General features: G+C 36.8%; 3 protein-coding genes across 8 annotated transcripts in view; 2 read left to right on the forward strand and 1 right to left on the reverse strand.

Annotated features, from left to right (window-relative positions):
- LOC107561922 (sorting nexin-17-like) overlaps window positions 1–15338 on the forward strand; it is a 25815-nt gene extending 10477 nt beyond the window's left edge. The window contains exons 5-14 of the mRNA XM_016246459.1: window positions 1247–1357; window positions 3913–4163; window positions 8069–8138; window positions 8935–9027; window positions 9216–9419; window positions 11471–11599; window positions 11912–11989; window positions 13390–13464; window positions 13561–13602; window positions 13959–15338. Of these exons, the coding sequence (XP_016101945.1) occupies window positions 1247–1357; window positions 3913–4163; window positions 8069–8138; window positions 8935–9027; window positions 9216–9419; window positions 11471–11599; window positions 11912–11989; window positions 13390–13464; window positions 13561–13602; window positions 13959–14078 (1173 nt within the window). The 3' untranslated portion in view covers window positions 14079–15338. The remainder of the gene's footprint in view (window positions 1–1246; window positions 1358–3912; window positions 4164–8068; window positions 8139–8934; window positions 9028–9215; window positions 9420–11470; window positions 11600–11911; window positions 11990–13389; window positions 13465–13560; window positions 13603–13958) is intronic.
- A 1122-nt stretch (window positions 15339–16460) lies between these two features.
- Window positions 16461–23341, reverse strand: LOC107561936 (zinc finger protein 513-like). 3 transcript variants are annotated; one of them, XM_016246479.1, is made up of 5 exons: window positions 23159–23341; window positions 22736–22849; window positions 20822–20956; window positions 18315–19010; window positions 16461–18234 (listed from the first exon to the last, which is right to left on the reverse strand). In XM_016246479.1, the coding sequence occupies exons 2-5, from the start codon at window positions 22773–22775 to the stop codon at window positions 17450–17452; spliced, it is 1656 nt and encodes a 551-aa protein (XP_016101965.1). In that variant the 5' UTR covers window positions 22776–22849; window positions 23159–23341; the 3' UTR covers window positions 16461–17449. The 3 variants fall into 3 exon arrangements, with proteins under 3 accessions (XP_016101965.1, XP_016101963.1, XP_016101966.1); XM_016246477.1 differs by having other exon boundaries at window positions 22736–22860; XM_016246480.1 differs by lacking the exons at window positions 20822–20956; window positions 22736–22849; window positions 23159–23341 and adding an exon at window positions 19834–20602.
- LOC107561935 (E3 ubiquitin-protein ligase RNF19B-like) lies at window positions 20842–43285 on the forward strand. Of its 4 annotated transcripts, none has more exons than XM_016246472.1 (11): window positions 20842–20910; window positions 24546–24846; window positions 28034–28394; window positions 29527–29987; window positions 32124–32326; window positions 32411–32558; window positions 35113–35275; window positions 35778–35892; window positions 39662–39793; window positions 40374–40638; window positions 41919–43285. In XM_016246472.1, the coding sequence occupies exons 3-11, from the start codon at window positions 28236–28238 to the stop codon at window positions 42115–42117; spliced, it is 1845 nt and encodes a 614-aa protein (XP_016101958.1). In that variant the 5' UTR covers window positions 20842–20910; window positions 24546–24846; window positions 28034–28235; the 3' UTR covers window positions 42118–43285. The 4 variants fall into 4 exon arrangements, with proteins under 4 accessions (XP_016101958.1, XP_016101961.1, XP_016101962.1 ...); XM_016246475.1 differs by having other exon boundaries at window positions 41922–43285; XM_016246476.1 differs by having other exon boundaries at window positions 40395–40638.
- The last annotated feature ends 11355 nt before the right edge of the window (window positions 43286–54640 follow it).

The raw sequence follows: 54640 nt of genomic DNA on the forward strand, positions 1-54640 counted from the left end.
AGTGTAGAGTAGGGCTTGTTGTTTGTCATTTCTCCGATCACAAATGCAGACATGGTTTTATGTTTACACTGCGCAATGCGACGCAACGTGTAAAAAGACAGTATAAGTCATTATACTCCGTAATTATGTCCCCACTGGATGCAACAAATGCCTTGTTTGTAATGGGATTTATTGGTTTTGTCTTGTCGTCCGGGACACGACATCACAGTATGGTGAGGGGCGTAACATTTCCATCACACGGTTGAGGTATTCGGCCAATCACAACGCACTAGATAGCTGGCCAAGCTTTGTAAAAATCGACGCGTTTCAGAAAGGCGGGGCATAGAGGAGAAACAATAATGCACAGTATGTGGAAAATAATGTGTTTTTTGAACCTTAAACCACATAAACACATTTCATTACACCAAATACACCAAATAATGTTTTTTTAGCAATGTCATATGACCCCTTTAAGATATATAGTTCACTCATGCGCATTGAGTGAAGAACTGGTTAATGTGCCTCTCTGTTCACTTCCTTACATTCCAGTACCATCCTGTACTACATTTGTTGTCTGAATCACATAGATTGCATTAATTCTTCTGGAATTTCATTCCCCACCCCACATAGATATTGGCAATTTTGCAGTCAGATCCCATCCGTCCCCCCTGCTGCCCATCAGAGAGCAGTCTGCAGGAACAGAATAGGAGATTAGACTTGGCCTTGCGTTTTCATTTTCCAATCTCTGTAAAGATCAGCTGCTGCTCTGAGACCCTCTGCCTCAGTGGGAGATGAAACATGCAGGAAGAGGGGTGGGGGGGGGGAGATGAATTTGCAAAAAGCAGAAGATAGGACAGTGAAGGAACAGTGACGCTACTTTTTATCCATAAAACAGTCAGCAATGTGGTGTTTTGACTCTTGAGCACTTCTCTTCTCTAGGCATGTATATCTCGCGATTAAGCCTGAATCTATACAGTAAATCACACAACTCAAAACATTACATTTGTTCTAAAATGAAAGCGTCCTCTGACGTGAAAGCTGGAATACACAGGAAATGAAACTGCTCTGACTATGTGGTTTTTTTTCTGTTCTGTGCTCTTGGAGTGAGTGAAAGGGTGTGATTTAATGTTATCGGTACTGCATGTTCATCAGAATATTCTGAGATCAGCTGAATCTGACAGGAAGCATCGGAAGTTGAATTAGAGTGCAGCACAAAGGTGTTTTCCCAAACCCTTTTAAAGAGCATCACTTTTTGTCTATGCTGTAGGAGACCCAGCAGATCCCCACTGAGGAGGTGCAGCTGGAAATCTACCTGTCCAATGGCCAGAAGGTCAAAGTCAACATCCTCACATCTGACCAGACCGAAGATGTTCTGGAGGTGAGAATGTTGTTTTGTTACTGTTTCCAAAGCACACATCTGCATCGTGTTCTCAAAGCGATCATCACTGCCAGGTTTAAGCCTTTGTCATTTTGAATAGTAATGTCTGTGGTTTACTGACACCTTTCATTGTAATTGTGAGCTAGCATTAATATTTCTAAACTAATTCATATGGTCAAGGCCAGAAATACATAAAAACAGGACATCCACATTTTTCTTTGATTTTACAAGTCAAGGATTTATATTTGTTAAGGCCTTTAAGCACTGCTCTAACTCTGTTACATTTGTTTATTGCTCAGCAATAGGTATAGTCTTATGATACAAACCGAACCAGTATTGTTTTGCCACAATTTGAATGCGATTTCTAGCTAATATTGCAAATTTTCTTTGTAAAGAAAACAACATTTGATAAAAAAATTAATAAATAAAATGTATATGTGTGAATATTAAATAATTTAAAAATATATAATGTATAAATTATACATTTAAAGCAAGATTTAGTTTTTCAATTTTAAATGTAAATACAAAATTATAAATTAAAAGTGTGGCCAAAGTTGTTTCATTATTCAATTACAAATTTGTATTTTTGCAAATGAGATGTGCCTTTGTCCAGTGCCTTTTTTTATATACACTACAGTTTAAAAGTTGTATGTATATGTGTGTATATGTGTGTGTGTATATTTAATTGAAGTGAATATTTTTATTATTGACCACGTGTGACAATAAATACATTTATAATTTTGAAGGATTTACTGCCAAAAATTAATCAGTTTTCAGAGTAATGGTGATGAAAATTCAGCTTTGTCATCATAAGAATAAATTACATTTTAAAATATATTCAAATATAAAGCAGTTATTATAAGTAATAATATTTCAGAAAATTACTCTTTTTACTGTATATTTGATCAAATACATGCATGAAACGTTTAGAAGACAAAATAGAACATTAACTACAAGTCTAAAAATGTAGATTAATCACGGTTAATCATTATTTAAATTAATCCACACTTTTAATATAGACTTTATTCCTTTTTAAATGAAATGAATTCATACAATATGTGTTGTACTTAGTCTGTGTTAAAAAAAAAGAACACAAATCATGTGTTTCTTCACTTAGACCTGCTCTCCAATCAGCAAACACATATTTGAGCCTGGGTTTTAAGGGCTTTAAGGAGCTCTTTGTGGATCATAGCTTTCCCATGTGCACCACACAGAGTCATGGCTGATCCAAGCTCTCATTAAAATGCACCCTGCACCCATATTCAGCTTTCTGCTGCATTATTCAAGAACACTGATGACCCAAAGTACCCTTTAGCACCTGATGAAAGTCAAGTGCTACACATAAAACGGCATAAACGTAGTGAAGTGTAATCTGATCATGGGATCTGCTTGGATGTAATGTTTAACACCTCAAACACAAAACTTCCGAAGCACTTTTAAAAGTGTGGGCACAAAAAGAAAAGCTTATATTTTTAAAAATGGCACCGCATATATAGTAAGGAAACACAGAATGGAATATGCAGTGTAAAACATTTATCATTAGGGAGGAGGAAACGTTAAGACCATAAGATCATCATTGGGTTAAATGTACCTAAGTTAGTTTTCTCTGAAGAGAAGATCTGTCCAATAAAAGCATGGCAATGTAGCAAGGACAATTACTTGTCTTAATTCACATAGAGACATAATTTATCAAGCTTATGTTTAATGACTTGTGTGCTTTGCCTGTGAATACATGTGCATATCTTGTGAATTGGTTTGCAGTCATCTCTTGTTGAACAACATTGCAAGTTATCGCAAACGCTTGATTGCAGTTGTTGCTGCTAAGGGTGGCCCAACCAGTTATTAGGTTTAGGGGGCAAACACTTTTTCACACAGGGCCATGTAGTTTTGGATTTTGTTTTCCCTTAATAATAAAAACCTTCATTTAAAAACTGCATCTTGTGTTATCTTTTACTAATATTTAAATTTGCTTGATGATCTGAAACATTAAAGTTTGCCAAACATGCCAAAAAATAAGAAATCAGGAAGGGGGCCAACACTTTTTCACACCACTGTGTGTGTATATATATATATATATATATATATATATATTTGTTTGTTTTTGTTTTTTGTAAATTTACAACACTTTTGAAATCTTTACAGTGACAGCTATAAGCGACAACCATAAAAAACAATTCGAAATGTGGTTGTGATGTTGTTGTAGTACATATGTATTTAAGACATTCCTATCACATAATACCATTCTTGTCTTAACATGCTGTCTAATGTCAGACTACTGAAAGGGTAAGCCAGAGAGTAGAATGAAAAGTTGTGACGGCATGCACTATGCTATAGATCTAACTGTCGTCTCTTCTTCTTTTCACACTCCTGTTTTTAATGTTTCTAAAAGCTCAGTGCCCATTTCAGTTCAGTTCCTGGCTTCCGTCTCTCCCTCTTTCCCAACTCTAGAGAAAACGTCTTTTCTAACAGCTGCAGCATTTTTTCGCTCTCTTCCTCCCTCCTTCCCTCCCTCTGTTCCTCCTCCTCTCTCTTGCACAAAGTGATAAACATGTTATTGTGCCCTCTACGGCTTGAGCCAGATGGATTCTCCCCCATTTCACTTTGGTTGTTGTCATTGCTATTATTCTCCAAATGTCCTTGTGTCTGAAGGCACTCATACCTTTCATCTGGTCTCTCATTCCCTCGTCCAAACCTCTCTGACCTCCCATGGTGCCCCAGACGTGAGAAAACTGCAAGAATTTGAGCTGCCCTACGTGTCCATCACCAGCCTGCATAGCCCTGACTACCGCATCGTCCTCCGTAAAAGGTACAAAACTTATTTTGGGAGTAATGGTTAAGCATTTGGTCCAACAGCAAAGTATATACCGGTATAATAAGAATATATATTTATGTAGCTTAGAGAGGAAGTTCTTCTAAAATGTGTTAACTGTCCTTAGAATGCTTCTAAATCTATAACAAAAACACTTTTTAAAGGGACAGATCACCAAAATTTTTTTTATTATGTCATCATTTAGTCTTCTTTCTGTGGAACGTTAAAGATATTTTGGAGAACATATGAGAATTCTAAGCCTCAAAAAGGATGCAAAAGCACCATAAAAATATACTTTAAAGTCTACGACAGGGGTGTCAAACTCAATTCCTGGAGGGCCAGAGCCCTGCAGAGTTTAGATTCAACCCTATTAAACACACCTGATCTAACTTATCAAGTCCTTCAGGCATATTTGAAAACTGCATGGTATGTGTGTTGGAGCAGTGTTGGAACAAAACTTTTGTTTTGACACCCCTGGTCAACGGAAACCATATGAAAGCCATACTGAGAAGAACAGACCAAAACCGAAAAGCTCTGATTCATGAATGAACCATTCAGACCAGTTTTATGAACTGAATCATTGAGAAGATTATGAACTTTAATGAATGCATCAGGAAGAGCTTTTGAATACATTTTGGTCTTTTATTCACACAAAGTTAACAGATAAGTTGGAATATATCCTACCAAGTCATATAGACCACATTCTTGTTACTTCTATGGTGCTTTTTTTGTCATATTTGTGCTTGACAGCTGCAGTTATCACTTACTTTTATTATATGGGAAATAACGGCCAAGATGATAAGGGCACGGAGGAGTGATATCTTTGGAAACACTTTCAAAACAATTTTTTTCCCAGCTGATGAATGGCAAAAACATTGACAGTCAATCAGAATTCACCCTGCTTTAGAGAGCTTGGCAGATGACATAATTGCAGAGCATGCTTGTCAGGATGCTAAAAGGGTTATCTTTATAGTTATTGTTCTTTTGTTGAACTATCCCTTAATAGCTTAAACTCACCAGATTTCCAGTTTAAAATTGTTTCTCAGAAACTTCATGAGTGCTACCCAAAGTGTAACTTAAATGGTGAGATGTTTTAACAAATAGCTCTCGAAGGGCTATTCAACTCATGGATATTTGCTTTAGGAAGATGTGGCCCACAAGGCTCCATCTTCACTCTGTTTAAATGACTAGAGAGGCACTTCTTGTCTTCCTGTTGTAGACGTGGGTATGATCATTACCTCAGCGGTCTGATCCTGTGGTTCTGTGCAGCAGTAGTTTTCATATTTGCACTTTAGACTTTTTGGACTTGAAGACAGCTGTATTTAGACATCTCTTTTATAACTCAAACGGTCTCTGAAGTGCTGTGCTTTACAGAATCTCTGACGTGGTTAAAGCAATACAAACTTAATTTTTTATTCCCAAAAAAGTGCACATACAGAGTGTAAATGTTGATGCTAGTGGTTTATTAACAGCAGAATTCATCAAATGCCCTTTGGAGTGTGAGGTTTATGTAATGGAATAATTAGCGAGAATCAGGGGAGATTATTTATGTAAAATCTCCAGCAAGGGCATTGAAACACCATGTGTTTCACCATGTGCATTGGAAGCAGGTGTGAAGATGTTACGAGAATATAAATTTCCCTTTTTTAGCACATTAGCACAGCTTAGCAGAGATTATTTTGCTAAAAATGTTTCACCTTTCACCCACTTTATACATCCTTCCCGCTAATTCTCACACCTCGTCATCATATACTGTTGAAAAAGGTGCACAAAATGCTGGCGTGTTTTTCTTTTTAGTCCCCTCAGGAGAACCGCAGGCCCTTTGAAGGCTCCTTGTTAAAGGAGACTACAGACAGCCTTCACCCAGATCCCACCTGTTCACTACATCAGGAATGGAATATAGTTCTGGCTGCTCTGATTGGCTGCTGACAGGCAGGAAAGGGCAAAAAAGTGCAAGAGATGCATGGAGAAACACAGCATTTGTACATTTTGTTTTTACTGTGAAAAGATACACTACTGTTGTTCAACATTTTATATTAAAATAGAAAAGTTATTTTAAGTTGTAGTAATATTTCTTGATATTACCAATTTACTGTATTTTTTGTCAAATAAATGCAGCCTTGGTGAGTGTAAGAGACTTTAGTGTACATTTCACACACTTTTTACACATTTCAGTACACAAAAATTTTACAAAACATGCTCCCATGCCTTTTTTCTTTTCGCTGCCTGTCATGTATACTTCAAAAATGTTCCAGCATAAACCTCTAAAAGCTTTCAAATGGGATTTAACGGCTATCCAGTTTTGGCTGCCATGTGAACAATATCTATTGTCATGCAAGATTGCATCTTTGTGCTCTTGCAGACTCTGCTAAAACTTATTTATCAGGCCTCGTTCTGCCCACGGTGGGATGAGAATAGTTTTTGACATGGACGGTAAGGATGGCCATTGAGCTGAAGATTGCTCATTTGCCAGATTGTCGTTTGCTTCTAGGCAAATGGAGACATTCACTGCAGTAGCATTTTTTCAGTAACTTATACGCTAGTATTGCTGTGTAGCTATAGAGAGAAGCTTTACAGGACAGAACCGTGCTTTTCGCTAAGTTTAACTTAATGGAAGATTTAATTAAAATTAGGGATACACGATATTATCGGACCAATATCGGAATCGGCCGATAATTGCTTTAAATGTAAATATCGGCATGACCCGATATGAAAAATTATGCCGATATGTTTTGCTGATAAGAGGAATAGATCATGTCAGCAGTGTAACTCATTTTTGAATGATGATTAGATTCACTCTTTTGGATCGCTGCATTTAAACTGAGAAAGCAAGTACAGAATGACAAGTTCGGTGTATGATAGTGTAAACAGTAATAGCACGTGCAGCAGTGGCAGCCTCCCCCTGGTCCTAATGCCCGCTCGGTAAGGAGTTTTAATTCCGTAGGGGGCGCTGTTGGCCTACTTTTACTAAAATGAAAGTACAATACACAAATAATATTTAGACTGTTTCTGATTAAATAAAGCAGTAATTGATGTCATAAAATCATGAGTATGTTTTGATTTAAAGGTCAGAAGCTATAGCTTACATGAATAAAAAAAAAATCACAAACATGACACTTGGAAATTAAATAATTTTGAGTATGTTTTGATTTAAAGGTCAGAAGCTATAGCTTACATGAATAAAAAAAAAAATCACAAACATGATTTTAAAATTAAATAATTTGATATGTACTGATTTATTCATTAATGTGTAATGTTATTTTTTAAACAAATTATGAGCTCTAAAATATTTCAGAATTTTTACATCTCTTTTGCTTTAGACCATCTATAAATGTGAATTCTTAAATTAAAATGGTAAGGTTACTACTGCATCTTTCTGAGAAAAAAATGCAGCGATTGATATATAGTTTATTTATAGTTATTTTCAAAGCTTTAATGTACTGTTATTGTAAAAGAACTTCATTATTGTTTAATTCCAACAAATAAGTTCTTGTTAAAAATTAACCAAAATTACAAATAATTAGCTTATTTCCACACAGGAGAGACTTGGTGTTGTTTCCAAACAAAAGGAAATATATCTGTATCGGCTATCGGCCAAAAAGAGTTGAAAAATATCAGCATATCGGTTATCCGGTTATCGGATATCAAAATCCAATATCGTGCATCACTAATAAAAATTCTTCTAGACTATTGGTAAGCTGCCGTCTTGTTAGTTTCTCAGGCGTGTGTACAGAAATTATATGATTATGCAGTAAAATGCAGCGCACATGATTTTAATTCGCTTTAGTGATTAATGGTTTTAGATGATCCATCAGAAAATGGATGTGATCAAAGATGAAGGAGGTAAATTATAGTATTTCCCTTGCATAACTTATCATTATTGTCTCTTGCTCTATTTTTAGCTACTGGGACACAGCATACGACAGTGATGTCATGGACGACCGCATGGGACTTAACTTGTTATATGCTCAGGTAAAAGTCTCCTAGTTTAAAGGATACTCTGTGTATGTGTCCATCGCACAGAAAAGTTGTCCTAAAGAAATTGAAACTAATACATTTTCATGACTCCAAAACTAACTAAAATAAAATAAAAAAAATAATGACCAAAAATAGTTTAATATTTTGATTTTGATTTTGATATTTAAAAAAAAAAAAAAAAAACTGCATTTAAGTAATTTACTGGATAACAATAAATCTAGAATGTCGAGAAATGTATAGTCCATTAAACATTTCAATATGATGTTAGTTTCAACTTTATTGCATATTAACAACCATAAAATACTGTTAAAATTTAAAGTAAAACTGTAAATAATTACAATATTGCTCCATTCGTTAACCGTAGTTAATGCATTAGGTTTCATGAACTAGCATTTTAGATCATGTCAGTTATATATATGTGTACATTTTTAACATTTCAAGTAGTAAAATTAAATTATTTTATGATAAACGAACATAAATTAACAATGAACAACAGTAAGTTTATAAATTCACATAAATCAAGATTAATAATGGGGAAAAAAAACTGTTAATTGTTAGCTCATGATACAAAAATGCATTAACAAATCAAATTAAATCACCACTAAAATTAAATAACCTGGAACTAGAACTAAAAATTAACAATGAAAACTAAACTAGAAATAACAACTAAATTAACCCTGACTGCATATTGAACAAGGTTTTATTATGGAAAACCTGCATAAATCTTCTTAAAAATATATTTAGTCAATTTCAGAGTGAGAATCTTTTTTCCCTTCCTCCTTCCACTCAGACGGTGTCTGAGATAGAGCGGGGATGGATCCTCGTGAACAAAGAACAGCACAGACAGCTGAAATCCCTGCAGGAGAAAGGCTCAAAGAAGGAGGTATGGCTGGGCTCCGCCACACACGTTATTTGATCTCCCTAGTGTCTATGAGCTGGAAAGAAAACAACTGCTTCTATAAAAGCCGAAGTCCATTCTCAGACCTGAATGTATTATGTTGAAGCCTCGATAGTCCAGTAATTTGTGTCTGTTAGATAATCATCTGTGTCTAACTATATTTTGTCCCACAGTTCATCCGATTGGCTCAGACGCTGAAGTACTACGGCTATATTAAGTTTGATCCATGCATCACAGATTTTCCAGAGAAGGGCTGTCATGTTATAGTCGGTGCCGGCAACAATGAACTCAACTTTCACGTCAAATTGCCCAATGATCAGATGAAAGAGGGCAGCTTCAAAGTCACACGCATGAGATGCTGGCGGGTCACTTCATCTGTAAGTTTGATTAATAAAAAAAAAGTATTTTACAATATTGCAGACAATATAGCAATTTTGCAGGTAGAAAGGTCCATTGTTGATAGCATAGCGATGTATGAAGCACAGCTCATGCAGAATTCACTTTTAAACCAAGCAGACAGATTCTGTTGGTCAACGTCGCAAATTTGTTTGGCCAACACAAGCAAAATCTGTGTGGGGAACTCCTGATCAAGTGGATTCCTACTGAAATTACTCGATTTTGCCAAACAATGGTAAATGCAACCACACATTTAGCAAAATCATACCAAAAATTGTACTGTGTGCAACCAGCTTAAGGTTGAAAACACCTGGTACTACTTAGTATGTTGTTGTCATCGTTAGATATTTCAAGTTTCTTGCAGAGTCTGACTGCCTGCATTTGACCTGAAATCCACAAAAGCTTGTCATTTAGTAGTTCCTGAGTTCATTCCTAAAGTACTGAATAGTTGTCAAATTAGGTCACATTTTAGAAGAAAAAAAAACACACCACTTGTATTTTAGACAGTTGCTTAAATTAAACAGGAAAGTTTTTTTATTATTATTATTATAAAAAAAAATTCAGCATTTTAGAAATAACTTGACGACAACTTTATTTTAGCCGGTGATAGTCAAATCTCTATAAAAAGCTTTATTTTGTTAAATTGTTGTGAAATAAAGGCAAACATTCTAAAAAATATAACTTAATTAAAAAAGGCCTTATTTTTTATGTACTATTTTTGCTGTAAGAATGTAAAAAACTGAAATTCTATGCTATTTTGCTATTTTAAATGTCAAAAATAAAAACCTATTCTACAAGCGATTTTAGGCACCACAACATTATAATGTACATTATGAAAAATAGATTAATAAAGGCAAAAATGTGACTAAAAATACCTTCTTTTTATTTATTTCTGTACTACTTGCAGTAAGACTGTGGAAAAAAACTGAAATTCTATAATATTTTGTCTCTAAATAAATGAAAAATATTATGCTAAAAATAAAAATGAGTTGTTTTAAATGCATAATGTACAGTATGAAAAATGGATTCAGTGTTCAGTGAAATAAGGCTTTTAAAAGACTTGACAAAAAAGCCTTATTTTTCCAAATGATATGTACTACGTTTTACAATAAGGATGTAGGAAAACTTCCTTTTGTGTCTCCAGACAACCCTTTTCTCCAAATTCTTTCTATGACCGTCTCTTCAGGCATGTCTGGTTGGTCTATTTCAGAAAATGGGAAGTTGAAAATGGGATGAACAAAAAAGACACTTTCTGTAGGAAAATAGACTGTGCTCGCTTATAGCTACCAGACACTCATCCATCTATCCATTCATATTTATTTCATGAGAATCAACTAAATGTATACCTTCATGGTTTTCTGCATCCATTTTATTATACCAGAATTAGGAAACAAAATGAAGACAATCTAAATCTTAATTCTATATCTAACAGTATTAAGTGTTTTTACTCTGTCCCTTGCTTTTAAACAGTAGATTAACGAACAAATGTGTCAATATGTAAACGACTTCTTGTGGGAATGTGAAAAGGCTTTGAATATTTTCAGTTTGGTCCAATACAAACAGTTTAATGCACGTTCTGGAATTTCATTAGCTAGAGGAAGTTGTCTCTGCTCCACTCTGCAGTGGTCTTGGCTTGGTCTTTGCCTTGGAAAAGCAGAGTTGTGTTACTAATGAGCTCAGAACGGCAGTCCTTTGAGACCAGGACCTGACTGTGAGGATGCTGGGACTGTATAGCCATGTCTCTCTAATGTAACTGACAGAGTTTCCTGTGTGTGTGTGTGTGTAAAGAAGTTGTCTGTTTTGTGTCTTCTGAGACCATTCTAATGAGACACTTTTGTGTGTTGTGTGTTGTGTTGGTGATGCTATGTGATTATGAGGACGATGACATTTAGAGCAGAGCTAATGATGACTAATTGAGCTTTGAAGTTATTTGCTATGTAGAGGAGTTTAGAAATGGCCTCTGTAATTGCCAAGACACAAATAACAATGATTATGATGATCGTATTTGTGACGACCTGGCCTAATTCTACAGCAGGTGCCTGTGGCGAACGGTACCGCAAACCCTAGCAGTCCCAGTAAATGTGACGTGAAACTAGAGCTGGCCTTCGAGTACTTGATGAGCAAAGACCGTCTGCAGTGGGTCACCATCACAAGTCCACAGGTCAGCACAGAGTCAGTCGCAGATTTTGAAATTCTATACTATTTTGTCTAAATAAATGGAAAATAAAATGCTTAAAATAAAAATACATTTTCAAATGCGAAGCTATTTCAGGCATTCATTTTGAGATTTGCTGAAGATTTCAAATGTTATCAAATTATTCGTGTTTTTAAAGATTAACTTTAAGTGAGCTTAGATGACGGCAAAGTTAAAAATAGTGAATGAGCATTAACAATTAAATATCCGTCAATAAATAATAATAAAAAATAACTGTTTGAGAGTGACTGGACTAAGAGGTTTTTTGTTTTTCCCCAGGCTATCATGATGAGTATCTGTCTGCAGTCTATGGTTGATGAGCTGATGGTGAAGAAATCTGGCGGAAGCATTAAAAAGGTCAGTAGGTCTATGTTTGTCTTCTCGTAAAGATCTGCCAAATATCTGTGGAGTTTCTGAAATGTCTTTCAGTTGGTGGATGTATCTGTGTTTGCTTCATTTAAGCGTTTGAGTCTTAAAGGTGACATATCATGAAAATCTGACTTTTCCAGGTTTTAAGTGCTATAATCAGGTCCCCGGTGCATCTACCAACCAAGGAAACTTGAAAAAGATTAACCCAGTAACTTTGTTTTGGGAAGCCTTTTTCTGCAAATGTCTGAGAAAACAAGCGCGTCTGATTTCGCTCCCTTGGTGACGTGGCAAAGGGATCTCATTATATTACTACCACCCCTTAATCTTTAAGTTTCCACTCAAGGCGCCGTTATTGTGTTTTCGCAAGTGACAACTGTGTACCAGCTCTAATGCTATGGCGAACGTTTGAGCAAAACATGCTAACTGTTCTGTCTTTGGCTGCACAGACGAGCACAGAACACTATTTAGAGTCCCAGCCTCAGAGGAGACAAGAGAGCAGTGGAATTATTGATTTATTTAATGTATATTGCTGCTGTTACACAGATCTAAAATAAACATGCGATTTATTTCCCAGCTGTTTACCTTCACAGACATAACCGACTGTTTTTGTAACTTGTGTGTTTTTTAACGTAAACTTGTGTATATGAGAACGTAGTTTAGTACTCACATGCTGTGACAGCCGCTTTCTGTCCGTGTGCTTCGGATGTGTGCTCTCAGAAAACCGTATATATCAGAAGTTTAAACTAATATGGTTTAAAACGCAGGATTTCAGCACGATAAACATGATAATCAGAACCAAAACAGATGTTTTAGCAGGCAAGAGCTGTAATGACGCAGCTCTATTCTGGAAAAGGGGGCGGGGAGCAGCAGCTCATTTGCATTTAAAGAGACCGGCACGAAAAACAACCTGTTTCTGCTTCCACTCAAAAAAAGGCATTTTCAAAATAATATAATAAATGATCTGTGGAGTATTTTGAGCTGAAACTTTACAGACACATTCTGGGGACACCAGAGACTTATATTACATATTGTAAAAGGGGCATAATATGTCTCCTTTAATTCGTTTTTGCCCCATGGGTTTGGCATGATAAACCCTATCAGGATAATCTGTTGTTAAATGTCCGTTAAATCGTCTTTGTTTCCTAGAGAGAGACTTGAGCTCACTTTTAAGTCAACATGAAAGTGTATTCAAACCCCAATTTATATTTCCCTAAAGTCGCGATGTAACAGAATTAGTGACAACCGAGTGAAAAGGAATATTTGTATAAAGACAAATATTTTTCTCTGGAATAATTTGCATCGATGAATCATGCGCAATAAGTTTGCGAGTGTGTTTTATGAAAATAAATGTGGTCAATTTGTTTATGATTATAATGTGTTCCCAACAGATGCAGAAGAAGCGACTGAACGGCACGTTCCAGCGGTCTGACAGTCAGCAAACTGTGAAGTCTCCTCCATTACTAGTGGGCATAGAGGTTTTTGCTAATACAGAACACCTCTACTTTTGATATGGAAAGATGTACCATTGTTGATCTATGATATGCATGACTGTTTTTCAGGATTCCCCTGATCCCAGCCGTGAACAAGTAGTGAAACTCTCTGTGAGTTGTCGATGTTTTTCATTTCCTTATAATCAACTTACTATTGAAATATCCTGTTTTGTACCAGTGTTATTTTAATATGATTTACACACCATTATAGTATTTACTATTTTAAATTAGCTTTTATTCTCAAATTTTTAGTGTTGGTTCTAATTGTAGTTAAGTTTAACTTTATTTTTATTTCAGTTTCAGTCATTTTAGTACTTCAATTTAAACTTACTTAACATCCAAGGCACCATTTTTTAGTTGTTTTTTTTCTTCATCTAATATTTATATTTTATTTCAGCTTTATTTCAATTAGTTTTAGTTAACAGTAACAACTTTTTTATGCTGTTCTGTATTTTTTATTTCCACAGACCAAGCTGTCTTCTGTCTCCCTGAGAGGACTTAGTTCTTCCAACTCAGCCAGTGACATCAGTGGCAATGAATTCCATGGAAACTACGCCTTTGAAGGAATAGGGGACGATGACCTGTGATGGAGCCGTCTTCAAAAACTGGACTAAAGGAGGCAGATTTGTTTAGCGGTTTCTCTGCGTTGAGTGTAGTTTACTAGATGCCCAGCTCTGCAGTATCGTAATTCCTTTGTGTTGTCGTACATAATTTTGACTCAAGTCTCATTAGTTTTATGAGAGGCCTCAGAGTCAATACTCGCTCATTTAAAGTAACAAAAATAGGATAATTTCAGATTTGAGGCATAATTGGAGACAATTTCAATGGTTAACCTAATAGAGGGTTACATAGGCACCTCAGGGCAAGTTACTACATTCAAGAGAGATGTTAATTTAGTCTGTGATGAAAGTTTCTTCTGAAGACAAACTTTATTTGAATCGTACTTCCTTACTAGAGACACAAAACTGTGCTTTTCCTCTCATATGTCATCATCTGGCAGGCACCAAATTCCTGTTATCTCATTTTCTCTTGGCTGTTCATGACTGTAGTTGCCTACTAGAGTAAGATCCATACCAGCAAATTATGTTCCTTTTAAAATCAGTTGAGAATATTATTTAATAGATATGTGCTTTGTATTGTCCAGTGTGCCAGTGTTGCTCAACCTTTTGCATGGTAGCGACAATATGACCAATGGGCGTGGTAGATCTTTGCAGCTTGCGGTTTTCTTCAGGAGAGGTAAACTCGACCTGACACCTACTGCATATTCATTGCATATCCTAGATGAAAATACAAGTTCAGAATTTAAATTACCCTCTTTATTGTGGCCTGCTTTCTCTCTGCCTTATGCTGATTCAGACGCCTTACAGTTTAACTTCTCAAATTTAAATGTAGCGCCGGGCACAAGTTTGGTAAAAAGCTTCTCTCATTCTGGCCTCAGCTGTGTCCTGAAATCTCGCTTTGTTTTGGGGTGTTCGGCAGGCCCGCTTGCACTAGCTGAACTCATGTCTTTTTTGCACAGTATTAAGAAAGGTAGATGGCTTTGGTATTTATTGAGATATTAACCGTGGGAAAACATCCTGGAACATTCACAAGAGGTTTGTGTTTGTTGTCTGTGTTCTATTATTCAAACCAATATATTAAATAGGTTTCTCGTAAATGCCAAAATTATAGTTCACTAAAGCATTTTGCACAAAAATCATGGTAATGTCACTTTTATAAATGTACATGCAATTAAAAAAGTATTCTGAATATTTACTAATATCTGTATTATCTTAGTATATTACAAACAATTACAGTTGATCAAATATAATCCAGGCTGTGTAAAAAAAAAAATTATAATAAAAAAATATTAGAAACTAACATCAGTGTTTACAAAATTGTTGAAAACCAAGTGTTTACAAATTTCACATCTAAATTTCAGTGATTGTCTTAGTACATGTTATACATTGTTTTGAAGAATATCATTCCAATCTTTCATTTCTCTTTTTTTATATACATATAATCCATTTTGTGTTTTACTAAATACATTGTGGCAATCATCTCAGAGGACTGCGATCACATGGTGCTTGGGAAATGGCTGTATTTCACATTTATGCTGGGATTTAAACTGCAATGATAGCCATACTGAATGATATTCCCATATTCGTCATCCCGGATATATATATATATATATCTATATATATAATATATGATTCCTCCCATATGCAAATTATGTTTAATGCAAAGGTTCTCATGTTTTTGTGCTGTATGGCTGATTATTATTTTCCAGTTGATGACTGTAATTTGTGATTGCCATGTTAAGTATTTTCACCAGCATCATCTAGAATGAAAAGGGTAAACCGTCTGGACTCTTAAACCCTGTACATCTCTCATAAATCTGTATGATTTTTCAAATTCTCACTTCATTTTAAATCCAAGAATGGAAGTTAGAGCCTTCTGGGTTTCAATAAATTTAGGTGCCAAACAATGCTACTCCGTGTTGTTTTCTGTTTTTTGGTTTAATAACACAAGCATGATAGGTATTTCAGCATATATGGGGACTGTCTGTAGACACAATTAGCTTTTTGTAGCTTTTTGACTTCCTACAATTTGAATCATGCAAAAATCAGATTGTCAAATTTCTTTTTAATGTAAGCTTTTGTCTCAAAACTGACACTTCAGAAAATGTAAAACTCATTCTCACAATCTAACAGCATGATCACTGCAAGAGTTGTTAGTGCTCTGGTGAAGCCCGGGGCTCTGTCTTCATTAGCATGTTTACCGGAGCTGTTCGCAGCAGAGAGCGGGGAGGATTACAGCTCTCATGGAAGTGTGAGGATTACACACTGCCTGTCTCAGCATCTTAATCATATCCTGCTGGTCTATGAGTAACTTACTTCTGAGCAGTTTTGTGACTGAAAGATGGCAAAGGAATTGAGACAAGGAAGTTTCAACACAAACTCTTTTATTTTAGGATATTTAAGGCATTAATGAAACCACTGCATAATATCAAGAAAACACTCAAGCATCACGCACCTACAAGAGTTCATCAATGTTCAGACGTTTTTGCATATTAGGGTTTACGGTTACTGTTGTCCTTCAGTATAGCTAGTGATGCCATGGGTGGCAAATACATGCCAAACATTCCTCGGAGATAAAAAATAAAATCACATACAAAAATAAAAGCTCAAAGTTCAGCATGACACGAATACCCACTATGCACCATTTGTGCTTTAAGTAAACTCAGACAAATGGCATTTTTCACATTCAAGAAGATGCACACAATAAAAGGCAACACAACCCCCCAAAACTGTTGAGAGCAAAAACAAGATGATCAGAGATCACAACATAATGCTCATTCGTGAAGACATTTTTATCAGTAGGCTTGAGAAGATGTTTGACGGACAAATGATCAATCACATAAAACCTCAAAAAAGCCAACCAAGGTAAACTTAAGTGCATGCAATGTAGCTCCAGGCTTAAAGAAGTACTTCCTATGGCAGTGGTGCAGTAGTGGCTGTTTGGCACTGATAAATGAACCACAATCGGGCTCAGAATGCTCTTAGAGAGCTTTGGGAAACACAAACTGCCTTGTTCAAAGGCATTAATCAGGATTGTCCAAACCTGCTCCAGGAGGACCACCTTCCTGCAGAGTTTAGCGCCAACCATCTCCCACAAACCTGGCAGGAAGTTTCAAGTAATCCTAAAGTCCTTGATTAGACGTTTCAGGTGTGTTTATTTAGAGTCTGAAGGAAGGTCGGCCCTTCAGGAGCAAGACTGGACAAACCGTGCATTAGGACATTCAGGTTACTGTCTTTTAATTTGTGCATGACTTCATGTAGCAGCTTGAGGATAATTCCAAGAGTCTAAAATAATGACTTTCAAAATAACTCTTGGCACAAAGAAAAAGAAGAACAACCAACAAAACTTATGCTGTAACAGTAAAATCTCATATGGACGACTGTCTTGCAATAAGAGGCTACACCTCTTCCTCTTCCTCGTCCTCCAACTCTTCCTCATTTCCAGGCATCTGCACTTTAACCCAGCCACCTGCAGTCAGGCTGTGCTTCTTCTGATGTCGTTTGTAGTTGTCCCAGTGGCCAGTGGTGTAGCCACACTCTTGGCACTTATGGGGCTTCTCGCCCGTGTGGCGCAACATGTGCCGCTTCAGGTTCATACTCTGGTTGCAGCTGTAGTTGCAGATGGCACACTGAAAGGGTTTGGCACCTGAATGCACCCGCTGGTGCCTCTTGAGATTAGCCAGGTTGCCGCAGGCATAGTCACACAGGTGGCACTTGTAGGGTTTCTCGCCGGTGTGTACTCGATGGTGCCGCTTGAGGTTGTCGAAGTGGGCGGAGGCATAGTCGCACTGCGGGCACTTGTATGGCTTCTCTCCACTGTGGGTCTTCATGTGGCGGGCCAGGTGGTTCGGGTAGTGGGTGAGGAAGGGGCAGGCAGCACAGGTGTAGACTTTGTCCCCTCGCTCAGCGGGGAATCCGGGTGTGTCCTTAGTTAGCATTTCCAGGGTGCACTTTGCACATATCTGGGTCGAGGATCCATCCTCGTCATCCAGGGCCATGCCGCACAGCCGACAAGTAAAGGGGAAGAACATGGGGGGTAGAGTGGCAGGTTCAGAAGCAGCCTGTCCTGACTGCAACACCCTTGCCGATGACTGCTGTTGGAGCCTCAGGCCATCAAGAGTGTGCAAGTAGCTCCCATCCCTTCCGACGTGGGGTCGCGAGGCAGACTGCACAGCACCTGCAACTGAAGGATTCTGAATTACATCTCTTTGTAAAACTCTCTTTTCGACATTCTTTCAGGGCACAAAGCAGAACCTTACTTACCTTCAGAGGGGGCAGGAGCCGCTTTCTTTTCCTCCTGACTTGCAGTGGTGGGATTTAAACCATTGCCACTTACTGGCTGAGGGGCACTCTGACCCGGGCTTACAGCTGCATGCATGCGCTGGTGCCTCTTCAGGTTCCCTAAGGAACTGCATGCAAACGTGCAGTGGTTGCACTTATAGGGCTTTTCCCCAGTGTGTATGCGCAAGTGCCTTTGCAGGTTCACTAGTTGTGCCGATGCATAGGAGCACAGCGGACACCCGTACGGCTTTTCGCCATTGTGTGTCTTCATGTGTCTCTTAATGTGGTTGGTATAGCGCGACGAGAAACCACAGAGTGTGCATGAGTGGAGCTTCAGGGAACCATCCTCGCCAGCATCGCCCTCATTCCCTCCCCTTCTAGACTCCGCTTGTAAGCCTAAGCCCGAGCAGAGCTTCCTGTCTGCAACGCCATCCACATTCCCTTTGCAGCAGCGCATGCAGAAGAGCCCCACCAAGTCCATGCCTGGTCCCAGGGGGTCTTCCAGGAGCTGACCACAGCCCCTGCAAGAGAGGTAAGAGGGAAAGGCAGACTCAGAAACCCTCTCTTCACGCTCGCTTTCGGTCGCACGCAGATCGTCAGCGTCACTCTCCATACTGAGGCGGCTGAAGGGGGAGCTCTCCTCGTCTCCCAGGGGGAAGCCAGGCAAACTGATGTCAGCTGTACAGGACCACAGCAAGACACTGCATTACATTATGCAGCTGAATAAATATATTTTCTGCAATCTGAGATAGTGTGCAAGCATTCAACAGAAATTTCAACAATTTAGGGCTGATAAAAGGACACTATTTCAGTGTCTGTAATATGTAAAGTTGATGGTAACATTAAAATGTCTTAACTGTCACCCGTCCCCTCTGTGGGACGCCTAAATTTACTTCACCATATTACAATTAAATCCTAATCTAATCATGACAACCTTTATATCGTTGGAAAGGTCTAAGACTCCTAAATATATATTTTACCACAGTTTTTTGTTATTATGTAGGAAAAGTAATAGATTAATTTGACAAGTGTGCACCTCAAATATCTACATCAAAACAGGAGTTCTGACCTATGTCACAAAAAGTCTTCTTCGTTGCCTTTTTCTCGATCACACTTTAGAAATCATCAGAAATTATATATCAATTGAAAACTTTAAATCTCAAAATTCATCCTTTGAAACCCATTTTAAAATCAGACATTGCATTACCATGAAATCATTTTGTACCAAAATCATGGTGCGAAATGTTTTCATTCATGAATTATAAAAATGTAAGTTTGGATAGTGCACTTTCAGGTCTATGTTCAAAACTGTGAGTGACAGTTAAGGGGTTAATATCTTACTATTACAAGTTACTAAAGACAAAAGCACACAAAAAAGGTAAACCTCTTATGCAAGATTGCATGCATCTATAATAAAAACAAAAAAACAATGAGAGTTCAAATTTTGCACAAAATCTCAACAGCTGAAGTTATAGGAAAAACATTTGGCATTTATACTTACCCACTAAGCCAGTGGACAAACGTCAAGTAAATTGTGATAGCAACAAATAAAAGGTGGTACTCCAACAAAACACAATTCTACAGTGTTTCTGCTCACTGTCTTTCCATGAAACGTCGTTTTCCTTCGGCAAGCTCCTGATGCACATGCAATGTGTGAGTCTGAAGTCTGAACGGGCCTTTATATTGCCCATTTCAGAAACCCCAGGTAGATGATTACCCAGCCTAATGATAATGATGATGACTATAATGGTCCTGCTGATGATGATGATGATGATGAGGAGGGGGAGATGATGATGATGACGACAACTATGACAAAGACCCTGAGAGGAGATGATGATGATGATGATGATGACTAAATGCCTTATTATAATGTGTCTTGATGACCTTTATATAATAGTAGTGGCACACTGTATTTTTTCCTGATTTGCCATTTTGAAATGGTATGTTCTGTCAGAATGCCAAAACCAGAGAAATTTTCCAGAACGGTAGGCTCACTTCTCCCATCTGTACATGAAAGATCACACTGCTTGCTGACAGACAAAATGCAGCACGTTTGCATAATAGCACTAATATTACAAGTCAGTCTTCGAAGTTAATGTCCCATATTGAGCACATATGGCCGCTCACGAATGCCAGCAATACAGCAAACTAAAGCATACGTTTAAAATCCTCAAGATTTAGCAGTAGCCATCATATAAAAGTTACTGTCAAGTAAGTAAATTCCTCAGTATTTCTGGATTTTCCATGACGGTCTAAACCAGGGGTGTCAAACTCAGTTCCTGGAGGGCCGGAGCCCTGCAGAGTTTTGTTCCAACACACATACCATGTAGTTTTCAAATAAGCCTGAAGGACTTGATTAGTTGTATCAGGTGTGTTTAATTAGGGTTGAATCTAAACTCTGCAGGGCTCTGGCCCTCCAGGAATTGAGTTTGACACCCCTGGTCTAAACCCTTTAATATTCCCTACCAAAGTTAGGCTTAGAAACTCACCCGAGAACTTTTCAAGGCCTATGATCTTGCTGTCATTGTCAGGATCTGAAAACTCGAGTTCTTGTCCCAGGAGAAAGTCGCTCTCAAAGGTAAGGCTTGCTGGACGCACAGTGCCTAAACCATCTTCAGAATCCACTGAAAGCAAAGGGTCATAGTGAAATACAGCAGCAATGGCATTCAAAATCAACTATATAGATATAGATGATATATATATATAAAAGGATGTAAAAATGTGTACTAAACCCATGTGAAACCCCTACAGCAGCTGTAAGATTTTAAAGTCACACGGAATCTTACATTTATTATACAAACAATAAGACTTACAGTAAATTGCACACCATCTTGTGGAATTATGTTCATTTGTAAAAATAAAAAATTGGGCTAATCACTAATTAAAATAAATATAACTCAAAACAATCATAGAATTGTGCCATGTGGAATATTTGAATAATTATCATTCTGATCTATTTTGTCATTTCCACCAAATCACAATTTATGTATCATGAAGGGATATTTTTTAAACACTTTCTGAATAAAACAACTGATTCCAGTTAAATAATATTTTGACAAGACTTTACATATGACAAAATTACAGCTTGACTGGAAATTCAATAATTTATGTTGACATAAAAAAAATTCTTCACACGTCACATGTCCCATATTTCATCTGAACTATTTTATAATTTATCTTTCATCTTTACGAGTGGCAAAATTGCTAGTCACGGTAGAAATGACACCACAACTGTGAGTTTTAATTATCATAACTTAAAAATATAATATTTTTATGATGGATTTTCATATTTTAAGATTTACAAGGGTAAAAAAAAAAACCCAGCTTTATACATATCTGAAAAGAAACTGTAAAAATAAACAAAGAAGGCAATGTACATTTTTTTCCAAGACAGTTTTAATGTGATTTTCATATAACAAAAAAGGAAAAATAAGTTAAAGAAACAGCCAATCTAGCAGCATCGACTTGGCCAGTAACAGGCTCTGGCTTTACTGTAATTTTACTGCCATCTGCTGGACGAGACTGAACATAATCACAACTTTTTAAAAAGAAAGCAGACACAATGACACAACCAATACTTTTGAAGCAGGCTATGTTTACAGCACGTAAAATATTATTCATTCAGTTACCATGACAGTTATTTACCACATTCAACTGAAAATCTTAAAATTGGTGAATATTAAAATGAATTACCAGCCAAATTCAGCTTTGCTTCGTAATCTGACACAAACACAGAAATAACTCCTACTTTTGTTAGTCACATTACAACTTTTTAAATAAAAGACACTGGATACACAGCATATAAAATCATCAGAAGAATCTACCGGTCAGCTTGTTTGACACCTGAAATCACAATTCAAAATCAAGTCAACAGACTGCAGTGCAATTATTATGTTTCTGTCCATACAAATTGATTACTCTATACCAGGGATCCTCAAATCTGGCCCACGAGATCCACTTTCCTGCAGAGTTTAGCTCTGACCCTAATCAACGTCTTCAGGATCATTAGAAAATCACAGGTAGCTGAGTTTGATCAGGGTTGGAGCTAAACTCTGCAGCGCATTGGACCTCCAGGGCAAGATTTGAGGAACCCTGCTCTATACTCTAATAGCTAATAGCTGGGACACACCGACTGGTTGCTTATAACCAACCAGTCGGTGTGTCCCTGCTATTTCTGTAACAGAAGAGTCTGTTAAATGACAGCTAATATTCAGATGATTTTGGACAGACATGGCCAAGTGTGAGTGGTTCAAATCCAAGAGCACATGACAGTTTTAATATAAAACAAGACCACATGACCAGTTTCCATGATTTTTCTCTGAATTAGTAAACATCAACAAAAACTAAACGCATGTGAGAGGAATGAAGACAATTCAAATCATTTAAATGAAAAGGCAGCTTACACTTGACTGGTTGTGGATTCTGTTGTTTTCTTCTTGGCATCTTCCAGTTAGCCTTTTTATTTGCAACCTCCTCTGGATTCCCTCGAAAACAATCAACTCATTCTCCAAAGTCTCCTTTAAAAGCACTGAAATAAGACACGTTACTGACATACACGTTAGCACAACCCATTAAACAGATGCACGGCGCATCTGGGAGCTAACGTGCTAATCTTACAGTGGCACATAAGAGAAATAAGACTTGCGTCATTTACAGTAAACTAAATAAAAGATCTATTAATCTCGTAGTGCGACAGAACGCATGTCTGTGTTGATGTAACGTTAGTACACGTACTGAACTGCACGGCCGCCCAGCCTGTGTTTATTCAGTCGATATGTAGCACTCAACTCTAGCTATATTGTCAAGCTCAGATGTCCCAAATATACCTGCTCTTTCTGCCTGTCGCGTCAAATAACGGTTCCCGTCGAGGCGCTACTGCTCAGTCCGCAACACATCGACCACAAAGAAAGGCAATTAATGCTCTTTTTTCAGAACTTAATTGATTTCCAAATTGCCATTGTATACATTTTCTTCCGCTGCGTTGCGTATATCCGTTTCCTCGCTTACGCATTTCCGGGGACGGTGCTGCTCTATTTTTACATTTCTCTTTTTATGGAATGTTGTCCGATATTAAAGCTAAAATAAAGGAACATCTACAGTTAGATTTATGGGGATTTCAATTCATTTTGTACCGCATTTGATTTATTTTTGTGGGCGCAATAACTATGAATAATTCTTACTTATACTATGACAACATTATAGGCTATTATATTATATTACATTATATTCTATTTTATATTATATTATATTATACAACAACAATCAATATTGCAATATTGTCTTTCTATACTATTCGGGCCGTTGCAAATGTCTATTATACAGTCCGTAATACAAAGCCGTCGTCCAAATTATTATTAATGTTATTAATGTTAATTATACTTAAGCCCCGTTCACACCAAGAACGATAACTATAAAGATAACGATATTAGCGTCCACACCAGCGAACGATATCGTCTGTTTATTCTAAGCGCACGCGCGTCTGCCGCTTTAAACTCTCGAGCTCGTTACAGCAGGATGGATTCTGATTGGCTCTCAGTGTTTTATCGTTCATCAGCTGCAAAAACAAAATCGTTTTGAAAGTGATCACAACGATATCGTTCCTCTGTATCGTTATCGCTATAGTTGTGGTGTGGACTCTGCTATTCTTTAATATTGAGAACGATTTTTAGAACTATATCTTTATAGTTATCGTGCTTGGTGTGAACGGCCTTAAGGCTATAGTGTAATAATATAGTACCATTATATGAACATTTGCTATTATCGGTGCTCGAGTCTCAGAATGACAATTTTATTTATTTGCACATTTATATTTTGCTAAATTACTACACAGACATAACAAATATACTGTATATATATATATATATATATATATATATATATATATAATGTAATGTGACAAACAAGTTAGGTCAAAAGTAATCTAAGTAATCAAAAAGTAGTCTGTTTACCTTAAATGTGTAATGTAATGGATTACGTTACTAACTACAATGTTTGTCATGTAATTTGGAATCAGTAGCATAGGCCTATATAATTAGGCAATACTTAGGTTATATGTATAGCCTATATAAATATTCGAGTAAACCAGTAAAGAGAAAGAAAAAAAAACGAAAAAGAAAAATTAATTTAAATAATATAGGTATGTAAATGAATAATAAAAATTAAATTAAATTCTTAAACGAAGTAAAAGGTTAAGCCTTTAGCTGTTGTTTTCAGAGGCAGAACTCGTTGTCAGGCCACGGATTCAGATCACTGCAGTCTCCCGAAGGCCATTACAAGCTCTCGCGCAGCAGGCGCCGCCGGTGTGCAGAGGAGGGAACCTCCAGGTTCAAGGGGATCTCCTCGCCAACGCGTCATGCGGCGAATCTCGGACCACAGAGTCCAGAAAAACGCTGAAAGACACGCAAATAGGCGACGTTTTACAGCAGTGGGAGGAGCCGCGAGAGCTCGCGCGGCCTCAGCCGCTCAGTGGGAGGAGCCAAGCGATGGTGCTGAGCTGATAACGCACTGAGCGGAGGTAAGAGGCTGCTTTCCTGAAATTATTGTGCGCTATCTTTTAGTCAGAGGATGTTTTTCTCTTCTTGCGTTTGGGTATTATAAGCTGTATTTAGGCATAAAAGTATATTATTTGGCAGGGAGGAACGGCTACGTAATAACCTTGCCACTCCCTGCAGTGCTGTGATGCCCTGCTCAGACCTTCTGATTAATTATTACAAATTATGTTCGTAGACAAAGAATTTGAGTGTATCTATTTTAGTGTACATATTTCAGCACAAGCGAGATTTCGTCTGAAGTGTGTGTGATTCTGTAGGTAAATACATGGAATATAAATTCATTAAAGTAACAGTTGGTGTAAATGTCGGATCACTGATGCGCTCGTGGCCCAAATGTGGAGGTGTGTCCTCATATAACGCCCTTTAAACGGCATTGCCACGAATCCACGATGCTTTCCTGATGACAAGTTGTTAGTCAGGGTATAAATGGGATCCGCTTCTTCTTAAAAAGAGCCTGATATATTGAAAACACAGCCATGATCGCATTGCATAGGCCTTTGATATTTTTGGTTTGCCAAATTGTTACCCAACTTTGCTTAATGTGGTCAAACAAGAAAACTGTTGAGTGCATGACCGTGAATAGTCCTGGGAACGGAGAGAAAGAAAACACACCGAAGCCAATCCAAAGATCTCAGCCACAGGATTTTGCTCTATGGCCAGAGAAGCTATAAAACACATTTGAGCTTTGTCTTATCATTGAGGCCCTCTGCAATATACATGATAAAATGTATTTCTTTTCCATGCATGCAAGAGACTCTTAACAAGTCGTGCATCCTCTAATAGTTTTAATGTATCATGTAATGCGTTAAAAGCAAACTTTGTACTCCATAATAATTGTATACCACTTTCTTTATGGTTAAAGCTTGGCCCAGTGCATTTTAAAGTCCAGCTTGTCGTGTGTTGAATGACCTTGATATTATATGTCTCTCCTCTTTATTGGTTTCTGTTCTGTTGAGTAATGGGGCAGTCAAAGGCAAGACACAAACCCTGCTTTAATTACGTAATGCTGCCAGAGGGGGCTGATGCTGCTTATCTGAGATCAAAATATTGATCTTTAGAAGATCTTGATTTTTCTTTTTTTGGGGGGCCCAGGGATTTAATATGTATTTCTCTAGAAACAAATTTCTCCCGAGATTGTTTTTAACAAGGTTAAGTGTAAGAAATGCAGTTGTTTCCACAAAGAATAAGTCACTGATTTTCTCTAATGACAATTTTATTTCTAATGACCATAACACCTAAAGTACTAAGCTTAATAGGCAATACCATTTAATGTAAAATTTATTCAGATGTAATGTGAGACTTGTCAGAATGTTTTCCTCTTTGTGAAGCCTAAACGTGATTGATCCTCATGATTATACGCTTTCTCTTGTTCATTTTATTTTTGCAGCATTAGCAGTTTTGTATTCTTCAAGTATTCTTATATAGCAAAAGAACTGAACAACTTGTTAAATGCAGTGTTATTTTATTATATATATATATTTCATATTTTGAAAGTTTTTTTTTTTTTATATATTTTCGGTTTACAGTAGTTTAAATGGTAGTCATTTTGTTTTGTGCTTTTGTCATTTTTATTAGTTCTTAGTATTTAGCTTTAGCTTATTTTTTAGTATTTAGCATTTAGCTTTATTTTTTTATTTCAGTGTAAGTTTTAGTCATTTTAATATTTTATTAATTCTAATATTTAGAACGTTTTTCATCGGATATTTATATTATTTCAGCTTTATTTCATCATAGTTTTAGTGTTAGTTACCAATAACAGCACTGGTCAAATGAGATCAGATTTTGAAGTTAGATATGTCTGTTCAATGTTTAAATGCTTGAACATGATGTTCCTCTGTAATGATGTTAGCTGATGCTGTGTCTCACTGTCCATCTTCATATCTGGTTCCCCACATGAGTGTTTCTTTTGGAAGAGAGTAGCATTAACAGTTGAAAATAAAACCTTCACCCCCCACACTGGAGCCTCTGAATCCCTCCATAGGGAAAAAAGTCAGTCTGGACTATATATTGTCTGTCTGGCATCTCCTTTTCCATTACATGTTGACTGTTGAAATGAGTGTAATAGTGTGTGGTCCAGTTGGGAGATTAATTTCACATGATCATGTATCAAGATAAAACGGAGCTTAGACTTCTTCATTCCATGAGCTACGTTACTCCATAGCACACAATAACTCCCTCTCAGTCATACACTATGCAGGTGTCTTTTCGAGTGGGTGGAATACATTAATTTACAAGCCAGGAGATAATCGGGGTCTTTGGAAACATCTGTTTGTAGCTTATTAATTAGTCACACCTGGCTTGGAAATGAGAGACAAGATGGAAATAGTTTATAAGGCTGATGGTTTTGTAAATTGTGTGCAGGTTCAATGACATGATGCTCAATATTTTTTTTGTCCAGATCTATTAATTAATTCATAAAAATGCAATACAGCCACTTCTTCTGTGATAAACGTATTTAGGATGTAGACTAGTTCAGGTTGTAAAATGTCAAATGGTGCGATTCCTCAAAAATGTATAATACTTCTGAATTAATAATTGATGATATTGGTAAAAAAAAAACTTTTTTATCTTGAGAAATATATTTTAAAACTGTAATAACATGGCTTTTTGTGTGTTCACAATATAGGATTTTTTTTTTAAGAAATTTATTTTTATTTAGCAAGGAACATTAAAATTGATAAAAAAGTGACAGAACATTACACAAAATTTCTATTTGTAATTTTTGAACTCTCTATACATCAAAGAATGCTGACAAAAATGCATCACAGTTTCCACAAAAATATTAAGCAGCACAACTGCTTTCAACATTGATGATAATAAATGTTTCTTGAGCAGCAAATCAGCATATTAGAATGATTTCTGAAGGATCATGTGACACTGAAGAGTGGAGTAATGATGCTGAAAATTTAGGGATACATTAAAAAGATATATTAATACACAAAAGAGTTTTTTGTAAATTGTATTAACATTTCACTGTATAACTGTTTAAATGCAAATAAATGCAGCCTTGGTGAGCATAAGAAACTTATTTCAAAAACATTTAAAAATCTTACTGACCGCAAAGTTTTAAATGGATGTGCACTGAGAAATGTTTTCTGCAACAGTCTTAACTTTTGCATCTCCTAAATCGGTTCATGTTGTTCTTTTCAGGGATGAGCATTTGATGAACAGAAAACATTTCATGTGAGAAGAAAACAATGATGACCTTGATCAGGGAACTATTTTCGTACTTCCTCACAATGCTCTCTTTGCCAATGTTCAGTGTCAGACCATAAACAACAAACAAAGACACACAAACAAAAGGGGCTCGATCCTCTCATGCTGTTTTAGCTGGGCTGTCCAGCTCTGTACAATGAAGAGACCCAAGCAGCAGTCACAGTCCCTCAGTTTTCTCAGCTTCTTCAGCCGAAAGCCCAAATCTGACCCCAGGATTGAGAAGCCCAACGGGACTTTAAACAAGGAGGAAGTGGCCATCACTCTCACGCCCAATGAGCATGAGCATGTGGAACAAGTAAGACGACATCTACACTTATTCTATAACCAGAACATATGTTTCAGTGTAATCTCTGTATTCTGTAAGCAGTTGCTGTAATGCTTCATTTCACCTGGTAGACACGTTATCATCTTCCTTTCAGAAGCATCATGCCCATTTCATCATGTCCCCTCAGATTGTTGAGCCAAGTGGATTTCGAATGCAACTTCCAAAATAAATAAAATAAAATAATTAAGTATATTGCATAAAAATCTCATGTCTAAAATTTGGTCCGTCCAATCAAGTCGCACATTCATTCACTTTAAACTGTCATCACCTGTTAAACTCATGTGACTTTTTCTTCATGGAACACAAAAGGAAATGTTTATCATAATACGCAAGCTGCTCATTTCCATACAATGAAAATAAATATACCCACATTGGAATTTTCGGCCGCCATATGGACCACTTCCTTTGGGGCACCACGATGTTCAAAATTACTGGGAAAAATGTTATCCATGACGTTCATTTCCCTTTTATTGTAAATAAGGCAGCTGTGTTTGCCAGAACTTCACCGTAAAAAAAAATATGGTAGCATCATTTTAGGTTTTACAGATTTAAATATGTTTTGTTAACTGATGTTAATATACCAACCTATTGAAGTACTAATATCTGTGTTGTACCTTTGTACTGAGAACCACCAAGCATACAGAGTTATAATATATAGGTGTATACAGAAAGTGCACAGTGTCATACACACAAATATAAAACACTATCATGGTAACACACATGACACTAAAATAATGCAATGAACATGAATTTAATAACATAAGATGAAACGTAAAACCCTAATGTACATAACTGATAAGAACAAAGAAAAAAACAGTTGTCAATGAAAAACCATCAAATGTTAGTGTTGTCCCACAGGGAAATCTGACCATTTTTATTTTTTTTTACTGTAAATTATAAGAATTTTTAATATATATATATATATATATATATATATATATATAGTAAGGGAATTTACCGTTAACCAATCAACAGGTTTTTACCGGAGCAGTCTTTTACCATTAAAATGACAATAATTTTTACAGTGTAGCTTATCTTCATTAGACTGATAAAAAGTCATAACTTTCATTACTGCCCTCAGTCATTTTGTCTTTCCTCTCAGGACCGGGCTCACAGTGGTGTTGGATTAGAGGGCGGTAGGAATGGAGGAGATCCTGGGAAAGGGGAAGGAGGTGGAGTGGGAGATGACGAGGGATGTGCGGAGTGTGGGAGCAGTGGCTCAATGGGTGTACTGTCCTTGTCCTCCTCCAGTCAGGAGCAGCTGCTGGAGCACCTGGTCGAGTGCCCGCTCTGCCTTCTGAGTCAACCACGAGGCCACTTCCCTCGCTTGTCCTCCTGCCAGCATCGTGCATGCACCGACTGCTTGCGCCAATACCTACGCATCGAGATCTCAGAGAGCCGCGTGGGTATCGCCTGCCCACAGTGCCCTGAAGTTCTGGCTCTGCCCGATGTCCGTGCCATTCTGGATGACGGTGCACTGCTGGAGCGCTTCGAAGAGTTCCAGCTGCGACGCTTTCTGGCTGCTGACCCGGACACGCGCTGGTGCCCGGCACCAGATTGCAGGTTAGCACATAAATGTGACTGATGAAGCACAGCCACCACTGTACCATTGGTGCCGTTATAGAGGGATATTTTTACACTCAACATATTATGTTACTGTGCAAATACGTCTTAATTTCATACAATTGAGCATGTCACAATAATTTCTGGCATTTCCATACAAAGTTTTAGATTTTTTTTTTTGCTCCATTTTTTAAATCTGTAATTTAAAGTACACATGAAATCAAATTTGACTATATTTATTTTGTTAGCGCACACTGGTATATTTGTGGTGAACAATTCATCTGTGCAAGTCAATCCATTAAAAAAATTGTTTGCCTTTGTAATCTTTCATCCAAATCTAAAAATGCACCTCCCCTCTGAAATGACGGACCTTCTCTGATGATGGCAGTTTGACGTTTGGGCTTGAGCATAACATCCTTAAACGCCCTTCCAGTGTTGTTCCGAATGAAACGCCTACTTTACTACATCCAATCAGTTTGTAGTAGAAAAACAAGCCACGCCCTCTTTCCTTTTTCTCGTTCAATATTCCATTTCTCTCGGAAGTACATCACAATACGGAAGTAAAGTCGATCGCAACTTCTAGTTCATGTGGACTTTAAATTTAAAGTGGTAAAAAAAAGTGCAAAGAATTTATCGTGGCAGTTTTTAACTTTAATTTGAAATATAAATTAGAATTTTAACTGTATTATAGAATTAATATTCTATAATATGCTGGCAGATAATTATTTGTACATTATGGGCAATATTGAAATTCTGTACTATTTAATTTAAATAATAAAAAATGAATATAAAAATAATATTTTAATAATTAAAAACCCTAAAATTTAATAGCAGTTGTTTTAAATGCTACAAGTGAATTTAAGCATCATAAGAGTTTAATGTATGGTATGAAAATGGAGATTTGCCAAAGATTACATTTAACAATGTCATTATTATTATTATTATTTATTTATTTTTTTTTGTAAGTTTTAAAGTTTAACTTGAAGTGAGTGTCAGACACAACGACAAAGAAAAAATAGGGATGAGTAATTAAATATCTAATAATGGCTGATGTATAAAAATCTGATTGTCAATAACTCATATGGAACCGATAATGTATATTGTTGCTAGGCACATTTGGTTAGATTGCTTTATAAAGCAAACTTGCTGACATAGAGACACCACATAATAAAGTTTTATTTTGAATAAAATGAGTTCTTCTGGGGAAAAAAAGAATGTCTCAAAAATGTTTTAATGTGGTCATGCTCATGGTCTGGATGGTTGCTGGTAGTTTCTCAGACTATGGGTTCTCCACCAGCTTAGCCAAGGTGGTGGAGATCAGCTCTAATCAGCTTGACACTAGGTCATCCCCAGTCATACCAGCTGGGGGTCCCATCTAAACGGCTGATTACCCATCTAAACTACCTTCAACCCGTTTCTACCAGCTGTAGCTGGTTTTAGCTAGAAACATTGTGTCATGTACGCTGCAGCGTGAAGCACGTGCTCCTCTGGTGCATTATGTATAGTTCTGGAGGCTTGCTTTAGGTTTCGTAATGGTAACCAGATCAGGGTAGTGATGAGAACCCATGGCTGTTTGCCATTTCTTGTCAACAAGATGGTATTCGGTATCACCTGCAGTCTCTCCACATGGACCCGAGAGCATCCTCTCTCTTTACTACTGTGACTACCAAAACAATAACGATGATCGTGGTAGCCACCACCACCATATGTGCTAGACGGTGGCATATGTTCACATATAAAATTATGTGTTTAATTAACATATTGGTTTAATAGGGTTGTACAAATGTGTCGTGTCACAATACAAAAATGCAACAATTGTGACAATATGTATTTTGTACAGTTCACCCAAAAATGAAAGTTTAGAGAGATCTAGTTTAGGCTTTTATTCTCACATAAACAATCAACGCACATGCATAGAGCACGTCAAATATGGTAAACCCGGAAGCTCACACATCTTGAGATTTTCAATTTTAAAACATATGTATTCAGGGACAGAGTGTAAGCATTTGTATTTTTAGCTAAGCAGATTCATGAATATTAGTAGTACTGCATATCGAATCTTGACACAAGGTCTTTTAACTATCACATTTTTAATATTTTATATGTAATGACAAAAGCATTCTTGTCATTCATTAGCTATGCAGTGATAGCTTATGGCTGTGCTGAGTGCCCCAAGCTAAACTGTGGCCGGGAAGGCTGTGAAACTGAGTTTTGCTACCACTGCCGCCAGCTGTGGCACCCAGACCAGACTTGTGACCAAGCCAGACGTCAGCGTGCTCGCCACACGTCAGGAGCCAATGATGTCTCCACGCTCTACGTGTTCAATGAGGAGCCTGGTGGTATGGCACAAATATTGAGGGACTAACCTAATATCTGTTTGGTGTCCACCGGCTAAGATGTTTGTTCTGCTTTTAATCTTGAAGATGCAGAGGAGATCAAGCCCTGTCCACGTTGTGGTGCCTACATCATGAAGACTAATGATGGCAGCTGCAACAGAATGAACTGTACAGTGTGTGCTTGTCAGTTCTGTTGGCTGTGCATGCAGGAGATCACTGATGTGCACTACCTCAGGTACACACACACAATACACACAGTCATCAAGTTACAGTAGGAGTAGTCGCACGTAGCCAGATCTTTGACTAATGGCTAGGGTCTGGTCTGCATTGTAGCTTATTTTGTGTAAAAAGTGCCCACTTAGACAGGACGAGATGGTCTTATTGACATGTAAAGTGACCAACCACAGTTCAGTTTGGTTTTTACACAGTTTAAGGGTGGGTTCATATGAAATGCTCTACAGTTCAAAAGTTTGGGGTCAGTAAGATTTTTTTGAAAAATAGAAAAAAGAAGTTAATTAACAAGGATGCTTTAAATGAATCAAAAAGAGACTGTAAATGCATTTATAATGTTAAAAAAGTTTTCTATTTCAAATAAATGCTGTTCTTTCGCACTTTCTATTCATCAAAGAATCCTGAAAATAAAAGTATCATGGTTTCCATAAAACTATAAAGCAGCACAATTGGTTTCAAAATTGATAATCAAAAATGTTTCTTGAGCACCAAATCAGCATATTAGAATGATTTCTGAAGGATCATGTGACATTAAAGTAATGGTTCAATATTGGTGCAGAAGACACCGAAAATAAGTGCAGATTATTTCATAGACATAAATCTGAAAATAAGGGACAATGCAGTTTTGATAGTGAATATCTAGTTTACTTGCTGACTCAAACTGTTTCAGAGATTTGATCCCTCTAACACTGAAAATGCTCATTGTGTCAAGCTTGTACCTTCTCAATACTTTATGTCCAGGCAGACTGAACAAAAATGCTACCTTTGGAAGTCGTACTAACCAGAATGGTAGAATGAGTGATTTTCTGAAAGTGCCTGCAGTTTTGTATGCAAAATTTGGTCTGTGGTTGTGCGTAAATGAAACTCTTATTGTTGTTAAATCTGCCTGCATTTATTAAGTTACTGTAGGCAATTGTAAAATCAGTAATTAACATTTACAGAATATTTATCCAGTGTGCAGAGCATACACAGCCAAGTATAGGACATTTGCCTGTAAGCACACAGCCCACATTCATCACCAGCAGTCACCAGAGTCTGTGATCTGTTATTAAGCTTCTCTCGGACACATTCAGTCCAAGCTAAACAGGGGTAATTCTGCAGCACAAGAATGTCAGATATGTTTTTCTGGCCCTACGATATACTGAGGTTGTGCTGAGTTGCTTGTGTGGCCGACTTCATGAACATTGCAGATTATCCGATTTGCTTAATTACTCTTAATCAACACAAGTCTTGCAGAATCTGAGCCGTTTCAGAGGTCTGATCTTAAAAAAGTGTCTTTGCTACCAGTTTCAATGAGCTATCGCTGCACCAAAGCTGATTTCTGATAGATTTTTCCGTTCTTGGATGCCAGCCAGCACCAACTTTCATCAATTAATCAGTACAAATCTCTGTTCATATTTCCCTTTCCATGCAACCCAACCCCCACGATTTGCCAGAAGCAGGGTTCTTAATTTAATGAACACCCCATTCTGCTGGGCTCCAGTTGGGCGGAGAAAGATTTTTATGAAATGACAGAATACATAAATAGTTCTGTCATCCTTTACTTACCCTCATGTCGTTCCAAACCTGTGTGACTTTATTTCTTCTCTGGAAGACAAAAGAAGATTAGAAGAGATCAAGTTTTCAAAATATTTTCTTTATGTTACACAGGAGAAATGAAGTCACACAGGTTTGGAATGACAGAATTTTTATTTTTGGGTGAACTATCCCTTTAAGACAGTGTTTCTCAACCCTGGTCCTGAGCGCCCCCCAACACTGCACATTTTGTATGTCTCCCTTATCTGACACCCATTTCAGGTCCTGGAGTTTCTTTTAATGAGCTAATGAGTTGAATCAGGTGTGTTTGATTAGGGAGACACACAAAATGTGCAGTGCTGGGGGGCACCCAGGACCAGGGTTTAGAAACACTGCTTTAAGACAAGACACAGTGAAAAACTTACAGAGAAATTACAGAGAAATAGCACTTTAATATGATTAACATATGGATGTAAATGCATGTCTAATTCTGTCATGTGACACCACATTTATTTGCCTTAAAGTCCTTTTTTCGACAAAAGGTGTTGCATTTGAAGCATTGACATAGTGTATTTACTAAAGTTAAATAAAAAAAATATTGTGTAGCCACTTGCAAAATGTTAGCGATAATTAGCATTTCTGTCAGCTAAATCTGTAACAGATTCATGCGCTAAAACTTTTTCGCAAAAAAAAAAAACAAACCTTGGATGGGAATTTGTCTATTGTTATAGGTTGATAATCAGCAATTATCAGTGAAGTGTTGTGTTCAAATATTTACTCCAGATTGTCTTTTAAGCTAGTAGCCTGTAATATTTTAGCACACAGAACAGGAAGTGACATTGACCGTAGAGAGTTGTAATTCACCCAGGCGGTGCATGAGGCTACTCGAGGATGAGATCATAAAATATTGATTCAATGAGACCGTGTGCGTGTGTCTGGCTTTTATTGGCTAATATTCTTGTCTTCTCTTTAACCGCATGTCATGCACATGCCACAGCTATGTGAGATTATGAAAAAAATACTTTAATTTATCTTCCTCACAGTCCCTCAGGCTGCACTTTTTGGGGAAAGAAGCCGTGGTCGCAGACCCGCAAAGTTTTGTGGCAGGTTGGCATGCTGCTCGGGGCTCCGGTGGTGATCTCACTCATAGCAGGCATTGCGTTACCAGTCATCATTGTGGGCATCCCCATTTATATGGGCCGCAAGGTAAAGACCTAAAGTTTGCTGCATTGTGCCATTTCTGTGGTGAAATGGATCTGGAGACAGTTTAATAGCTCTGGTATGATAATGAGACAAGGTCATGCCCTTGGCTGTATGCTCCTCATAAGAAAAGTGCTGCCGAATGCATATATGTAAATTTATGTAAATCCACCAGACTTCACACAGCCGGTAAATGTGATATAGAAGACGTTTGCAAAGAAAGTAGAGAGAGTTTCACTGTGCTATTAGTTTATGGATGCCATTATGCTCTTTAGGGCCCTAAGAACAAAGACCAGAATATTACCTCTTTAAAGTCACCATGAAATCAGAATTGACGATTCTTACTCTTTTATGGAATATTGCAGTGTTTATTATAAATGATTTATCCATGAACATCATTATTTAAAAATCACGTGTCCTTGTAATCTTCAAAAAAAATAAAATAAATAAAAATGTGAAAAGACATTTGTAATTTACGTTTGATGCTGACTTTAATTTTGCTTGCCAGGTTCATGGTCGCTGTAAGAAAAACAATATCTCAGGAAGTAAGCATTATCTGACAGTGGCCAGCGGGGTCATGATGTCTGTTTTTGTGTCTCCAGTCATCGCAGCCATTACTGTGGGTAAGAAAATCATCCATTCACCTTGCTGGTTGCATATAACATGATGAACATTTAAAACACTGTGGTTATTTAACCTGCGCAGTACCTATTACTTCTATACACTCTTCTACGTATGTTTTACACAATGCACAAAGGTTTTTTTTAAATATACACTACTGTTTTGTTGTTTTTGTTTAAAAAAAAAAAAAGCTGGTCCCAAGATGGCGCCACGGATGGCCGCCTCGGTGTGGAGCTCCACAGTTGTTTTAATGTTTTTGTTAGTTTGTCCTGTTTTTGGTTATATTTCTACAATCAGTTTCACCAGGGACGAATTGCTGAACATTCGGCAATGCACCCCACCCAATATTTCACCAGTTTTTGACTATTCTGGTGTTTTACTGGACAATGTAGTTGGCGGAGCGGTGGTGCTGTTCAAGTGTTTTAAGACATGCAAGCGTGGGAAGCAAGCCGGCGTGCTCGTCAAGCTCAGACAGCGCGGTTTTAGAGCGGCGCTGCCTAGTATCCATCTGGCGAATCTCCACTCTCTACCCAACAAAACGGTTGAACTTCTTCTACTCTCCCAGATAAAGACTTTTCAAACTCTGTTGCTCTGTGTTTCATGGAAACCTGGCTGAATGAAGCCATTCCGGATAGCATGTTACATCTGCCGGGCTTCAAACTGTTCCGAGCGGATCGCGACAGAGAATTAACAGGGAAATCGTGTGGCAGCGGGACATGCTTCTACATCAACAAAAGGTGGTGTGCAGATGTAACAGCATTGAAGAAGATGTGCTGTCCCGATCTAGAAGCATTTTTCATCAACTGTAAGCCGTTCTACTCGCTGCGGGAATTTTCCTCATTCATTCTCGTAAGTGTCTACATTCCTCCGCAAGCATGTGTGAACGCAGCGCTGCAACAGCTGGCTGATCAGATCACAGACACAGAACAACAACACCCGGACTCTGTTGTAATCATTCTCAGTGACTTTAATAAAGCAAATCTGTCCTGTGAACTGTCAAAATACAGACCGCACATTACATGTCCTACAAGAGACTGTAATATACTGGAACACTGTTACACCAAAAGGATGCATATCACTCTGTCCCACGGGCAGCTTTAGGGCTCTATGATCACTGTCTTGTTCATATTATATCAACCTACAGGCAGAAACTGAAATCAGCTAAACCTGTAATAAGGACTATAAAAAGATGGACTAATGAAGCAGAGCAGGATTTACAAGCCTGCTTCGACTGAACTGGTTGGAGTGTTTTTGAAGCTGCTGCTAACGATCTGGACGAGCTCACAGACACTGTAACATCATACATCACTTTCTGTGGGGATATGTGCATTCCTACCAGGACTCATTTAACTTACAACAATGACAAACCGTGGTTCACTGAAAAATTCAGACAGTTTTATCAGGCCAAAGAAGTTGCCTACAGGAATGGGGACAGAGTCTTGTATAAACAGGCCATAAACACACTGACAAAGGAGATTAGAGTGGCTTAGAGAAACTACTCTGAAAAGCAGCTTTCTGCCAATGACCCTGCTTCAGTGTGGAAAGGACTGAAAGACATCACCAATTACAAGACACCATCCCCCAGCACTGTGTTGAATCAACAACTGGTCGACGATTTGAATGATTTCTATTGCAGGTTTGAAAACTCTCTCTCACACCCCACACCCATTCTGACATTCTCGCCATGGATCCATTAACACCTCCAGCAAACCCCACTTCGGATCAGTGAAGATGTGCGTCAGGTCTTCTGGAAACAGAAGACAAGACCAGGCCCAGACGGTACCTCCATCTATCAGTAGATCACCAGCTTCCTGACAGACAGGCAGCAGCTAGTGAGGCTGGGAAAATTCTCATCCAGCACCCATACGATCAGCACTGGCACCCCCCCAGGGATGTGTACTCTCCCCACTGCTCTTCTCCCTCTACAGCAACAACTGCACTGCAAAGGACTCCTCTGTCAAGCTCCTGAAGTTCGTAGATGGCACCACACTTATCGGCCTCATACAGGAGGGTGACAACAACCCTCCCCACTCTCCAAGAACTGCACTCATCCAGAGTGAGTAAAACAGCTGGCCAAATCATTCTGGACCCCTCACATTCAGGCCACTTCCTCTTTGAACTGTTGCTGTCTGATCGGCGCTACAGAGCACTGAGCACCAGAACGGCCAGGCATAAGAACAGTTTCTTCCCTCAGGCAATCCATATCATGAATAGTTAACTTGGCAATAAACACGTAAAAACAACACTATTTATATATTTATTTATTTAACACACCATACTTCATATTTACATTTCCTTGCATTTTAGCATACATGTACACACAAATACCATCTATTGTCTATTTTGTATATTGTTTTTTTTTTTAAATGTGTTGTATATCGCTATTTCCTATTTCCTATTTCCTTATTCTTTTTTATGATCTGTGTCTTGTCACTGTCATTCTGTTTGTGCTGTGGAAGCTTCTGTCACCATAACAAATTCCTTGTATGTGTAAACATACCTGGCAATAAAGCTCTTTCTGATTCTGAATCTAAAGGTCTTTGTCTATTTTTATATTATTGAATATGAATGTGAGGAATGGGGATATTTTGAAGTCGAGGAGTACTTCAGAGGTCATATTGTTGAGTTATGTCAATTTAAAGAAGCTGAATTAAGCATATTGATTGCTCTGGCACGAGTTCAGACAAATGAAGCTACTTAAGACACAAATCTGCCTCTCAGCTGAGACATTGAATAAGAAAAGCAGAACATGCTTAAAGGGATAGTTCACCAAAAAATAATTTACTCACCATCATGTCATTCTAATCCTGTATAGTTTTTTTTCTTCTGTGGAGCCTACAAGGTCATCTGAAGTCAAAACAGGCTGAAATTGGAACCATTATTCATTAAAAATGTAAGAAAAATTCTCTTGAGACAGATCTTTTCATCATGATTCAGGTGAATAAAAACTTGTGTTTAAGTCATCATATGACTTTCGGAAGACCACTTTTATGATATTCTTATATTATGGTGCATTTGCATCTGTTATGAAGCTTAAACGTTCTTGGAAGTTTTAATTGTAAATTGTAATTTTGTGGAATAGAGCAACTGGCCCATTATTAAAGAGTTCTTGTGTTCCACAAAAGCAAGCAATGATTTTATACAGCTTTAGAATGACTTGAGGGTAAACAATCAATATTTTGAGGGTTGAACTAATCCTTTAACATCCATATTGCACACACTGTAGCTTACATATTTGCATGCAGCTATTTCATTCATACTTGCACATACACACGGCGACTGCCGCGGTTGTCTCTGATGACTCATCTATCTTCTGCTCTGGCACTCTTGTGAGAGCTGGAGCGGAGAGGGCAAGATTACAGCAGCCGGCTGCAACTAAAATGCCAGATCTCCATGGCATAGCGTGAAGTCCTGAGCGCAGCACATTCACTACTCTGTGCTCTTCTCGCAAACCCAAAGCCTGCGTTCCCTCTCATTCTCCTCGCTGAATAGCCCTGTCTGTTCTGCAGCTCTGACCTCTCCTCAGGAGAGCCACAGTGAGGCCTTGTCCCCTTCAATGTCTTCATCAACAATGCCACTCTGTTCTTATCCAGAACCAGGAGGATCATGGCCTTTTGTCTCCCTTTATTGTGTGTTGTCCTGGTCTTTGCTGCTATCATTATGCCTCTTTTACATGTAGGGACCTAACTTGTACATTTATACAATATTTTCTGTGATTAATAATAAAAATCTTTCAGAATAAATTCTAATTTAGTAAATCTGTGTTTGAAGGGGTGGGGGTGCCTCTTATGTTGACGTATGTCTACGGGGTCGTGCCCATGTCGTTGTGCCGTAATGGCTGGTGCAGGCCACAAACTGAACCTCCTGAAGTACGGAACATACAGTTGGAAGATCTGGCAAATTGTAAGTCCAACTTCTTGAAATTTGGCTATATGAATATACATTTACAGTTAACTTAAATGTTGTACTGCTATTTTTTTTATTTATTTTTTTCTCAGTAGCCTGATGTTGTTCAGCTGCATTAAAAATAGCACTTTGCTTTTAACTCCAGTATAAAAATTTGAGGGCATTTATCTAGCAGTTTTATACTGCGATTTCTGTTTTTGTGCCAGAAAAAAATATGTAGAGATAATATAATACAGATATTAGAAGTTAGCTACTTTTTGCTAAGAGCTTTTAGTTTAGCTAACTACTTTTAAGAGTATCTTTGTTGTAGTTTAACAATCTTAATGCTGCAGTGCTTACTAGGAGTTTTTAGTGTTTCTAAAAAAATGTTAAGAGTATCTTTGCTGTAGTTTAACCACATTGAACAGCTTCTTTGTAGTTGCTAGAAAATGATCCTACTTTATTATAAATTGCTTATAAATCATTATGTATGAGTTTGAATTATGGAAACATTGTAACTGTTGTGCAGAAAGATTAATATTGTAACATTAAGCTCACAGTTTGGCCTGATCTGATGACATTTAAACTTCTCTTGAAGATCTTCTATTTTCTCATGTAGTCAGTGATCACTGGACCGGCCAGACCAACCCAGCTCTATCCGACGGAAGCATACAGGAAGTGAGTGTGAATGTGGAGGAAGTGATGTCGCTTCCCAGCACCAGTGTGGTCCAGTCTGGAGCAAAGGGCTCAGTTGAATCTTCTAATGATGGACATGTTGACAGCACTGAGCAGGTTGTTCAGTCAGACGATGTGGATGTAGTTGAAGAGTGTGCCTTCAGCAGCACACAAACATTTGCTCTGAGGTCAGCAAATTTTATGGCATAACTTAATTTCACTGGCAAATTTTTTACCCCAAAATATCAATAAGCAGTGAAGCAGTTCTGTTAAAATGTATACAGTACTATTCAAAAGTTTGGGGTAAGATTTTTAATGTTTTAGAAACAAGCCTCTTATGCTCGCCAAGGCAGGATTAATTTAATTAAAAATATAGTAAAACAGTAAAATTCTGAAATATTACTTGAATGTAAAATATCTGTTTTATATTTTAATATATTCCAAAATGCAATTTATTCCTGTGATGGTAACGCTGAATTTTCAGCAGTCATTACTCCAGTCTTCAGTGTCACATGATCTTCAGAAATCATTCTGAAATGCTGATTTAGTGCTCAAGAAATGTTTCTTATTATCAATGTTGAAAACAGTTGTGCTGCTTCATATTATGTTTTATTATTTGCTTTTCAGGATTCTTTGATGAATAGAAGGTTTTGTAACATGAATATAAATCTTATAAATATTATAAATGTCTTTACTGTCACTTTTGAACAATTTGATGCATAAAAGTATTAATTTCTTTAAAAAAAATTTACTGACCCCAAACTTTTGAACAGCAGTGTATTTTTTTTTCTAAGAAATGTGACCCTGGTGCACAAAACCAGTCTTAAGTCGCTGGGATATATTTGTAGCAATAGCCGAAAATACATTGTATGGGTCAAAATTATAGATTTTTCTTTTATGCCAAAAATCATTAGGATATTAAGTAAAGATCATGTGCCATGAAGATATTTTGTAAATTTCCTACTGTAAATATATTAAAACTTAATTTTTGATTAATAATATGCATTGCTAAAGACTTCATTTGGACAACTTTAAAGGCGATTTTCTCAATATTTAGATTTTTTTGCACCCTCAGATTCCAGATTTTCAAATAGTTGTATCTCGGTCAAATATTGTCCTATCATAACAAACCATACATCAATGGAAATCTTTTTTTATTCAGCTATCAGATGCTGTATAAATCTTATGATTGGTTTTGTGGTCCAGGGTCACAAATAATAAGACGAAATGATGCCAAACTACTTAAGGTTTTCTTTTCATGCTTATATCAAACTGGCCCTGACATTTATATCTCCTCAGAAATATATCAAAATGATTTTTAATATAGCTAATCATAGAATATGTGTATTCAAGTAAGAATTGCATTTTTAATGTTAATGTTTTCATGTTTGAATTATTAGAACATCAATGATTTCTTTTTCCCACAAGTCTGTTTTTGTAAAGTTGTTGTTGTTGTTGTTGTTTACAGCAGGGAAGGGACTAATATTGAGGTCCGTGTGGAGATCGAGGCCCAGCCACGGGACGGCCGGAAGCCAAGTCTCAGCAGTATTCTGTCTAGCAAGAGCCTGTCGGTGGAATCGCTCAGCCAGCCCTGTGAACCTCTGTGTGCCTCTCAACAGACAGGGAGCACCAACCCCATACCATTTCCTGAAATAGACAGCGCCTGAGCAAATCCTGGAAAACCACTGCTTCCACGACCCACCTACACTCCCACCGGGTGCTTCCAGCCTCTGCTTGCAAACGCAGAGAGTCAGCGACATGGAAACCAACACACAGAGAGCGTGAAAGAAAAAAAGAGAGGGGGAGATGAAGATGAGAGTCCAGGGCAGCTGCCAAAATGTCACGGAGGGGATTAAAGATGATCATATGAACTCAAATGACCAAGCGCATGTTTGTCAGCAAGTTTGAGGAGTGCTAACCGATTTTATACTGTGTTCTATAGAAGACATTGCCTATTTGGATGCTGGTCTGTTTAATTTATTCATTTAGCTTTTGTTTTAGCTATACCCTTTTATCTAATGACCATATGGTTCGTATCCCCTGAAAAAAGGAAAAATAATTAAACTACGGATTAATAGCATGGTTCATTCTGCCACAGTTGCTAGCCTGACATGTCATGTGACTAGAAACATGGTGAGATGTAACTCTTATGCTGCAGGCTAATGCTAACTTGGGTAATGGGCTTCCCCCCATGGTTCATTTCAAATTCATTTGAATTATGCAATTTTTTACTTAACTGTTGCATTTTCATGAAGGAGCAGCAAAATCTGGATTTAGGTCTAGAATTAGCCTTCAGCATCATGCTGTTTTTAATATGGTCTGATTATGATAATATTAGGTCAAAACTGATAATCTTAGGGAACTCAAACATCATGAGGACTCTGATTTTGAGTGATTCTCAGAAAACTGATGATCTTGTTTTACTCTGTTCACTTTTAGATCTTTATTTCTGCAGTAAAGGCATTTGTTTTTGCTGCTGTTATTGAGTACTTAATGAATCAAGAGTTTTGTCCGTTAACTAAAGAGAGCACAACATCTACATTGACAGTTTCAGCTTACCAAGTAATTCCTTGTATTGGTACCCCAGAGCCAACAGTTGAATAATGTCTAGACTACTGGTATTTTTGACACTTGGCTTCGATGGAGGAACTCAGAATGCTAGATCAGGCCTCAAATACAAACTTTACGCTATGTCCTATTCAAAAATGAACAGCGGGCAGCCCTGTTTAAAGTGTAAAAGACCTCCAGGAGTTTCCAAAACTGAACCTTCATAACTGCACTGCAGATTGGGAACAATGAATGGAACAGTATGTCAATAAAAATATTTGTATTGAATGGTGATTGGAAGAATTGTTATGTTTTCTTCTCGGTTGTCCAATATTTTTCATTTTCATTTATGGGTTGGATGTTATTTTATGTTCTACGTAGTTTCTGTTTAAACCTGTTTGTCAGCATTTCTATAAGGCACAGACAGAGGGTGCTAGGTCTCTAAAAACGCACTCGATCAATGATACCTGCTGCATCTGGAGTCCAATAGGAAATCAAGCAGTACAGAGTTGTATATGTTCAACTCTCTTTTTTTTTATATTTATTTGAAATAATTCAGAATTTTAAGAAAATACCTTACCAACTAACTAAACCAGACCATGAACATGATTTGGGGCATAATAGATGCATTATTTGTTGATGATAATATTTGAATATTTCTATTGTCTATTGGAAATTGGTTCAGAACAGTAGCAACATCATAGATAGATAGAGAGAGAGAGAGAGAAATTAAATTATTCATTATATCCTCAATATAAAATATTTTATAAAATAAGCTGTTTCAAGAGAAATAAGCCTATTGCTGTTGTAAACCCATTATAGATTCAGGTTGTTTTTATCATGAAATCATTTTATTTATTTATTAATTCATTCATTAAAAAAAAAATTATGTGGCCAAGCTTGTACACGTGCAGTAGTTACAATGAACATCAAATAATAAACACTATTATTATTATTATAAATCTATATTATTATAATATAATTCAAATCACCACCAGTCATTCATTACGATCTATTTATTCCGTGTGTTAATTTTTGTATATTTCAGTAACAGTATTTTCAATTAGTTATTTTTTTGTATATTTTATATCAGTGCTCATGGTCATGACACTACAAGTTTATTAGAAAATGAATTTAATACTGATATTTCTGCTTCTAAATGATATGACAGGCGATATGATATGATATGATATAAATATATAATACTATTATATGCTACATAATGCATAAAGCGATAATAACATAGGCCTATATTTAAAAAGTTTCATTGTTACAGTCTTTACGTTGGTCACAGAATGACCCGGATGAATAATTATGATTCACTCCAAGCTTCTCATGGTTGTTCTTCTCCTTTCATCATGAAGCGTCAGCGGGTGTGTGAAGGGTGCAGCTTGTGGATCTCCGTCAGTCGGGCAGGGAAGGGTTAATGTTACAGTACAGATACAGGACTGTGAGCCGGTGTCTATAGGCTGCTCGTGCTCACTCGCTCCATTCAGTACTCGCTGCATGCTACTCTACTTTCCCCATTCCCACAGTGGGCACCAAAGAAGAGCTCTGCACCTGCTCTACACCTTCCAGCATGGATGCGCTAAAATCCGCCGGGAGAGCAATAATCAAAAGTCCCGGAGTTCCGCGGCACACATGGGGAACGTCCAAGCATGAAAGTGAGTAACCTGCGTTTATCTCTGTTTACATATACTGAATACAACATGCATCAGTGCTGATGATCACGCGATGCTCTGATAACACTGTCTTCCTCAAGCTACCTGAACATCTTTCATATGTCGTTTTACTGTAATGTGATATATATATATATATATTTATTTATTTATTTATATAAAATAATTTTTTATTAATGCAGTGCTTTTTGCTTAAATATTCATATAGCTAGCTTTTATTTGTCTCTGCATAGTGTGAGATACTCTTCTGTGAATTGCAATTGTGAATTGTTTAATTGCACATCTACAGTTAATTCCAATTAGAAATTTTGCAGTGCATTGGATTCTTGCCCAATGTTGACCCTACAGATAAAAGTCTGGCCACTGTAAAAAGATCCTCACTTTTTCCCATGTGTGTAAGAAAATCCAAATTAGATTGCATAGATGTTACCACTGAACTGTTCAAGGTTGACTGGGTTTATGAAATGTGTTGAAACTTGGTCAGGCTCGGAGAGACACCTGGCCACGCTGTGCAAATAAAATCACAGTTCCAACTTTCACACTCTCACTGACTCCAAATCACACTTCATCCATTTATGTTTTAATGATTGAATCAGTTGGCCGGTGCTGTCAGCTTTTGATCTGTCAGGAGGATGAATCGAGTGCTCTTGTATGGAAAAGAGGGCAGTGGTTTTATGAAACAGCCCGTGTCACATCAGCGGTGACAGACAGGAGCCTGAGGCTCGACACACTGTCATTCTGATGTGTGAGATGTGAAGTTCATGAGGCACTCTGGGGACAAAACATCCTCATTCCCACTTGAACTGTGTGCCAGGCATACAGCTGGAGGAAGTCTGCTTGTCTCTTGTTGCTGAGAGTATGTATATTTTCTAAAAACCAAGAAAATTAGCATAATAAATTATTTAAATCAACAGTTGTGTCTTGGGAATTTAGATGTGCTCCCTTTGGATTAAATATTAATGATTTGATGGCTGTCTTTCTAGCAATGGTTTGTATTTCAGAGACAGAGTGAGAAGGAAGGCATGATTTCTCACAAAGGACTATTATATAGAAACCTAAATCTTGAAGACGATGCCAGTTACATTTTTTTAAAAGAATAGTTAAAAAGTAAAAATTCGATTGTCATTTATTCACCCTCATGTCATTCCAGACCTGAATGCAAAGAAAGAAGATATTTTGAAGAATGTCTCTCTTATTTTTGTACATGAATAAAAGTCATTGGGATTCAAACCAAAGAAATGAATGCTTTTATTTAGCAAGGACACATTCAATTGATCAAAAGTGATAGTAAAGACATTTACAATGTTACAAAAGATTTCTATTTCAAATAAATGCTGTTCTTTTGTATTCATCAAATATTCCTAAAAATATGTATCGTGGTTTCCACAAAACTGTTTTCAACAGCTCAAATGATTCAGCATTGATAATAGTAAGAAATGTTTCTTGAGCAGTAAATCAGCATATTAGAATAATTTCTGAAGGATCATTTGATACTGAAGCCTAAATTCAGCTTTGCATCACAGGAATAAATTACATTTGGAAAATATATTAAAATAGAAAACAGTTGTTTTAAGTTGTAATAATATTTCCCAATATTTCATTTTTTACTGTATTTTGATCAAATAAATGTAGCCTTGTGAGAATAAGAAAATTCTTTCAGAAGCATTAAACAAATCTCACCAACCCCAAACTATAAAGTGTAGTGTATGTACAAAAAAATAGACATTTTTAGCCTATGTGTTTGAAACACTCAGAGCATGCAGTTTTGAAAACGATTAAACTTTTGTGCTTTCATAAAAAAAAAGTGAAATTAAATATTTTTAACTCAAAGGGGAGCAGATTCAAGTACAGCATACAAACAAGTGAATAATGAATAGTTTTTGGGCTGGTCTGATGAATATTCATGGGAGGCTGGTGTTGTCTCTCAAGTGTGCATTTGACTTGATGAAGGTCAGAGTTTTCACTGGCACTCATTAAAAGTGAAATTTCATGTTTTATTTTACCAAAAGAGAATGTTCAACCTAAAATATCACGTTTGGCCTCCTATAGATGCTGTCTTTTTTTCAGAGAGTTGGTGTGTGTAATATCATGCACATAGAGAGATGTCACTATCAATTCTCGTTGTGTCATTAAAATAACATTGACAGTTCCAAAGGTCACATTAGTTGCTGCAAGTGTTAGATGCCCTTCCCATTTTTTACACTGCAAGCTTTTGCAATTTCTAGTGTAATAACCCCTCGGTGGGAAATAACAGGCTTGAGCAGTAACTTCCCTGCTGATAATGTAGACATAAAGAAAGCTATTTTAAAAAATAAACACAAATTATGTTAATACTTTACTGTTTGATCATAAATCTTTATGTCAGAACTTCTTAGCTGGTACAGTTGTGTCAATCCATGTTTAAGTAAAGCAGACATTCTGGCTTTGGATGAACCAATTACAGGAAGGATGTCAGCAAATTTATCACATTGACCAGACGCAGTGTAAAGAACAGGGACGTTACACTGACATCAGAGAAGTGGTCTCCATGTGCCATTTTCAGTTATCAGATTCAGAAGTGGATAAGGTGACCGTGCACACAGACTGACTTATGCCTACACAAACACTGTGGGTAGAAAATTCTTACACATACTGACGCCCATATGCATACATATGCTCATGTACACCACAGTTCAAGAGTTTGGTGTTGGTGAGATTTGTTAATGGTTTTGAAAGAAGTCTCTTATGCTCTTTATTTGATCAAAAATGCATAAAATACTAATATACTGGTTCCTACTTTAAAATGCACTTTATTCCTGTGACAGCCAAGCTTAATTTTCAGCTACTCCAGTCTTCAGTGTCACGCGATCTTTCAGAAATAATTCTAATATGCTGATTTGCTGCTCAAGGAACATTTCGCATTATTATCAATGTTGAAAACAGTTGTGCTGCTTAATATTTTTGTGGAATCATTGATCATTTTTTTTCAGGATTCCTTGCTTAATAGAAAGTTCAAAAGAACAGCATTTCTTTAAATAGAAATCTTTTGTAACATTATACATGTCTTTATTGTCATTTCTGATTAATTTTTACGGCATCCTTGAATAAAAATATTAATTTCTTTCAGAAAAAATCAGAGGCCACTTTTGAACATTAGTGTACATATGCATATTTATGGATGGAAAAATACCGATCATATAGTGTGCAGAAAATGATTCCATACAACACTGAATCAATGATTGAAGCGTGCATGTGAGCTCATCCTAAGGATGTTTCCGGTGAAAAAGTAGAATTTGTAGTTTTTATCGTTATACTCTTCTCATTATTTTTGATTTATGGTTTCTTGTGTCAAGTTCTGTTGCTAGAAAGTAAAGGATTCTTGGCTGTTTCGTTAACGTTCTCTACATTTTATCATTCAGCCTATTCTTGTTTAATCATTTATCATACAAATTATAAGTTAGTGTAATAACATATTCTTTAGATTCATTTACTTTGATATTTCACCCATATAGTGATTTTGTTTTGCTAAATGCTTAAATGTTGGAATAAGTATGAATCTGTGCCAGGTTCGAGTTTCATTCATTTCTTCTGGTAGCAGGGAAGTTTCAAGAGTGTCTATTATGTTCAAGGTTAGCTGATAAGCAGTTGTTTCCTCTGAGTTCTTTGTTTCATGTGCTATAAAGAGGCTATTTTGTGTTCTTTCTGATGGCACTTGAGGAGGTTGTTAGATTTTGCATATGAGAGCTCTTGTAATAAAGAAAGCTTTGTAGTCTGTTTTCACAATAATAAGCACCAACGTTCATACACATTGGGTGAAAAACACACACTCAGAAATTTTTCTAAGTCAAGAGTGTGCAATGCTGTGTAAAAAGACCCCATTAGGTTTTATAAGGGTTCATTTCAGAGTGTGCTCAGCAATGGACAGCTTTTTGAAGACTGAGACTATCTTTCCTCTCCCTTAATTAGGACTCAATTCTGACCTGGAAGGCACGCAAGGAAAGAGAGAGAGAGAGAGAGAGAGAAAAAGACACACTCCTTTATTACTTCTGGCTTCTACTCCCAAACATTGTTATTGTGATCACCTTCAAACACTGTGACGTGATCCGCGTGCAACAGACTGTCTGCCTTTAGTCTCAGCAAGACTCAGCCGCTCAGGTTCAACAGAAAATGTTAGAATTTCTTAAAAAAGACATTAGACCTTATGCCCTAGGTGACAAAATTAACTTAGCCTGTGAATCAGGACCTGAATAAACGAACAGATGTTCATAGTGCATCTTTTTAATTAACATAAATTTGCCGCTTGCTTAATTTACTTAATTAAAATGAAATAATGCAATCCGATTTAATCATGTGCAATCTATTTAAATAAACAGAAATTTCTTTAATCCATTTGCACTGGGGGTATATGAATACTTTTCATGCTGTTGATGTAGCATTACACATAGAAATTAGAAATCAGGGGATTTTACCTGCATGTTTTACATGGGGCATTAATTAAAATAAAGTGGTATTTATGCGTTTTTTGAGCAAGAAGAGAAATGGTTAGTGTTTAATGTTCAGCTATTTTAAAGGAATAGTTCAACTAAAAATGAAAATTTGTTAAAAATATACTTACCCTCAGGCCATCCAAGATGTACAGTAGATGAGTTTGTTTCTTCATGGGAACAGATTTTGAGAAACGTAGCATTGCATCAGTTGCTCACCAGTGGATCCTCTGCAGTGAATGGGTGCCGTCAGAATGAGAGTCCAAACAGCTGACAAAACCATCACAATAATCCACAAGTAACCCATTCACTGCAGAGGATCCATTGGTTATTAAACATAAAGTGTCTGCATAATAAGTGTTCTTTGATTAATCTGTCGGGCTTGTTTTGTGTGGAGGGCTTAAATCCAGCCAATAAAAGTCAATTAATAACTACTACAGATGTATAATTAAAAATGTCTACATCCTAAAACCTTTTGAGATTAGGTAAAAAATAATATAGACACTGGTTTATGGCTTCCTTGAGATCACTCATATCTCCAAACTGTTGAAATTTCAAAACGTTTTGAAACAGTTATGGTGTAACAAAGTCTTGTTTCCTGAAATAACATGGAAATCTGATGGACACACACACCATGCCACTGGTTGGAAACAAAATATTCACAAACATTTAGAAGCTCTGCAAAGCAGAGTTTTAAAAGCACCCATCACTAATGTGCACTATTGCCAGTAAACTGACTTTAATTTAAGGTTAAGAAACCCCATTTTCAATATATGGAACCTCTTTCCTCCATTGAATTAGGTTCAGCCAATCAATTGTCTTAATGCTCTGGATGTGAATATTTGGATGTCAGTTTGAAAAGCTGTGAGCTGTGCTGTTTTGATTTGTTCAAAAGTAAATCTTATGATTTTGACAGTTTCCTTGGAATTTTTTCCCCCCTGGATCAAATATAAATGCATTCAGTTTGAACTGCCAGCTCTCATGTCTGTCAGAAAAGAAATGTTTAGCTTCCCATTCCTTTTTTTCAAACCAAATGACTACCAGTCTCTCTGTTTTTCCCTCTTCTTTTGATTTGTTTGCTTGTTATGTATCTCTCAAATCACTAACAAATAAGAGCAAAATCCCTTCAGACCTGATAGGTCTCTCTATGTCTCGATCCTTCTGTCTTTGTCATTATTTTTCCTTAGTGTCTGTGAGCATAGAGACTCCCTATGGTTTGTTCCCTGCTATAGTCATGAATAAAAGAGGAGAAAATGATTTTGGAGAGATAAACGGATGCACCATATGTGTGTGGCCACACTCAAGACACAATCCGCAAAAACCAAACAAGGAATTATGGCCATACTTTACAATAAAATTTCACATTCATGTTAAAGTCTAATTAGATGTATTGTTTCTGTAATTGATAAAATGCAATGTGATTAACACGAACAGTGTAATTTAAAATGTTAGTACTGTGATATGTTGGCAATGTACGGACATTTTATGATTTAATTTCCTCAAAATAGAAATAGCATGCTAATCAGGGTGGTCTTACCAAATACAGAAATATATGGATATTACATATTATTTTTTTTTATTAATTAAATTTACTTTTTATTAATTTAGTTAAAATTTTATAGTACTCATTTATATTGAGTGAATATTAACAGATATTATTATGAGTAAAGTTACATAGCAATAATGTTAATATTAATTTATATAAATAGTATTAATTTATATTATTATATTATAAGAGAGAGAGACCACAAGAAATGTGAAAGTAACACCAATATTTTGCCATAAACAAGTATAGGTCTTCATTATGCAAACCTGCATGTATTAAGTGGCTCTCTGAATACTTGATTCTGATTGGTCAATCATAGCATTCAGTGGTCAGATATTTTTTAATATTTACCATTTTCCATGGCAACAGTATATATATTATATATCTTGCATATCAGAATCAAGAACTTTGTAATAAATTGTGTTTTATTCTCAGGTGAAAAACATTTCTAGGGGAGTTCAGGTAAAATAGAGTGAGCTTATTTTATAGTGTATAATTAATAAATGCATTTGCATATCTTTATCTGATGAGTTTCCCATTAAACAGCACACCTTTGGTCTAAATATTCATTATACACCTGCATTAGATTACATTCTATCATTGCCAGGTTATGAAGGCATATACATGCACTGATATTAGTTATATAAAAATATTTCCCTCATTTGAGTCATGGAATGTGTTTGAGAGACAACATTATATTCTTATTCCTAAATTATGTTTTGTTTTCTTTAAAATATTACTGTTTCTCTCTTAACATGCACCCCAACTCTCCCATAGTTCTAACAGCATGCAGAGAAAGATGCAGAGAAAGAGTTAAGTAATGCGCACACTGACTGCATGAGAATCAGCCGTCGCATCCCTCCCACAAAGCGATCCGTGACATCCAAACCTTCCTTCCTGTTTGACAACCTGGACATGCATCAGGGAGAAATTTGACACTCGTTCTGTCTCTCTTCCTGTTTCTCATTCTCTGCGTCTGTTTCTCTTTCTGTCCTTCCCACTCATCTGACAGCTCACTTTTCCTCTGTTAATTTTAGGTGCTTGTGGTTTCCTATAAAATATTCCCTTGTTAAAAAGCAGTCTTTTATTCTATTTCTAGAGAACCTTGTCACTGATAGTCTCTCTTCATCTGTCTGCCGCTCACTCCAGCTACACTTTCTCTCTGTGTCTTTTATCTGTGCTGTTGGGCTCAGTGGGATTCAAACGGCTCCGCTCAGTCAGACTGAACACCTGAAACTAGAGCTGATCAGATTAATGAGCTGAGTTTCTATCAACTTTTATGTTTGATTATGAGTTTCATACATGCATAGGGAGCACATTCTATTAATAACTGCTCAAAGCTTTTATGTGCTTGACATTTGGACTATATAAAGCAAGATGTTCTGTACAAAACTATTTTTTATTTTAATATAATTAAAGCGCATGTTCAGAAATATGCAGTTTAGTGTAAATTCTACTCTTTCCTTTCACTTTGGGTTTTCAGATACACCTATGATATAAACTTTTAATAACAACAATAATAACAAATGCAGTTTTTTTAACCTTCACTGACGAATGCCGAAAAAAATATATATCACAGTTTCCTGAAAAGATTAAGCAGCACAACTGTTATCAAATGTGATAATAATGAAAAAGCACCAAATCAGTAAATCAGATTCTTGAGTACCAGATCAGTATATTACAAACTTTTGATATATAATAATATTCAGAAATGTGACTGGTATCCATTCTACTGTATGCTTGGTGTCAGTGAGTCATGAAGCAAAAATAATGAAAAATAAAAAAGCAGAAAAATAAAATTAAATAATGTTCAGTAGTATTTCTACAGTTTGAACACCTGTCAGAAAATCTAAGCATATGAATATTTTTGCATTTACTCTTTTACTTTCTGTGTGGTCTCTGAGACCCCAAATATAATGTAACCTTTTTATGGAGGATACTTGAAAACATGTAACATGATGAGTTTTTCCATCAGTTCTCATAAGATTTGAAAAAGTCATGAAGATCAACTTTCAATATTAAAGTTAAAAAAATTTTTTTTAACTGTTACAGTAATCATGGGGTCTCCCAGAACCCAAACAAAATCTGACAATAATCTAGGTCTATCTAGCTATCTAGGTCATAAATTCAGACCATAAATATAGTGTAATGCTTAGACTGAACCTCCTCAGTTCGTCAAAAGGCATGCTGGAGTAGTGTTCATTTCAGCATGCTGGGCTTGCTGCTTCACTTCATCTATCCTTTGGCAGTGTCTTCAGTGCTTTGACCTTTAACCTCAGCCATTACTGAGTGCAGGCAGGGTGTTCAGAAGGGCTGCCTGGAACCAACCGAAACCCACCAATCAGCAGCACAGGGAGGAGCTGCATTAGTGCCAAGCCCCCATGGGACATCACTTACAGCACCCACACCAGCTGAGGCCCTGAGATACACATGAGCCTGTTTCTCATAATTAGACATCATCATATTAAGCCCATACAGTTTTATTCAATTACTGGGCTCTTAGAGGAGGAATCTCTGGTGATGGTGTGTCTAAATATTCACTGGACAATTAGATTAAACTGTTATCTAATCCATTAGATACATAATCTAACATCAGCAGATGAAGGCATGATGTTGTATATATAATATATAGTGACCAGCCATTCGGATTGTGACAAATAACTGTCAAACTTCTGCAATATATAATGTTCAAAGGAATAGTTCATTCAAATATGAACATTTTCTGAAAATGTACTCACAAGATGTAGATGAGTTTGTTTCTTCACAGGAACAGATTTGGAGAAATTTAGCATTATATCAGTTGCTCACCAATGAATCCTCTGCAGTGAATGGGTGCCGTCAGAATGAGAGTTCAAACAGCTGATAAAAACATCACCATAATCTAAACTTAAACCACACAACTCCAGTCAGGCAGTCAATTAACTTTTAACCGTATAAGTCCATAACCCATAATAAAGTTTCCTCCAGTGAAAAACTCCTTTCACATCAAAATCCACCAACATATTTGTTTCCAGTAGTTTTGGGCTGTTTTCACTTGTAAAGAGTGCTTGATCTGTGCATATTTCTCTACTGATTCAAGCAAAACGACTTTTTTGCAAGAGAAAACAATATTATGGATAGAGTATTTTATCTGGGAACAACTGTTTAAAGCTAAAAACATCATATCCATACATTTGCCAGATCATTTTTCTTGAAATTGTGAGTTCCCACTCAATAACTCATTTGTAAAAGAGACGAGTTTCGCCTGCCCTCTCTTATCTAGCAAAACATCCCCCTGAAAAGCAGACCTTGATAAATGGTTTTAAACATGACCTTTGCATATAGTTGACCTACAGCCAATAGTGTTGCCTGCTTCCTTATCAGGACAAAACCATAAAAAGTGCTGAGGAAGCACCCATAACTCATAGAATCTGGAATGAGCAATACCAACTTTTATTTATTTGATATATTCTTTGAACTTGGACCTGTATTATAACTTGATGTGCTTTTGAAATAATCAGAATTTGATCTTACTTTTCGCTAAATAATTTGCATTAAAAATCACAGTTTTTTTGCATTCCGGCAGCCAATAGTGTTGCCTGCTTCCTTATCAGGACAAAACCATAAAAAGTGCTGAGGAAGCACCCATAACTCATAGAATCTGGAATGAGCAATACCAACTTTTATTTATTTGATATATTCTTTGAACTTGGACCTGTATTATAACTTGATGTGCTTTTGTAATAATCAGAATTTGATCTTACTTTTCGCTAAATAATTTGCATTAAAAATCACAGTTTTTTTGCATTCCGATAATTTCAGCATTACTTTGAGATCAAAAAAGCAAATAATCCACATTTTTATGTATGAGGATTTGTGGTGAAAACGTCTGTATGATAAATGTTTACACTTTGTTGTGAACATTTAGTTAAAGTTGAGAAGGAAAAATGGCTTATTTTGTAGCAGTAAATTATAA

This window comes from Sinocyclocheilus grahami, unplaced genomic scaffold, assembly GCF_001515645.1.
Source record: "Sinocyclocheilus grahami isolate Dianchi unplaced genomic scaffold, SAMN03320097.WGS_v1.1 scaffold799.1, whole genome shotgun sequence".
Classification (NCBI taxonomy): Eukaryota; Metazoa; Chordata; class Actinopteri; order Cypriniformes; family Cyprinidae; genus Sinocyclocheilus; species Sinocyclocheilus grahami.

Bases quoted from the DNA above. Each gene is read 5' to 3' on its own strand.
- LOC107561936 (XM_016246479.1), bottom strand. From the start codon at position 22,775: ATGCCAAGAAGAAAACAACAGAATCCACAACCAGTCAAGT. The intron at 20,957-22,735 runs GTAAGCTGCCTT...CTTTGCTTTCAG, and splicing joins GAATCCACAACCAGTCAAGT to TGGATTCTGAAGATGGTTTA. The intron at 18,235-18,314 runs GTAAGTAAGGTT...AGAATCCTTCAG, and splicing joins GGCTCCTGCCCCCTCTGAAG to TTGCAGGTGCTGTGCAGTCT.
- LOC107561935 (XM_016246472.1), top strand. From the start codon at position 28,236: ATGAAGAGACCCAAGCAGCAGTCACAGTCCCTCAGTTTTCTCAGCTTC. The intron at 32,327-32,410 runs GTATGGCACAAA...TTAATCTTGAAG, and splicing joins GTTCAATGAGGAGCCTGGTG to ATGCAGAGGAGATCAAGCCC. The intron at 40,639-41,918 runs GTCAGCAAATTT...TGTTGTTTACAG, and splicing joins ACACAAACATTTGCTCTGAG to CAGGGAAGGGACTAATATTG.